General features: G+C 40.5%; 2 protein-coding genes and 1 pseudogene across 3 annotated transcripts; 2 read left to right on the forward strand and 1 right to left on the reverse strand.

The window, feature by feature from the left end:
* The first annotated feature begins 12,196 nt into the window (after positions 1-12,196).
* On the forward strand, positions 12,197-14,429 carry Pramel53l1 (PRAMEL 53 like 1). Its single transcript, XM_063273871.1, has 3 exons — positions 12,197-12,483; positions 12,942-13,053; positions 14,295-14,429. Exons 1-3 carry the CDS (start codon positions 12,197-12,199, stop codon positions 14,427-14,429), a joined length of 534 nt encoding a protein of 177 aa, XP_063129941.1.
* A 13,331-nt stretch (positions 14,430-27,760) lies between these two features.
* Positions 27,761-30,411, reverse strand: Pramef8-ps1 (PRAME family member 8, pseudogene 1; annotated as a pseudogene).
* A 10,703-nt stretch (positions 30,412-41,114) lies between these two features.
* On the forward strand, positions 41,115-43,773 carry Pramef20l1 (PRAME family member 20 like 1). Of its 2 annotated transcripts, none has more exons than XM_006250714.3 (3): positions 41,115-41,401; positions 41,860-42,450; positions 43,206-43,773. In XM_006250714.3, the coding sequence occupies exons 1-3, from the start codon at positions 41,115-41,117 to the stop codon at positions 43,771-43,773; spliced, it is 1,446 nt and encodes a 481-aa protein (XP_006250776.2). The 2 variants fall into 2 exon arrangements, with proteins under 2 accessions (XP_006250776.2, XP_063129942.1); XM_063273872.1 differs by having other exon boundaries at positions 41,860-41,980; positions 43,206-43,340.
* The last annotated feature ends 28,316 nt before the right edge of the window (positions 43,774-72,089 follow it).

Below are 72,089 nucleotides of genomic sequence, written 5' to 3' on the forward strand. Positions count from 1 at the left end.
ATGTTTGAGATGAAGCTAAACTTTGATTTGGAATTAAATCCAAGGTCTTCGATGGATTCATCTGAAGAAACAAAAATTAAAACGTGTTCTCATATCTTGGAGTCTATAGGTCTACATGGAACTGCATGACGCAAGGGAAACCAATTACATACCAGTTCTGGGCACTGCACAGTGGTCTCTCCGTCCCAGGGATACCAGGCAGCTATCCAGGCTCCAGGTCTCTGAATAGTTTCTCTGGCTCCACTGAAGCCTTTATATACCTCTCTGCCTGTCCCTCCCTGTTGCAGCCACGCCTCTAAACCTAAACTGGAATTGCATTAGTTGGTTAAGCTCCACCCTTTGGTTTCTATACATAACTTCCAACCGCTTCATTGATTGAATCAGAACTCTGTGTGAGAATACCTCCACACAACCCTGCCCCTCAAACATTTCACTTGTTGATTAACAACACATCACTTAATATTTAGATTTTTTGATTTGCTTACTTATTACATAGTTTTGAGTTTTGTATGATGAGACTGGGTCTTGATCTTAAGCTAAGGTTGTTTTAGATATTTAAGTTCTAGCAATCATCCTGCCTCAGCATACTTCTTCCTGCTAGGATTACTGGTGTGAATCACTGTACTTGGGAGAATTTTATTCATATGACAAAAAAAGTCTGATTTTGAGTCAATTCAGGGTTCAACCTGTTGCTGATAATAGAAATTAAATAATTCATAGACATTATTTTCACTGTATTTGAGACAAACAGTTTTTAAGAGTTAGAAATATATTCTGGAGATCCAGGACTGAATTGGATGTGTTTTCAATAATCCACAGCAGCATCTCCTCAAAGGGTAGAAGCATGGCGTGCTTCCATTAACATTTTCCTAGGGTAGTAGGTGTGGACTAAGTTGGTAGATTTCCCAATATACTGGGTGTCCCAGGTTATTGCTGACGTTAGTTGATCATACTGTCCCTGACTGTAGCTTGTCCCTCCTGTGGGCCTGTGAACCTGTGATCTTCTGAGTGAGAGCGCTCCTGGAGGAGCAGCTATTTGAGGTTTTGAGTCTCAAAGATGTGGGACAGTCCCAGCCCTGGGCACAGACGGAGACCGGAATAGTCCTGTACAAGGGTGCCTTGCAGCTCCTGAGCCCCAGGTACTCTTGCCTGTCTCTCCTTGGTCAGTCAATGGAGAGAAAGTGAGGTCCCACCTGTGGGCTCTCAGCTTAGGAGGGAGGGTACACCTGGCAGACCAGATCTCTGAAGATATATTTAGTATCCCAGGGCTCTGGAATAGCCCTAGCTCTGGGAAGAGATGGAGACACACAAAGACACATTCTTAAGGATTTCCCCTAACCCTAATTCCTGATTGGTGAAATAACTTGGCATAGATGTTTGTGGATTTCGGGCTTGAGAACCATATAGAATAGCAGAATAGTCTGGTTATCTTTAATGGTCCATTGGCCCTTTGCATGTTGCTTGCTCTCCCGTAATCTGGGGTGCCAATGACACTCAGCGTTTGTACACCTGTAATATCTCACTTTCAAGACTGAATATTTAGATTTTTCCCTTGTTCTTAACCCCCATACATAATATTTATTGATGGCTAGGTAAAATACTTCAAGTCTATAACACAGGGTAAACTCGAATTACATATTATCCTGTTTCTGACTCCTTGTATACTGTGAGCTTTAAACCTGTCTACCTTCCATTCTTGGCAGCACCGTCTCTAGACAATTTGTTGATCTGATCCTTTTGGGTTTTCTTCTTAAGGTTCATATAATAGGGGCTGAAGAGATGACTAACCAGTTATGAGCATTGGCTGTGCTTCCAGAGGACTTGCGTTCATTCCCAGCACAAAAGTGATGGCTCACAACTGTCTTATGATTCCAGATCCAGATAACCTAACACCTTCAGACAAACATACATGGAGGTAACACACTAATGCCTGTAAAATAAAAGATAATAAATCATATAGAAATTCAAAATCAGATTTACATAATATTTAAGCTATTAATCTTTGCGCCATGCAGTACTGTATATGTCTTATGGTCGTCAGTTGTTAGGTGTTACAGATATTTGGGAGCATCTTGTGAATGTGGGAAAATGACCTATGGTTCTCTGTAAAAGCAGTTAGTGCTCTTGACTGCTTAGTCATCTCCCCCTTCCCCTGCTTTGTGTCTTTTATTTATTGACAATAGGTTTTTTACATAATGGTATATTCTGATTATGTCTTTTCCACCCCCAACCTCTCTGGGATCCACTCCAACTTCTCTTCCATCTCAATCCACACCCTTTCTTTCTCTCCTAAAAAAACAAACAGATAGTTAAACAATACCAAAAATGGAGCCAGGTGTGGTGGAGCACACCTTTAATCCTAGTACTTAGCAGGAAGAGGCAGGTTGATAGATCTCTATGAGCTGGTCTGGCCTGATCTACAAAGTGATTTCCAGGACAGCCAGAGGTACTTAGAGAAATCATTTCTCAACAAGAAAATAATCAAACAAACAAAGAAATGAAAATCAAACGAACAAATAAAGGATCATATGAAAATAGAACGAAAAGAAACATGTTGAATATGACAAAATAAAGAGATAGAGGACAAGAAGTTTGTCTCCAGAGAGCCAAATAAGCCTATTAAAAATGGGGTACTGAGCTAAACATAACATTCTCAGCTGAGGAATATCGAATGGCCAAAAAGCACCTAAAGAAATGTTCAACATCCTTAGTCATCAGGGAAATGCAAATCAAATTAACCTTGAGATTTCACCTCACACCAGTCAGAATGGCTGAAATAAAATCTCAGGCAACAGCAGATGCTGGTGAGGATGTGGAGAAAGAGAAATGATCCTCCATTGTTGGTGGGACTACAAACTGGTTCAACGATCCTGGAAATCAGTCTGGGGGTTCCTCAGAAAATTGGATATTCCACTACCTGAGGACCCTGCTCTACTACTCCTGGGCATATACCCAAAAGATGCTACAATATTCAACAAAGACACATACTCCACTATGTTCATGGCAGCCTGATTTGTAATAGCCAGAAGCTGGAAGGAACCCAGACACCCTTCAACCAAAGAATGGATTCAAAAAATGTGGTACATCTACACAATGGAGTACTACTCAACTATCAAAAATGATGACTTAATGAAATTCATAGGCAGATGGATGGAACTAGAAAATATCATCCTGAGTGAGGTAATCCAATCACAGGATAACACACTTGGTATGCACTCATTGATAAGTGGATATTAGCCCATATGCTCGAATTACCCAAGATACAATCCACAGACCACAGGAAGCTCAAAAAGAAGGATGACAAAAATGTGGATGCTCCCACTCCTTCTTACAAGAGGGAACAAAAATACCCATAGGAGCAGATATGGAGGCAAAGTTTAGAGCAGAGACTGAAGGAATGGCCATTCAGAGCCTGCCCCACATGTGGCCCATATACATACAGCCACCAAAACTAGATAAGATTGATGAAGCTAAAAAGTTGCATACTAAAGGGAACGGATATAGATCTCCCCTGAGAGTCACTTCCAGCGGATTTCAAATACAGAGGTGAATGCTAGTAGCAAACCTCTGAATTGAGAACAGGACCCCTCTGGGGGAAATAGAGGAAGAATTGAAAGAGCTGAAGGGGCTTGCAACCCCATAAAAACAACAATGACCACCATCCAGAGCACTCGGAGAATAAACCACTACCAAAAGACTATACATGGACTGACCCAGGACCCCAACTGCATATGTAGCAGAGAATAGACTTATTCGGACAACAGTGGAAGAGGAAACCCATGCTCCTGCCAAGGTTGGACCTGCAGGGAGGGGAATATCTGGGGAGGGGTTGGCTATAAGGATGGGGAGGAACACTCCTATGGGGGAGAGGGAGGGAATGGGGTTTATGGCCAGGAAACTGGGAAAGGAAATACTATTTGAACTGTAAATAAAGGAATATATCTGATAAAAAAGAAAAAGAAGGAAAAAGAGATAGAGGAGAAATCCAAAGAAGAGTGATGAGGAATAAATATCGATGCAGAACAGTTTCACAAGCACACAAGAATCCAGTAAAAACACCAAATTGGTAGCCAAAATATAAGCAAAGAAACTGAAGGGGATAAGGACTCTATAGAAAGTCCAGCAGAGTCAATTAACTGGGTCCTTTGGGGATCTCAGAGAATCAATCACCAGACAAAAAATATACATTGGTTGGACATAGGCCTCCCCACACAGATGTAGGACACATGCAGCTTGGCCCTCAAGTGGGTCCCCTAAGGATTGGAGTAGAGGCTACTTCAAAAGCTATTGGCTGTATATAGAATATGTTCTTATAGCTGGACTGCTTTGTCTGGCCACAGTGGGAAAGGATATGCATAACCTTGAAAATACTTGAAGTACCAAGGTATGGGGATACCAAAGGAGCTCCCATCCTATCAAGAGGAGTAGTAAAGGAGGTATGGGGAAGGAATGTGAGAGGGGAGCAGTGACTGGGTTGTAAGATGAATAAGTTAAAAATTTGATTAAATTAAAATGAATTAAATTAAAGAACAAAAACAATCCTCCCGAAAACAAAAGGCCTGGCAAACATTATGAGACATAGGAACTCCAAAGAGACCTCTGAGTTCACTTTGTATTGACATGTACTCTTGGGCATTAATCCTGCCTGTAAGAGTTAGTTTTGAACCCTTAGGGAGACTCCATTTGAGAGAACCAATTTTTCATTTGCAAATTCTTATCAATAGTTTCTCTGTTTGGGATGGGAGTTTGTGTCCACTTTCTTTTCTCAACAATGGCACCCCATGTGGTATAGACCTACATGGGCCCTGAGAAAGCTATCTCAGTTTCTCTGAGTTCATATGTGTATTAGTTCTCCTGTGTTTAAGAAGGCCTGGCTTCCTTGGTGTCTGCAGTCCCCTCTTCTCTAAACTTCTTTCTTTGTTCTCTTCTACGGGATTCCCTGAGACTTAAGGTGATGATTTGAGGGAGATGCACATTTGAGTTGGAATGTTCCAAGAACTTTGTCTCTGTCTCTCTGTCACTCTGTCTCTGTCTCTGTCCCTGTGTGTGTGTGTGTGTGTGTGTGTGTGTGTGTGTGTGTGTGTGTATGTGTGTGTATGCATATGAGCATTTTGCTTACTAAGTCAAGGAAAGGGCACAGGATCCCAGAACACTGAAGATACAAGTGGTTTTAAGCCACCACCACTTCCTTACCTTTCTAGTAACAAATGTTTCCCTTCCACACACATAAATACCATCTGCCAATTCTACTCTGCTCCTGTAGCACTGTTTTGATTTGTAAATGTAAAACTGGTTTCACAGTTCAGTCAAGCTTTGCCTTTTTTCTGTGGTGTCCAGGTACTTCTGTTGGTAGCTGTGTTTTCTGTCTAATCTTTGAAGAAAGGGCCTGTGGCCTTTGCCTGCCATTTGCTTCCATGTAAGACCTTCATTCCTTCTGCAGTTGTGTTTTCAGGACTGACATCAATACTTAACAATACAATCCTCTACTGTTGGTGGGATTGTAAGCTGGTGCAGCCACTTTGGAAATCACTGTGGTGGTCTCTCAGAAAACTGGACATAGTAACTAACTGAGGACCCAGCTATATCACTCCTGGGCATACATCTAAAAGATGTTCCAACATATTACAAGGGCACATGCTCCACTATGTTCATAGCATCCTTATTGATAATAGCCAGAAACTGGAAATAACCCAGATTTCCTTCAACAGATGAATGGATACAGAAAATGTGGTACATTTACACAGCAGAGAATTACTCAGCTATTAAAAACAAGGACTAGATGAAATATTTAGGCAAATAGATGAAACTAGAAAAACCATTCTGAGTGAGGGAACCCAGTCACAACATAGCACTCGAACTGCAGACCCCCCGCAGTCCAGACACTACCTGGACTTGAAGGGAATTGGTCAACAGTTCTCTGCACCTAAATCCCGTGGGAGGGAGAGCTAAACCTTCAGAGGGGCAGAAACAACAGGGAAGCCAGAAGAGACTACACTCTGCCCATATTTCTGACTCCAGAGGAAAACACCTAACACCATTTGGGTCCCCGGTACACCTGGGAACTGGGAAAAGGCATGGCAGACCCTCCTGGTTGCCACCCTCACCAAGAGCTCAAAAGCAGCCCCCCACAAACATGACCCCCCACTCATCACCAGTGCTGCCCTGTGCCACCCATAAAAACAGTTTCTTAGCTAAGTACAAACATACACTTGTTCATTCACCATATAACACCACGTTTTCTGATTTGTTCTTTCATTTGCTTAAGGTTTTCTTAGTTTTCAATGTGTCTCAGGGACTGGTTCATGCTCTGAAGACAAGGTTGTGCTAGAAGTCTAAGGTCTAGCAATACTCATACCTCAGAATCCTTCTTATGCTGGGATTACTGTTGTGAATAACCATATCTGGCTGAATTTTATTCATGGGACCGGAGTCATCTCCACTTTGCTTCAGCTCGTGGTTTAATCTGTAGCCATTTAAAGACATAAAATAATTCAACGATATTCTTTTCCACTGGATTTGAAAGCAAACACTGCATCAGAGAAAGGAATGAGTACTGAAGCTCAAGGACTGAAGTGGATTCTCGGTCAATGAACTGCCGCTGCAGACACACAAAAGGTGGAACTGGACCATGGTTTGATTCCATTACTATCATAGCCAGAATGCTGTGTCTGTACTCACATGGTAGGAAGTCAAGCAGTATACTGGGAGTCCTGTCTCCAACTCTCTGGGCAGCATACATGATGGGGCATGCTGCTAAGCTGAAAATTGAAAGTTGGAAGTAGGAGGCTCTGTTAAAAGTCATGTTCAGCCAAATTGTAAGCTGAAGAATAGCATGAGCCTGACAAAACCTGCTTTGTAATGGGCAAAAAATAAAGAAAAATGTATGGTCTGAGGGAGATCCTGCCCTTGACACCCCAGGAAACAGAGATTTGAGGTAGGATCAGCCCAACAGACTTACTCAAGGAGAGGATATCTGGAGTGGGATATAGGCTATAGAGTTGCTTGACCCAGATCGAGAACCTGTCAATCCTCTATTCCCATCACCTATAGGGTTGCTTGAGTTAGTCTGTGACTCCAGTTCCACCAAAATTTGAAACACACTTCTGACCTTCTTTGGCACCAGGCATCGAAGGGATGTCCATTCATATTTGTAGGCAAAACACCCCTACACATAGAATAAATCTTTTTAAAACAGTTTATCTATGTTGGGAATGTTGGCACACAAATTTAATTCCTCCACTCAGGAGTCCAAGGTTGACTGATTCAGTGAACTCAGGGCTAGCCTTATCTAAACAATTAATACATAATCAGTAAAGCCTGTGGAGTGAGGATATGTCTTAAAATTAAACCAGAGCTGGACAAGAGGGCACTGAGGAGACAGAGGCAGGGGAATCATCCAGATCCAAGCCAAATCAGTCCACAGAGTGGCTTGCGAGATAGTAGGGCTCTTAAAAAGAGATACCTATTCTCAGAACAAGAAAACAAACAAAGACTTGAACAAGGTATGGTTTATGCAGTGGTTCCTGTACAGGCCTTAACCCTAGCTATAGAGAGGTAGAAACAGGTGGACCTGAAAGGTCAAGGTCAGCCTGGTGTACACTGTGAGTTCAGGAACAACCTTAGCTTTTACACAAACAAACACTGTATAAAACAAAACAAAACGAAAAACTACAACAAACAAACAAACAAACAAACAAAACCCCAAACAAACAGACAAAAAAAAACCCAAAATTCCCCAACGGACAAAGCAAACCAAATTTCTAAATAATAACCTTAAGAGATCATTACAGCTAGTGGGATCATTCAGACTAGAATTTCAATTGCTGCCATGCCAGAATTCACTAATGAGACCCACAGGTATACTGAGAGAAACCACATCAGGTTCTAGTTCTCCCTCTGCTACATGCAGGCTCCATTGCTGACACACCAAAACACAAATGAACTAAGATATTCATCATAGAAAGAACAGCAGCAGAGATGATCCAGGGTGGTGATGCAAGCTTCAAGGTACTGAGGAAGGAAGGCCCCAAAACTGAGTCTACCCTAGACTATACAATATAATTCTGTCTCATCCAAACAAATACCTACATTTGGAGCTGGGTGTTAAACAGGCAGCTCAGCCACGTGTCCTTGGACTTCATGAATGAAAATGGCTGCAGTACAGTGTCCAAGCTCCTTGGCTCAAGAGAATAAGGATTTCTTCCAAAGTGGTATGGATTTCTCCTGGAAAAATGAAAGAGAAATCAATAGTGGAAAGAAAGATTTTAGGATAAATTGGGACCAAGAGAAAGGAGTCTTTGATCTGGGATGGGCTCACTAGCAGGTAATTAAGGAGCTGAAGTATAGCTTTAACCTTGACAAGTTAACAGGCCCCACAGTTATTAATGGAAGACCCACAAGTACCTCTGGCCAGAGATAAAGACAGTGACTCTTTTTTTAGGAAGCTGGAAAAAAATCAAGCCTCAAAGGGCATGGAGGCCTTTTTCTAAATACCCAATGATGGAGAAAGGACTTTCTTCAAGTCCAGGCTTTGGGCTCAATGAGACAGGATAGACACCTGATGCAATTATATTCATAAAAGCTTTTCTCTAGAGCTTCTCTGTGATTGCCATGTGTCCCTCTGAGAAGCTTGCCCACGATGTCCTTGAGGAATTCCATGCAAGGGTGGAACACATTAGATTCAGCTGGTTGGCCAGCATTGTTTTACCAAGATTCAAGGACCCCTGTCCTGGTGACTTTGATCTTCTGTGCCATGATCTTCAGAATAGGAGGATGGAGGTCCTGTCAGGTTACTTGGGTTGTTTGTTTGTTTGTTTGTTTGTTTGTTTGTTTGTTTTGGGAGTTCTGTATTTGCTTGAGTGTGCCCTCTGGACTTGACTGAAACTGAAAACCTGTTGCTTAGTCCTTCTCTGTAGGTGACTGAAAAAACTTTCTAGCCCACTTGCTATTCTGGTGTTCTATAGATAAGGTCAATTTTGAATTCCATCTCCCAGAGATCCTCTTGCCTTGGCCTTCCTTTTCTGCTGGGAGGATTTCTATGTGAGCCAAGTCACCTGGCTCTGTTTTCATCATCTTTACCATCATTGTTCAGCAGAAAAGTCATCTGGAGCCCTTAGTGTACTATTGAAAATACATGCACAATACCATAAAATGGCATTATAAGAGGACACGAAAAATACCTTACACAATTATTTGTCTGGTCTGGAAGAAAGAGTTTAGCTTCATGCTCTCCCATCTTCTACTAAGGCAGCTTTCAGAAGGCTGAGGCAGGAGAATGACATGCATTCATTTTGGCAAGGATTTCTATGGCTGCTGAAATGCCTTATCTTTATGTTCAGACTCCATTTTAGAGAGTCTGATGTATGTGTGAACTCAGGTGAACTAATAACTGGTACGTTTTATAAATTTCAAACTTGCACCTCAACAAAACCAAATCTCTAGGCTAATCCAGCAACAAGACCAGCATTACCAGGTTATACCCTCAACCAGACCAGTATCTATAGGTTATTCCTCTAACAATCCTATATTCTTTAGTTACAAGCCCACACCTTGTCTAAGAACCAACAGTGAAGAAGGCAAGAGAAATTAAGCTTATGTTTGTCTCCCAGCAATGGCCAATTATGATAAAGGCCATAGTAGCTTTCCAATTAAGATGCTTGCACACTTACCTCTGCTTGCTGCTTATTATAAAGCCTTGCCATGATAGCAATTTGGGATCACCCACCACTGAAACTTTCCTATATGATGAAGGTGAGTTGGGAGGGTTGTGGAACTTGCTTTAATAGAGCAAAAAACCTGCTGTGAGTTGCATCAGATCAGATCATGTTGGTTTTGGGGGGAATCTCTAACATTTCCTTCCCACATCACTGTAACTCAGGTAATAAAGTCCTTGCTTGGAATTCACATAAGAGTAGATTATCTATCACTGCATGATATAGACAGATGGGGACATCAATTTCTTTCCAGAACATATGATTCTGAATACAGACTTAGAAATATGATGTCATATTTGGCTATAATATAATGTGTTTGGCAAACTTATTCTGCTCTAAAGTTTTCAAAACAACTTATATAGTATGTCAGGGAGAAACATGCCATCCATGGTTTATGAAATTTGAAGTGGGTTTTCAGAAATGAAATGGACAGATGCTCAGTGGTTCCTGGGTATCTTGAAATGCTCTAGGATTAGTTGGGGACTCTCATATTTACAGAACACCTAAATTCAATTGCACAACACATCCCACGCCTGAGTTCATTTTAAGCAAACATGATAGGCTAAACCTACATGAAATACTCCCTCGTTTTTGGTAGTCCAGAGCAGCATCTCCCTCAGGCCCTCCGTTCTCTCTTTATCTGTGGCTCCATTTAGAAATGGCCCCAAATGAAGGGTTCAGGCTGTTCTTGTATTAAAATATGGCTGAAGATGGTTTTCAATTGATCCTCCAGCTTTCATTCTTGCATTGTGAGATTACAGGTATGGCTATCTTCCAAACTGCATGGAATCCTGGAGAGAGCTTGCCCTGTATGCTGCATAGCTGTCTGCATATTGAGTACACACCCAGCACCCTGGGACTGTATTAATGGAATCAAGCTATGCTCCTGCCTCCATCTTTTAAATAGTTGATGCTGTAGTTTATTGGAAAAGTATTCAATTCAGTCCTTGTGCACCAGAACATATTCCTGACTATTAAACTGTGTGTTCCAATTCTAGTGATAATAATATTTACAAATTATTTTATGACTAGTATGAGCATCAGAGTAAACCCTGATCTTATGCAAAAAAGACTGACTTGGTCACAGGAATAGAATTCACTGGGGTATAGTGATCACAACATTAATTCAAGCAGGAAGAAAGATAGTGAGGCACAAGGATTGTTGTACTTAGAGTTCTAAAACAACGCTGGCTTCAAAACAGGACCCAGTCCAATACCAAATTTTAAACTAGGTAATAATTAAGGAAATGAAGGGGAAAAGCCACAAATTCCAAAATGTGTTGCTAATAAACATGTGAAATGTTTGAGGGGTAGTCTGGTGTGGAGGAATTCTCACAGAGAGCTCTGCTTGTCTGTTTCATTTTTTTAGTTGTTGTTTGTTTGTATTTGATTATTTTCTTTTTTCCTTTATGAATTATTTTATTGACTTACATTACAGAAGTTGTCCCCCTTCTTGGTCTCCCCTTGACTGTTCTCCTCCCCACCTCCCTCCACTTTGACTCTAAGGAGGTGATCTCCCATCCACCCACCCACTCCTCCCTCACCCCTCTAGCATCCCACTTCCCGGGGGCTATACACCTCCTCTGGACCAAGAGCCTCCCCTCCCATTGTTGCCATATATGGTAATTTTTGCTACATATTTATCTGGAACCATGAATCCACACATACTCTTTCATAGGTGGTTAGTCTTTTGGAGTTCTGAGTGGTTCAGTTAGGTAATACTGCTGTTATTCGTTAGGGGTTGTAAGCTGATTAAGCTCCTTCAGTTCTTCCCTATCTCTCCCATGGTGGTCCAAAGCTCAGCCAAATTGATGGCCTAAGAGTGTCCACAATTGTCTGAGACAGGTCTGGCACAGCCTCTCAGAGGATAGCCATGCCAGGCTATTGTCTGTAAGCACATGCATAAGCAATACTGTCATGATGTGATTTCTGTTGATGGGATGGATCCCAAGGTAGGTAGTCTCTGAATGGCCTTTCCTTCAGCCTCTACTGCATTTTTCTCCCTGCTTTTCCTTTAGAAAGGAAGAATTCTAGGATAAACATTTTGAGATGGATTAGTGGCCCCATCCGTCAACGGAGAATCATGCCTATCCACTGATGCTTGTCTATTCAGGTTCTATCTCCCCTCTGTTGAATATTTAGCTACTGCCATCCACATTGTGTCCTGGATGTCTCTCCCATTTTCCTATCTCTCTTTCATTCTTTCTTTTTCTTTAAAAATGGTCACACTTAACCCATTTGGAGCAGAAAATTATATACCCATTTGAATGATGGAAAATCTGCCATGTTGCCAGTGTGGGAGTCTGTCTTTACATGACCAGTTTAGGATTAAGAGGTAAAATGATATCTCTACCATTGGCAGAGCACAAACTCAGAAGCTTCGTGGTTGTTGTGATTGTGAGGAAATTTTAGGAACTTTGTCTTGAAGGTACAAACATTTCTGAATCCTTCACGAGGTGCTTTCTGACTGGAGACCTTAAAAGATGAGTGTTCAGACACCACCCACACTCGAGAAGCTGGCAATTCAGTCTCTGCTAAGAAATGAAGATGTGACCATGTCCTCTCTGGGAGAGCTGCCTGCTGTCCTCTTCCCAGCATTGTTCAAGGAGGCCTTCACTGGAAAACACATCAACCTCATGAAGGAAATGGTGGCAGCTTGGCCTTTTTCCTGTCTCCCTGTGGGTGCATTGATGAAGACACCTAACCTGGAAACTTTGCAGGCTGTGCTAGATGGAGTAGACATGCAACTGACAAGAAAGTTTCACCCCAGGTAAGGAATAATCAATTACTATAGAAGAGAGCACATGGACTATACGGTAGAGATTGTCAGGGCAGTTATCTTGGTTATATGTGGATCAGGAGATTCTGATAGCATCTTCATGCAGGAATACATGGTCCATGAAAGCTCTTTACTTGTCCTAAGGAGGCTGGATATGGATTATAATAGAATATGGACTAGAGTAAATATAGCCTCAGAGTAGAATGAGCATATCCCTGGCATTCCCCCAAACACTAATAAAGTGAATATGGAGAAATAAGGTTTACCTTAGTGAAAGAAAAGTAATTAAGTGGACAGAAGTCTGGGAAAGCATGTGGAGCAAGCCTGAGTCCAGTTTGGATATGAGGTGCCTTAAAAATATACATCTTAGCAGGGGGAAGTAATGAGTTTACATATATGTGGTAAAAGTTGATTCAGAGTATCATGACATTCATATGTTCTACCCACAGGAGAACAAAACTGCAGGTTCTCAACCTGAGAAATGTGCACCATGATTTCTGGAACATATGGGCTGGCAGCAGCTGTTCAGCAGAGAACTCAGAAGAAAAGCAAGTAGTGAAAGTCTTTCCCAGATATGCACTAAGGAAGCGTGTGAAGGTCATAGTTGAACTGTACATCTGGTCCTGCCTGGAGGAAGAAAAAACATGCTGGTTGAAGTGGGCCCAGCAGACAAAGGACTCCCTACATTTCTGCTGTACAAAGATGAAGGTCTGGAATCTACCAGTCTGTGTTATCAGAGGGATCCTGAAGGTTTTTGATCCACAGCATATCACAGAATTTGAACTGCATACTGAGTGGACTCTGTTAGAGCTGGCACATTTTGCTCCCTACTTTGGACAGATTAGAAATCTCTACAAAGCCTTCCTGAAGCCCCTGCAGAGGATCATGTTCTCCAATAGCAATGGAACAAGAGACAGAGAAGCCAAGTGTATCAAGAAATTTATATCTCAGTTCTCCAAATTCAATTGTCTGCAGCATCTCTGCATGTTCTGTGTCCATTTTCTTGAAGATCACATGAATCAAGTCCTAGGGTAAGTAAGAATGAAGAGCTGGGTCAGATACCAAAGCAAATTTGTCTCTCCTGTCTTAAAGATTAGTGGTTCATGCTGTCAGCAGTCACTAGGAACAAACATTCAGAGGCTAATGAGACTCGGGATTTTTATGTACTGTATTCATGTATACTGTTACACAAGGTAAATTTTACAAGTGAAATCAGTGTCTCAGATCAGCACTCATGAATGAGAGAATTGACTTGGAATTAAGAGTAATAGTAACAGTGGGCTTTAATTCTTCCAGGGATGATAGCCAGGATTTGGAGGACTTAGTAGCACAGTGTGAACCTGAACTATAATGCTCAAATCTGAGAAAACATACTTCTATCTTACCCCAGTTCCCATGGGTGAAATCTTTTGATCTCAAGTAGCACCGAGTGCATGGCACACAGGGTACAACTTTGGCTGTAAATGAGAGCAAGGGTGACTTCAGAGGGAAGGATAGAATTCAGACTCAGTGAGCACATAGCAAATATCAAGATGCTATCAGGACTTCCTTAGGATGGAAGTTTTTCTGTGACCTTTCTGGATTTATGAGTTGAACTGGTTTTCAGTTTGAGAGTGAAGCCAGTAGATGAACTGTGGGGTGGGCAGGACTGAACAATTTCCATCAGGAAGCATCCAAAATGATGTCCTTGATCATTTAGTTAAACTGACCTTGGGGCATCTGGTTCCTTCTACTACTCTGTACATTCCAGCCAAATGTCTACAACACCAATAGCCAGAACTAACCCCCTGTTCTATCCCTAGGTGCCTGATGACTCCCTTGGAGACCCTTTCAATCACTTACTACCTAATTTCACAGAAAGACTTGGATTCCCTATCCCGAAGTCAAATCCTATTTCAGCTAAAACATTTGGATTTGAGAGGAGTGGTCTTATATGATTTGGATATTATGCCTCTGAGAGGTCTCCTAGAGAAATTTGCAGACACTCTTGAGACTCTGGATTTGCAGTGGTGTAGGATGACGGACTCCCAGCTTTATGCCCTCCTACCTGCCCTCAGACATTTTTCTCATCTCACCAAGGACCACATCTACAGCAATAACATCTCCATGCACATTCTGAAAGACCTTTTGCAGCACACCATCAACTGGAGCAGCATCAATGTGGAACAATACCCTGCCCCTCTGGAGTGCTATGATGACTCGGCTCAAGTTTCTGTAGAAAGATTTGCCCTACTTTGTACTGAGCTCATGGATACACTCAGGGCAATAAGGCAGCCCAAGAGCATCTCCTTTGCTACAGATACCTGCCAAAGATGTGGTAAGCTCTGTGTCTCTCACAATGCGTCCAGACTTTTTTTTGCTGGCAGTAAATTGGGAAATAGGACTCCCGTATTTGAATAAACAACAGGCTTAAGACACATCTCTCATCTGGGTCCTAAGAGGCTACAGATTCTGACACTGCTCAGATGGTTGAAAATAAAATGATGTACAGTGACTGGAATCTTGAAGGCTAAGCTGGACATGGGGAACAGACAAATATATTGTGGAAAGAAAGGCCTTGTCACATCAGAAACACAGTTTGGCATTTTTATACAGCTTCCGCCCAGACAGGATGCTTTATTGTGTAATTATTCAACTGGATGTTTCTCTCTGAGGTCTTTGATTGTTACCAACCTTGCTACCAGGTTAGGGTCTGGAAGGTTGAGTGGGTCCCGAAAAGAAAGACACTAGTATTACATGAGTGCAGCAAAGTTCAGGGTGAAATTGGCATGTATAAAATAAGGTTTTGTTGACACTTCTTTCCCTTGTCCTTTTCCTCATCTTCATTTACAACCCTCTTGTGTGGCTGATCAGTTATGTGCAGTAAGCATTTAAACTAAAGTGAGCAACATAGACACAGCTCCAATGAAGTGGGATTAAATGGATTAGAGACGATGAAAATACAGTACATTTAGACCAGAGGCACTTTGAACCCATCAGAGATGCCCGAAGGAAGAAGACAACCCAGGGCAAAGTAAACAGGCTTTCCAGACTTGATCTTTATGTCATGTCTCCATGAGATTACTACTGGGAACCCTTACATACAACGTTTATGCCACTTGTCTCTGGAACTTTATTCCTGTGAACTCTCAAATTCTACATAGTACCCAAACTTTATGTAAAGTTGTCCAATAATATGCAGGTCACTGTACTATAAAGCATTTACTTTACAAAGAATGCTATTCTAAATCTTGAGTTGTAACAAAAAGGAAATATCATCCTCAGTCTAGTCATTATAATTCCTTACTGTATAGTGAACTATCAATAAAATAATTTATTGTAGAATATTTGTGAAACACATAGATCATCAGTTCCCTATTTAAATATCATTGTGATTGTCTGAATTGAATAATGGCTCTAAATTTAAGGACTCAATAAAAAATGCCCTCTGGAGAGAAGTCAAAATAAAAGCATCGATGCCAGGAATATCACATTTCACACTCTAGGGAAGGTGAATAATGTTTTCATTTCCCATGAAGAACATGTGGACATCAATGCTAAGGTACACAAGAAGAGAAAAAAAAACAAAATAGAACAAGAAATTTCTCTCAGGCTCCTTCTTTCTCTCTTAACCTACAACCTGTCCTTCTGTCTGCATATCCAGTTCACTGGCCTTATTCCTTGGGACCAGTGAACTCACCTAAGATTGACCTAGAGTAAACATGCTTTCATATTCTTAAAACAAATGACCTATAGTTCGAGAGAGATTGCTCACAGGTTAAGAGTACATGCTAGTGTTGCAGAGGACCAAAGATTGATTTCTGTTGTTATAATCAGGTAGCTCTCAAATGAAACTCAGGCTTCAGGTGATAAAACCCTCTTTTTTGGTCCTTGTAGTTACCAAATTCACATGCACAAAACTTAATAATACACAGGCAAATATATGCCTACCTGAAGTCTTTAAATAAAAATAAATCAATTCCACAAAGAAATAAAAAAATGGCCTACTAATTAAAATGGGTATGGTGATGTAGAGTTCTGTGAAGAGAGCATGTGGAGTTTCAGGTGTGTCTGTTGAGCTCAATTGGTGAACAATAGGCTGCTTTGCTCTGGTATCCAGTGTTTGACCTCCTGCATCAAGAGTGAGTGAGGGGAAATTAGGAGTTTGTCAATATACATCATTGATTTCTGCATTAATTGCATGTATATTTGTGTTCTATTTGAATGCTTTCATGACCGAAAAAGGCATCAGAACCCGAAGATGGTTTGAGCTGCCAGATGGTTATCCAGAATTGAACTCAGGTTGTCTGATAGGTCAACGAGGAATCTTAATTACTGAGCCATGATCCCTCGATGCCCATATTTGACACTGGAAATAGTACTCCTGGAAACATAATCACAAGAAAACTGGTGGTTTTTTGTTTTGTTTTGTTTTGTTTTGTTTTGTTTGTTTTTGCATAAAAGCTTACCAGTTCAGCATTCTTTAATTTGTTGCCTTTCAGATGTTTTGTGCACATGAGTATGTTGATGACTTACAAATTGGTTTATTTTTTAAGATAATCACTAAGTAGATCTGCTAAACCAATACCAATGTCCTGAGTCATTCCATGAAATGTCTGGATGTGCTTTACTTCATATAGTGTTTGTCTATCCATTCATTGGATTTGTGAACCGCATTAAAAAGGGTTGAATAATACATAACAGTTATCTCAGCACCCTACAGGTTGAGCCTTCAGAGCAGAAATTCAATATCACTCTATCTACTTATTTCAATACCTAATATAACATTCAAGAAACTTCTCCTTGACAGGCAGCTAGAGTTCCTCCGCACTTTCCTTCTCATCTCTCTTGACTTTGTCTTATCCCTGCTCTGGAATAGAACAAAAGCTGTGCAACGGCCGACACCTCTGTCTCCTGCGCAGGATACGTGTCGACCCGGAGATCCCCATAATAGATCTCCGTAATAAACCTTGCCTTTGCTTATTACATCCAAAATGGTCTCTCTGTGTCTGGGGTCCGCGATTTCCCGCGACTTTAGAAAGGGTCTCTCTACGGGGATCTTTTATTTGGGGGCTCGTCCCTGATGTTCGAGACTACCCCAGACTCTGAAGACCCCTTGGAGCAACTGTTACAGATCTTCTTTACCACTGAGGAAAGACAGAATCCTACTAGAGGCCAGAAAAGAATGTTCCAGACATGGATGGAAGGCCCTCACTCCTGACTGTTGACTTCAATACCCCTGAAGGCTAAAAGACCTACAGGTGATATAGAAAGAAGTCTGGTCACAGCTGGCAGCAGCCTATACCCCAGGGACCCTCGAGACATCTCATCAGTTCCAGGTCAGAGACTACAGCTACATATAACGACACGGAGCCCAGACACTCGAGCTATACTGGAAAGGACCGTACCTGGTGCTGCTGACCACCCTGACAGCCATCAATTCTCAGCCCTCACCAGCCGTGTACTAGCTGTTGGGGCTGAGAGCTGGGACCTAGAGGGAAACTCAGATCTTCAAAAAGCTCCCTAGACTTAATGTCATGTTTGCCCTGGGTTCTATCGAGATAGATGTGGGGATAGGCTTGATTTCTATTACAAATGATGTAACATTACATATGTTAGTACTCCTAACACTTCTTGGGACTGTGCCTCAGGGATCACAATCTGTATAAGTTTAGAAGTTCTAAAAGCTAGTCATGACCTTGGTGTGTAGGTTTAGATAGTGTCCAGATTGGAATCCTGATGCTAAAGACTTAGTAAAAAAAAGAGTTGAGAATTACTTAAGGCTATCTAGGTGCTGCAAGGGCAGCACAAGGACATCTGCTGTTGCCCTGCAATACAAGGCTTATAGAGAATTCAGACTGCCATTGACTCAGATATAAAAAGAGGGAAGGACTTTTTAGCTGACCTCCAAGAATACCTAACCTCCCTTTCAGAGGTAGTCCTTCAAAATAGGAAAAGATTAGACCTGATATTCCTTAAAGAAAGAGTCTGTGTGCTACACTGAAAGAAGAATGTTGCTTCTATGCAGACCATTCAGGAGTAATTAAAGACTCCATGAATAAACTTAGAGAAAGGTTAGACAAAAGACAGACAGAGAAGCACGTCAGGGATGGTTCGAGAGCTGGTTTAGTAGATCTCCTTGGATGACTACTCTGATATCTTCCCTTATGGGACCCTTCTTTGTTTTCCATCTGCTTCTGATTATACGTCCATGTGTGTTAAAAAAAAAACTACTTAATAGGCTTGACTCCTACAAAAAGATAGAGACGCTAAAAAAGCTGTGCAACATAAGTAAATAAAAGTCAAAATAATAAAAATTTGAAAGATGTTTTATAGTATAATCTTTAAGCATATATTGATAACAGAGGAGAACAAAAAATGTACAGAGGACAGAAGATAAGAATCTAAAATAAATATAACCTTCCCTAGTTATGTCTGTAGGGTCATGTCTGAAAGAAACTACATTCATCGTACATTATACATATACTAATTATCTTTTCTAAGTGCATACTAACCATACCCACCAAGCTTAACAACAATCCTCACAAGTTTTCTTGGAGCAAAACAATTGGATGGTTCGTTATTTTTTAATATTATTAAAAGTGTTCCCTGAAAATATAAGTTGATAACTTGTTTCAAGGAGCAATTGTTACTATTGAGGTTCAGTGGACAAAGATTAAATGTTAAACATAGCGAACTCCCCATTCATCATTTTATTTGATTTTCATTAATTCATTTATTCACTTTACCACCTGATCACATCTTTTTTTTGCTTTACTCCCAGTCTTATCCTTTGACGATTTTCCCTCATTTCCTGCTCCCATTCTTCCCTGAGAAGGACAGGCACCCAGGCCACACCCAGACTAGGTATCATACTGCTCTGTCACACAAAGTTGCATGAGGACTAAATGAATCCTCTCCCACTGAGGCCAAACAAGGCACACCAGCTAGGGGAAAAGTTTCCAAAGAAATGTAACAAAGTTCAATAAGAGACAACCCCTGTTCATGCTTGCAAGTGTTGAGGGGCATGGTATAGACAGGGACTTCTTAGCCTAGACCTGGTTGATAACACACAAGCCAAGCACCATTTTTATTGTGTGTCAGTCCTGCCCTTTGCTGGACAAGTGATTGACATCTGTCACAGGATTTCTTCAAAGCCTTAAGTTTGCCCAGTTTCTGCACTCCCAGCCAGGAAGAATCATTGTACAAAACATGGATTTTCTGAAGCAGAAAAATAATAGTCCATTGATAGCTGCATTCTATAGAATTGAGAAGCTCTTATGGAGGCTGAGTCATCCAAGGGGAAGAAGGCATTGTGCTCATGCAGTTAAACTGATCAATGCAGCATTGACAAGCTTGATGTGACTGATGCCATGAGGAACAGATGCAACTGTGTAACCTTCAGCAGTTCTTGACCTGGAGTCCCACAAGAAAAGAGAATTACACATCGGACATCAAGGTTAAATGGGAGTATTAACAAACCCTCCTGGAGAAGGAAGAAAAGAAAAATCAGACTCACTGGAGACCATGTCCTAAGCTGTCAGGAGTAGCCATAATGTGAGGACAGCTACACAAATTTAGAGCTACTGAAACTCAAAGGTGTGTTTTGCAAAAACCTCAGGAAAACTTGAGCTGTTCTTTACCTTCGCTGCATGCAATCTTTCTTTGTTCTGCTCCCAGACTCTTTGTATGGGGAGGAGTGGTAAATACATGTTCCTTTTCAATCGTCCCAGGAAAGACAAAAACAAAATTATTCTCAAGAATAGGCAAACATCACCATTTTTGTGCCTTTTTCAAAGGTTTTGAGCAAAATGTAAATTTTCATTAAATTGACAAGGTAGGATAGGATTGTTAAACATTGATGTCAGACCAGATAACATACCTCCTTAAGGGAGGAAGGACTGACAGAGAAGCAAATGACAGGCAAATGCTGTGGGAGGGGACCTCCGTCCCTTTCTTCAAAATTGAGCATAAAACATATTTACCAAGAGGGAGTACCTGGACTCCACAGGAGAAAAGGCGAAACAACTCAACTGTGAATCCACCATTACTTGTACTAAGAAATTTACAAACAGTACTATAGGAATGAATGCATAATCAGTGGTTTGGGCAGGTGTGTAGAGGAGGTATATTCCTAATCATAGAGGTAAGGTAATTCTCAATTTTAGAGTCAACAAAATTGTCTGTTCTCATCAACTAAACAGGTGTAAACCTGAGTTCTCTCAACTCTCATTCGAAGGACAAGTACACCTTCACAGTTGTGCACATCTGCATGCCTACTCCTAAAATCTTTTGAACCCTTTTTAGAGTGTCCACAGGAGTCTCTATACCACAGCAACTCTTCTCCCAGAGCCTGTGCTGCTAAGGGAGTGTCACATGACTTAATCTCCCAATCACAGACACCAGAGGGACTGATTCTTAGAGGGACATAAGGAATTGATGACTGTAGCCTCTATAGAGATATGTGCTGCACCATCGTCAAGTCTAATAATGGAGTAATTGATCATGGACTGAAATACAAATAGCAATTTTTCAATTCTGCACAAACAGAAAGTTTGTGTTACAGTTTGTTTTTGTTGTTGTTTTGTTATATATATATATATATATATATATATATATATATAATCTAGAAGACGAAGGAAGATGAGTTACAAGAAAAAGCAACATTACCTTCGGAAAGTCTTCATTTTATTAAAGATATTACTAAACAAGTGTCTACCCCAATCCCTCCTTCTTTCTGCAATATTTTATGTCAGAGATAATGAACTATAAGATGATGCTTAGTTTAGAGTTTGAACCATCTGTGAAGGTATGCATATGATGCTGCCTTTAGCTTCGGAGATCCGAATTCCTGTTCTCAAGTTAGTGAAACATTTAGAAGTCTGAGGAGCTATGGCCTGGCTGGGGGAGGGTTGCCACTAGGAATATATTTTAATTTCAAAAAAAAAGAAGAAAGAAATGGTGGTGTGTATGTGGAGACCACCCTTTGGTTAATAACATTGTCTACACTTTCAGAGGACTTGGCTCAATTTGCATCACTAGAAATAGTATATGATCCAGCATTTCACTTCTGGGCATGAACACAGAGGATTGAATACCCGACTACAGAGGTGCTCTACATCCCAATGTTTATTGCTGCTCTCTTCACTATAGCACCAAATTACACTCCAACTATTTATATATCAACATATGGTAAAAGAAAGTTTGATATGAAGACAAAATTGAATAGTATTCAGCTCTAAAGAAGAATTAAGTTCTAAAATATGCAGAAAATGCAGAGAAATGGAAGGACCAACACTAAGAGAGATCACCCAATGTCATAAAGAAAGAAAAATGCAGATTCTCTTTCATAGGTGGAATCTCCCCAAACATGTAAATGACTAGTCATGTAGATACAGTCTAATCAGTAGAAACGAGGACAAAAGGACTAAATATTTGGGGATTAGGAAAGACAGAATGGCGTTGATTGACATAAGTTGTGAAAGAGGATCTACATCCAATGATTCTTCTCATTCAATTCTGTCATGGGATTTTCAGGTTGGGTGGTAGAAAAGTGCACTAGGTCAAATTCCCTACTGAGAGTACAGAATCAGTTATGGATCTGTACACAGCAGAATGTCTGTTCTTAATGTGTAGAAATTTATGAAGATGTCTTGACTTTGAGACTTCTTGACTTTGGTATTTGGATTTATCAGCACTTTTCTTATAGTAAATGATATAATATTTTATTTTTGGGAATATAGTTACATCTCTCTCTTCCTTTTTTTTACTCCTTCTTAACTTTCCTGTTCTACCCTCACAACACACACACACACACACACACAAACACACACACACACACACACACACACACACAAACAATTACAGCAGTTCTTAATATTAAAAATAGTTTCCTAAGAATAAGCCTCAATTTATACAACCTTCACCCCTCCGCACTGGACTAGAAATATGGTTTCAATCGAACACCACCCAAATTGTTCATTCAAATCCACAATTAGCTGTGACCTGAAGGCCTCCCCTATAAAATATTTTTATTGGATATTTTTAGTTTACATTTCAAGTTGAATACTGTTACACAGTTTCTTGTCCATAAACACACTATACCATCCCTACATACCCTTCCTCTATGAGGGTATTTCCCCACCCAAGGTTAGGTTTTAACAGTAATTTGATAGTTATTAATTGTAATATAAATGTCTGATATACACTATATTTAATATGGGACTCCAATAGAGTCCTGAACCACAAGGTGAGAGCCAATGATTTAGTGGATTGACAGAAGAAAATTTGGCAGCAGATATTAGTCATTTTAACCTCATTAAAATTTCATTATGTGATTCTAAAAGTTCTTCCCCAGAAGGGATTTCTGTCTGCACAGGAGATTTAGTCAGACTCTCCCTTATGACCCTCAGGCAAGAATGGTCACACAAGAGATCAAGAACCAGTGCTCCTGTTTGGCATTTCTTGCCTGATAACTGTGGATATTACTGGAAGTGTTGTTCTGGGTCTGTGATCACCAAATGCTCAGTCAACTCATTATCTCCTGTCCTGATAAGTTATTTAATTGGCTTATGGCTCACAGCTGACATTTTAGGTCAATCAGGTCTCAGACTCTTAGCCTTAGCACCTCTCCTAACAATTACTGTCATCAGAAACCTCACAAGAATCACCTTAAGAAGGAGTTTGATTTAGCCAACTGTTCTCGGGATGCTCTCCAGCATGGTATTGTGGGAAACAGGGGAGAGACCTGGTAACAGTGCATCCAAACAGGAAGCAGAGATAGATAAATGTAGTGCTCAGCTTCATTTTTCTTTTTAATTCGTGACTGGACTCTACAACATTAGATGATGCCACTCCCATTATAGTAAGTTCACATTCCTGCTCAGGCACAGGTTTTCAGAAACAATCACATGTGAGTTTGCATAGCAATTCTAAATCCCATCAACCAATTTAGCCATGACACTGAACTTAAACACCAAAAGTAGACCAGTGGATGTTGTGATTGGCATTGCGAGGATGTGTAAAGTTTTTCCAAAACTAAATGTCAATTAGGAAGGCTCTAATCACCTAACAGAGAGGCCTCTGGGAATTCAGGAGACTTAGTTTATGGATTGAGTTAAAGTTTGAAAGTTTGTAAGTTTGAATACTACATACTAAAAAGTACAACTTGCTCTCACCTGTGGGTATTCCATTCCCTGACTTTCAAGGGTCTTGAGATATCAACTACTTGGAAATATTTTATGGCTTTCATCACAGTCTTGCATCTTTCCTCCACGTTCACTGAAAACACCTAGTATTCTACTCTGGGTCTTAAGAAAAATTAAGGGGTTTGGGGTTGGTGGAGCACACCTTGAATACCAGCATCCTGAGACAGACAGGCAGGCAGAGCTCTGATAGTTGTAGACCTAGCTGGTCTGCAGATTTCATGGATGGGCAAATCTACACAGAGACACTGTATCAAATCCCAAAACAACAAACCATTGCAACAACAAAAGAAAAAATTATATAATGGTTAACATTGTCACCTTGGTTTGCTTTAGACCCCTCAAGGAAACATGCCTGACAGAGTTGTGTAAAGAGCCATTGGACAGATGCTATACTTGGAATAATGAGGTGGTCTTTCATAGAATAAGATCATGGCCCCATATGCTAGCGTAATAAGAGAATAAGAAAGAGGGTGCAAACTGATTATGACCCTTGCTTTTCACTTCTCCCTGCTTATGAACACATGCTGACCAGTTGCCTTACTCTTGCCGCTTTGTTATCCTTACAGTGATGAACAGTATTCCCTTAAAATGTGAGTCAAGGAACACCTTTTACATGTAAACTGATTCTTTAAATATATTTCATCACAGCAAGTATTATTGCCCATACTAGGGATGAGGCAGATTAATTAGAGTTTCTTAAGAGTAGTTAAAGGAAAGTTACTTTCTCTTGGGCATAGAATATGGTCTGGTTTGGACCTCTGACTCTGGGGTAGCCCTGTTATTGCAATCTGTATCAAAGTTAAGAAGATTCCTTTACATTATCCCTCTATCTTACCAGTTAATTAAACTGGACCTGTCAATCACTTTACCAAGAATACCATGCCTAAAGAGAGCTGCTTTACCTGAGGATTCTCAAAGATGGGAGGTGTGATTAACCCCTTAATGAGATGATGTTCTTACATTCCCCTTTCACTACCAATTGCTTAGTTCTCTGCACTGCCAAATCAGTCTGTTCCCTGAGTTCTAACTCAAAGTGGTAAATTTTCCCCACCAAATCCTGTGTAAATTCTCAATGTGCTTGCTGAGATTCTGTGGACATTTTGCCTTTGTCGCGCCGAACCTCGACCAGCACGGAAGACACGACCAGAGGAGATCTTCTTCAAGAAGTTTATTCAGGAACCTTGATACAATCTTCTACTACTACCCCGGGGAACACCCTACATTAGCTTAAGTACCCAACGCCAAACAACCCCAATGTGCCACGTGGGGCATGCAGATAGGCTGTCACTATACAGAAGCTAGCAGGCCAGGCAGGCATAGCCAAGTAAGGACTTGTTTACTACAAGGAGCGCTTACCCTTGGGAGGGTGGAAGGCAGAAACCAGCGCCATCTTTGAGGCGCAGCATGTCGCAGCTCCCTAAATGCCTTTCCCTTCTATAGACCCCCATCTGTCTTTTTCTACTGTATGTGCAGACCTCCATTGCTGACCCTTACTATACAGACATGACTCTCACTCCTTATCTCCTTCCTCACCTGGTACCTTTTGTTATATACAGCTCACCTGTCTTCCTCTGAGATTCCTATAAGATGATACAAGTGCTTCCTTCAGAATTTCTTCACACATTCATTTTAATGTACTTCCGCTCAGTGAGAAGGGCTGTGAAGGAATTCCTGGGAAGGTGCTCAGTTTCCAGAGGCTGGCTGACTGGCATTCAATGACATGGGGAAGATGGAATGCCTCAGGCAAGAGACCGGACATTGCTCTCTTGGAGAAGCTTTAGTGCATTAAATAATTCTACCTTGTCTCTCCCCACATGTCCCACTGAACAACTTGTCACTAACAATTAAAACAGAATCTAGTGCACTAAAAGATGTTTTCAAACTTTATAATGTATTAAAGTTAAGTTCCCAATTACCATCAATCAAAGGGATTTAGAATGTTTTCAGATGCCATCTGAGACAAGTATGAGAGTGCTCAGCTTTGTTAAAACCACTGACTAACGTTTCCATCAATGTAAATATTTTAATTTTTTACCAATATATCTAAGAACTGCTTTAAATTAAAACATTTGAGTTATTACTGTAAGAAATTCATGAAACTGCTTCCATATTTTAAGATCATATTGTTTCCCAAATTTCTTTCTTTTCCCATTCATCTCTCGTGTAAAGGAGCATTTCTGTAGTATTTGACTTAATTTTCTATCTAGTCACTTTTGTGAGGGTATTTATCAGCTGAAGCAGCTCTCTCATAGAGGTTGGAGTGTCTTTTATTTATACTCTGAATTCTTTTGTGAATAGAGATACTTTGAGCTCCTCCTGTCCAAAATGATTCCCCGAAATTGGCATTAGTAGTCATAGAGCTCTAGCTAGGACATTAAATTCTATATTGAAGAGATAGGGAGAGAGTTGACTTCCCTGTCTTGTCCCTGGTTTTAGTCAAATTTCTTTACCTTTCTTTCCATTGAATTTGAGGTTAGTTGTCAGCTTACTGTATATTGACTTTACTGTCTTTACGTTTATGCCTTTATTTCTGGTCTACAAAACACTTTTATCATGAAGGGGTACTAGATTTTGTCAAAACGAATTTCAGCATCTAATGAGATGACCATTTGGACTTTTCTATTTGTTTGTATATATGGTGTAGTATACTGCTGTATTTTTCTATGTTGAACCATCACTGCATCCCTGGGAAGAAGCATACTGTATCAAGATAGATTATGTTCTTGATGTGTTCTTGTAGTTAAATTCTCAGCATTGTATATAGAATTTTGTATCAATGTTGAAATGGAAAATTAGACTGAAACTCTATCTATTTTTTGAGTCACACTTCTGTGGTCTGTGCATTTGCATGACTGTGGGCTCAAAAAATAAATAGAAAAAAAAATAGGAAAACAGATAGTCAGAGGGTGTCCTAATACAAATGCCTAGTACTTTTCAGTCTTCCAGGCTGGAGATCTCAAACTAGAACCCAGAGGAAATTAGGCTCTCACTCACTAATTGAACTCGACAGAAAAACCTGAAAGTCCACATACTCTTTTCCTTGTATGAGAAATAATATTGAGACACACAAAATTCAAGCAAGCAGACTTTACTCAACATCTTCACTCCAAATTATTAGTTTACTTTTTAAGACTTTGTTAAATCGAGGGTTTATTCCAAGACTTTCTCAAATAAGTGTGTATACATATAGTCTGCATATTGTGAATGTTAAAGGTGGGATCCACAGAGGCTTGAAAAAGTGCTTACCTCCTGAAACCTGAGTTATAGCTGAGAGCCACCTGATGGTATTACTTTTGAAAAAAAATCTTTGATGACCTTTTAAAGCAATGTGTGCTCTGAAAACAAGAATCATCTCTTTTAGTCTATGACTTCCTCTGGCTGTTTGTTCATTTGCTTCTTTGTTTATCTGATGAGTATTAAGGGAGTTTATTGTGAGCAAGGAGCAGCAGGTTCACTGGTTCAAAGCAACAAGGCCTGTGTAATGACACGTAGTCAGGAAGCCAGGGTGATGAGGGGGAAGAGAAAAAGAGTGTGAGAAACAGAGGTTGTTTGTATCACTTTTCTGTATGACCGGCCACCTAAATTTCCATATGTGAACCACCTTAGCTGATGACTTTATCCACCTGCCCAAGATTTTGAATCCGTACATGCCTGGCACTAAATTGTTCATTTTTACCCTCTCCAGATAGTATCTGTTACAGAATCCTTAAATTTAGATACTTTATTCAAATATGACAACATTAATGACATCTAAAAAAGACCACATGCTCTAGTTATTCACTGAATATTTCAGTGAAGAACAAAAAGTTGAAAAGTAAACTACAAAGACTCTAGGTACTCTGTCCAGACTACAGATCGTGAAAATGGCCAAGTTGTGTTTCTGACTCCACAAGGCCCCTGTTTCCATGGTCCATCAGACCGTTTCCTTTGTCAAGCTTAGCTTCCAAGATCCCAGTTTCTGTACATGATTTTTGTTTTCACCCATCTAAGCAGTGTCTGAAATCATAATCAGTGAGCACCCCAGGTTAGAGTTGTGTCAGAATCCTGTCATTTATTCATACCTAGTAGTCCGGTACCCATGTTTACAGCTGGCAACTACAAGTTCTGTTCTCCCGTCCATAGACACACTGCTTACCACATTTGTGGCACATATTTGTAGCAAAAGGAATGCTCTTGAGCTGCCTTATTGTCCCAAGTGTATCCATGAGCTCCTGACAAAGTTGGGCAAACCTTTCTCTACAGACATGAGCTAACTCATCATAGCACTCCAGAGGGGCAGGTTATTGTTCCACATTGATCTTACCCCAGTTGGCAGTGATGCAAAAAGTCCTTTAGGATGGCCATGGAGAAGTCATTGTTGTAGAAGTTGATCTTGACGAGCTGAGAGCATCGTGTGAGGGCAGGTAGGAGGGCATTGAGCTGGTAGTCTTTCATTCTACACCCCTGCAAATCCAGAGTCTGAAGATTATCTGCCACTTTCTCCATGAGACTTCTAAGAGGCATAATATCCAGAGCACTCAAGGTCACACTGCTCATCTCCAGATGTTTTAGGTGAAAGAGACTCTGACAGCAGGAGAAGGAATCCAAGTCTTTCTGTGAAATTCGGTAGTGCATCATGGAGAGTTTCACCAAGGGTGTCATCAGGCTCCTAGAAATAAAGAAGACAAGAATGTTAGCTCTTGTAAATGGTGATGGGTTTTGTGGGGTGGGGTTTATGAAATCAAAGAAGGGACCAGGTGGCCAAATGATCAAAGATATTATGTAAGACGTTTCCTTTTAAAATCAGTCCATTCACACCCACAGCTGATCTGTTGCTCTCAGTTTCAAGCAGAGAAGCAATTTATCTTACAGGACCATGCTATAAGAGGAAAAAGTTCTATGCTAAAAGATTCCTGACAGTATCTAGGGAAATTATTTGTAGACTTACTCTTAGATGCATTCCATCCTAGGCTCTGAACACGAGATTTAGTCTTCCTTTCCTCATGCCCCAGTCACTCAGTCCTATGCCACTCAAAACCCTTCACTCATTGGAATTTAGGGAAAGATAGAAGGCTGTTCCCACAGAACCCCATAGAGAGCTCCCTTCCTTACTTTGCTGCTGAGTCCTGCCACTCTTAACTACATGCTCATTTTCCCTTTCTCTTTCTGGGTTGTTGGTTACCTACAATTCCAAAAAGAATTACAAACCCGCCTGACCAGATCTGAACTATTGCATAACTTCCTTCAATCCTCTACTTCAGAAGAACTCATTTGTGACTTTGAATCATTACACACAACTTCCGTAGTCTAAAGACTCCCAAAATGTTTGTTCCTACTGACTGACTTAAAAACAACCTGCACTATTAAACCTGAAAATAGAAGAGGAAAGTTTGCTCTGCTAGGTAACCCAGCCCTCCATCCTTGCTTACCTGAAGACCTGATTCATGTGGTCTCTAAGAAAATGGACGCCACTCAAGGAGAGATGCTGGAGACAATTGAATTTCAAGAACATAGAAATGAAACCCTTGACACACTTGTCCTCTCTCTCTCCTGTTCTATTGGCAATCTTGAATACATTCTTGTAGAGGGGTGCCAGGAGCAGTTTGCAAAGATTTCTCATTTGCCCAAAGAAGGGAGCAAAATGGGCCAGCTGGAAGACATTCCACTCAGTGTTCAGTTCCAATTGCTCAATGTGCTCTGGGTGAAAGACATTCAATATCTCTCTGATAAAGTCCATAGGCATAGCCCAGATCTTCAGCTTCGTACAGCAGAAATGCAGGAAGCCCTTTCTCTGCTGGGCCCACTTCAAGAAGTATGCTTGTGCTTTCTCAAGATGGGGCATGAGGCACAACTCAGTTACCACCTTCAGTTTGTGCCTCAGTGCATATCGGGGAAGGACCTTCACTACCGGATTGTCATCCAAGGTCTCTGAAGAACAGCTGCCATCCTCTTCATCAGCCCATATGTTCCAGAAAGTGTAGTGCACATTCCTCAGGTCCAGAACCTGAAGTTTTCCCTTGCTTAGGGTGAAAAAGGTGAAATATTGGAAGACATGACAAGACCTTCAGTCAGTTTACACTACAGGACTCTAAACGCCATTCTCCCCTACCCTGCCATGGTGTAGGTTTTATGCAACAAGAGTACAATGTGCCCACACATTCTATGGAAGCTTTCCCTGAGCTAATTTGTATGCATGATCACTTTCTTTCCAACAAGCTACTCTTAATTTCTCCTTAGTCCCAAAATTAGTGGTTATGGGAATACCAGGGTTATGTGCATTCTACTGTGATGCTACGTCTATTCCAAGCCCTAATCCAGAGAAAACTCTCCTTACTCCAAGCAACCAATAGATTTCAAGCCTTCGGTATCAGAGTCTGAAGATCCCATCAGAAAACACTCTGCCAGGACCCATAATCTCTAAAGTCTAATTCCTGTGTTCCCTTCTATAGTATTTCGTTACTCCTTACCTGTGGTGAATATTTCTTGTCAGTCGCATATCTACACCTTCTAGGACAGCCTGCAAGGTTTCCAAGTTAGGTGTCTTCATCAATGCCCCAACAGGGAAACAGGGGAAAGGCCAAGTTGCCACCATTTCCTTCAAAAGTTTGTTATGGCTGCCCTCAAAGGCCTCCTTGAACAATGCTGGGAAGAGCACTGTAGGCAGCTCTTCCAGAGAGGACATGATCACAGCCTCATTTCTCATCAGAGTCTGCCTTGCCAGCTTCTGGAGTGTGGTTGTGCTCTGAACACTCATTATCTATGGGCTCTAGGAAGAAGTCTCCTGGGGAAGGAGTCAGAAAAGAATATAATTTCAAGACAAAGTTTATAAAAAGTTCTTCAGTATCATATCAACCTTTAAGCTTCTCACTTACTTCTCTGGCAATGGTAGAGTCAACAATTTACCTCTTTATCCTAAACTGGGAGTGGAAAGACAGACTCCCACAATGTTATTATGGGAGCCTTTCAATCACACAAATTGCACAGGATTTTCAGGTAAAAATGCTTTATGTATAACCTTCTCAAAAAATTTTGAAAAATTAACAGCACTTCTAACAAACCCATTGAACAAACAAAAGCCTACTGATGTAGATCACTATTGATTTGGAGAAATCAGGATGAAGTCAGTATATTTCTGAACATTTTAGGGTTTCCTTTTCTGGGAAGAGGACCATGTCCACATGTGAGTGACTCACAAGTAGAATTCCAGCTATTCAGAGTTAATTTAGAGCAAAGATACATGGTTGCCAGGTCTGCATTGTGAATCACAGACTATCATTTCAGCGAACAAAACATGAGAGAACACCTCACTCAGAATGATCTGCCTTTCACATTACCCAGAGCCACATGGTCACTTCTAAGAGAATTTGAACAACATAGAGAATCCTTTTCTCAAAACATTATATCAAGCACACTAATATGCAAGCTATAATAAAAATATACCTGAGATAAGGCTAAAACTTCATTTGGAATGAAACCCAAGGTCATCAATGTGTTCCTTTCACAAGATAGAAATGAAGATTTCTCTGCTATCCTGGAGTCTAAATTTCTCTTCATCAAACTCCATGGCCCAAGTGAAAATCATTACATACCAGTCTGAGAACTGCAGATAGGTCTCTGAGTCCCAGCCAAACCAGGCTATTTTCCAGGATGCAGGTCTCTGAGTGTGTTCTCTGGCTCCACTGAAACTTTAATGCACCTCCCTGCTCACCCCTCCCTATTGAAGCCACACCCTTCAACTGGGACCTGGATTTTGAGTTTGTGATTTAATCTCCACCCTTTTCCGTCTAGAGCAAACATCCAATCATTTCATTGATTGAATCAGAAGGGGTTGTGGCATACTCACCACTCATCACAAGCCCCTCCCTCTGCCCCCCATAAAAAAGTTTCTTGGCTAAGTACAAACATACACCTGTTCATTCACCATATAACACCATGTTTTTGATTTGTTCCTTCATTTGCTTAAGGTTTTCTTAGTTTTCAATGTGTCTCAGGGACTGGTTCATGCTCTGAAGACAAGGTTGTGCTAGAAGTCTAAGGTCTATCAATACTCATACCTCAGAATCCTTCTTATGCTGGGATTACTGTTCTGAATTACCATATCTGGCTGAATTTTATTCCTGGGACCTAAGTCATCTCCACTTTGCTTCAGCTCATGGTTTAATCTGCAGCCATTTAAAGACATAAAATAATTCAACGATATTCTTTTCCACCGGATTTGAAAGCAAGCACTGCATCAGAGAAAGGAATATGTACCGAAGCTCAAGGACTGAAGTGGATGCTCTCTCAATGAACTGCCACAGCAGCCACACAAAAGGTGGAACTGGACCATGGCTTGCTTCATAACTATTGTAGCCAGAATGCTGTGTCTGTAGTCAGATGTTAGGACGTCAAGCAGTTGGAGTCCTGTCTCCAATTCTCTGTGCAGCATACATGATGGGGCATGCTGCTAAGCTGAAAATTGAAAGTTGTAGGTAGGAGGCTCTATTAAATGTCATCTTCAGCCAAATTGTAAGCTGAAGAACAACAAGAGCCTGACAAAACTTGCCCTGTAAATGGACAAAAAAACAGAGAAAAAAGTAGGTTCTGAGGGAGATGCTGCCCTTGACACCCCAGGAAACAGAGATTTGAAGTAGGATCAGCCCAACAGACTTACTCAAGGGGATGATGCCTGGAGTAGGATATGGGCTATAGAGTTCCCTGACCCAGATCGAGAACCTGTCAGTCCTCTATTCCCATCACCTATAGGGTTGCTTGAGTTGGTCTGTGACTCCAGTTCCACCAAAATCTGAAACACACTTCTGACCTTCTTTGGCACCAGGCATGTGAGTGATGCCCATTCATATTTGTAGGCACAACACCCCTACACATAGAATAAACCTTCTTAAAACAGTACATCTATGTTGGGAATGTTGGAACACAAATTTAATTCCTCCACTCAGGAGTCGAAGGTTGACTGATTCAGTGAACTCAGGGCTAGACTTATCTGTGAAGCCTGTGGAGTGAGGATATGTCTTAAAATTAAACCAGAACCGGGCAAGAGGGCACTGAGGAGACAGAGGCAGGGGGATCATCCAGATCCAAGCCAAATCAGTTCACAGAGTGGCTTGCAAGATAATAGGGCTCTTAAAAAGAGATACCTATTCTCAGAACAAGAAAACAAACAAAGACTCAAACAAGGTATGGTTTACGCAGTGGTTCCTGTACAGGCCTTAACCCTAGCAATAGGGAGGTAGAAACAGGTGGACCTGAAAGGTCAAGGTCAGCCTGGTGTACACTGTGAGTTCAGGAACAACCTTAGCTTTTAAACAAACAAACACTGTATAAAACAAAACAAAACAAAAAACTGCAACAACAGAAAACATAAAACTCAAAAAACAAAAAAGAAAACAAAAAAAAAATTCCCCAATGGACAAAGCAAACAAAATTTCTAAATAAAAACCTTAAGAGAACATTACAGCTATTGAGTGTTTCAGACTAGAATTTCAATTGCTGCCATGCCTGAATTCACTAATGAGAACCACAGGTATACTGAAAGAAACTAGTTCAGGTTCTAGTTCTCCCTACACTACATGCAGGCTCCATTGCTGACACACCAAAACACAAATGAACTAAGACATTCATCATGGAGAGAACAGCAGCAGAGATGATCCAGGGTGGTGATGCAAGCTTCAAGGTACTGAGGAAGGAAGGCCCCAAAACTGAGTCTAGTCTAGACTACACAATGTAATTCTGTCTCATCTAAACATATAATTACAATCAGAGCTGGGTGTTAAATAGGCAGTTCAGTCACATGTCCTTGGACTTCATGAATGAAAATGACTGCAGTACAGAGTCCAAGCTCCTTGGGTCAAGAGAATAAGGGTTACTTCCAAAGCGTTAAGGATGTCTCCTGGGAGAAGGAAAGAGAAATCTATAGTGGAAAGAAAGATTTTCAGGATAAAAGGACCAAGGAAAAGGAGACTTTGAGCTGGGATGGGCTCACTAGCAGGTAATTAGGGAGCTTAAGGGCTACCTTAGACCTTGACAAGTTAACAGGAACCACAGTTATTAATGGAAGACACACAATTACATCTGGCCAGAGATAAAGATAGTGACTCTTTTTTAGGAAGCTGGAAAAAAATCAACCCTCACAGGGCATGGAGGATTTTTTTCTAAATTCCCAATGTTGGAGAAAGGAATTTCTTCAGGTGCAGGCTTTGGGCTTAATGAGACAGGATAGACCTGATGCAATTATATTCATAAAAGCTTTTCTCTAGAGCTTCTCTGTGATTGCCATATGTCCCTCTGAGAAGCTTGCCCAGGATGTGCTTGAGGAATTCCATGCAAGGGTGGAACACATTAGATACAGCTGGTTGGACAGCATGGTTTTATCAAGATTCAAGGACCCCTGTCCTGGTGACTTTGATCTTCTGTGCCATGATCTTCAGAATAGGAGGATGGAGAGCCTGACAGGTTACTTGTATTTTTGTTTGTTTGCTTGTTTGTTTCTTTATTTTTGTGATTCTGTTTTGGTTGAGTGTGCCCTCTGGACTTGTCTGAAACTGAGATCCTGTTGCTTGGTCCTGCTCTGTATGTGCTTGAAAAAACATTCTAGCCCACTTGCTAGTCTGGTGTTTTATAGATAGGGTCAATTTTGAATTTCATCTCCCAGAGATCCTCCTGCCTTTGCCTTCCTTTCCTACTGGGTGGATTTCTATGTGACCCAAGTCACCTGGCTGTGTTTTCATCATTTATTACCATCATTGTTCAGCAGGAAGTCATCTGGAGCCCTTAGTGTACTATTGAAAATACATGCACAATACCATAAAACAGCATTATAAAAGGACATGACAAACACCTTACACAATTATTTGTCTGGTCTGGAAGAAAGAGTTGAGCTTCATGCTTTACCATCTTCTACTAAGGCAGCATTCAGAAGGCTGAGGCAGGAGGATGACATGCATACATTTTGGCAAGGATTTCTATAGCTGCTGAAATGCCTTATTTTTATGTTCAGACTCCATTTTAGAGAACCTGATGTATGTGTGAACTCAGGTAAACTAACAACTGCATCGTTTTATAAATTTCAAAGTTGCACCTCAACAAAACCAAATCTCTAGGCTAATCCCCAACAAGACCAGCATTACCAGGTTATACCCTCAGCCAGACCAGTATCTATAGGTTATTCCTGTAACAAACCTACATCCTTTAGTTATAAGCCCACACCTTGTCTAAGAACCAAAAATGAAGAGGGCAACAGAAATTAAGTTTATGTTTGTCTCCCAGCAATGCCAATTATGATAAGGCCATAGTAGCTTTCCAATTAGATGCTTGCACACTTATCTCTGCTTGCTGCTTATTATAAAGCCTTGCCATGATAGAAAATTTGGGATCCCCCACCACGAAACTTTCCTATATGATGAAGGTGAGTTGGGAGGGTTGTGGAACTTGCTTTAATAGAGCAAAAATCCTGCTGTGAGTTGCATCAGATCAGATCATGTTGGTTTTGGGGGGAATCTCTAACATTTCCCTCCCACAACACTGTAAGTCAGGGAATAAAGTCCTTGCTTGGAATTCACAAATGAGTAGATTATATATCACCGCATGATCTAGACAGACGGCGACATCCATTTCTTTCCAGAACATGTGAGTGTGAGTACAGACTGAGAAATATGATGTCATCTTTGGCTATAATATAATGTGTTAGGCAAACCTATACTGTACTAAAGTTTTCAAAACAACTTATAAAGTGTGTCAGGGAGGGACATGTCATCCATGGTTTTAAGACAGTTGAAGTATGTTTTCAGAAGTGAAGGATTACTGGGAATGGAGAGATGCTCAGTGGTTGCCGGGTATCTTGAAATGCTCTAGGATTAGTTCAGGACTCTCATATTTACAGAACACCTAAATTCAATTGCACAGCACATCCCCCACCTGAGTTTGTCTTAAGCAAGCATGCTAGGCTGAATCTACATGAAATATTCCCTCATTTTTGGTAGTCCAGAGCAGCATCTCCGTCAGACACTCCTTTTTAATCTTTATCTTTGGATCCATTTAGAAATCGGCCAAAATGTAGTGTCCAGGCTGTTCCTGTATTAAGATATGACTGCAGATGGTCTTGAATTGATCCTCCAGCTTTCAGTTCTTGCACTGTGAGATTACAGATTTGGCTATCTTCCAAACTGCATGGAATGCTGGAGAGAGCTTGCCCTGTATGCTGCAAGGTTGTCTGCATATTGAGTACACACCCAGCACCCTAGGACAGTATTAATGGAATCAAGCTATGCTCCTGCCTACATCTCTTGAATAGGTGATGCTGTAGTTTATTGGAAAAGAATTCAATTCAGTCCTTGAGCACCAGAACATATGGGTATAGTGATTACAACATTAATCCAAGCAGGAAGAAAGATAGTGAGGCTCAATGATTGTTGAACTTAGAGTTCTAAAACAACCCTGGTTTCAAAATAGGACCCAGTACATTGCCGAATTCAAAACTAGGTAATAATTAAGGAAATGAGGGGGGAAAGCCACAAATTCCACGATATGTTGCTAATTAACATGTGAGATGTTTGATGGGTGGTCTAGTGTGGAGGAATTCTCACAGAGAGCTCTGATTCAATCAAGGAACTGGTTGGATGATGTTCCCTATAGAATTCAAAGGGTGGAGTTTAACCATCCAATCTAATTCCAGTTTGTGATTGGAGGGTGTGCTTGCAATAGGGAGGGTGAGCAGGGAGGTATATACAGGCTTCAGTGGAGCTAGAGAAAACATTCAGAGACCTGGAGCCTAGATAGCTGCCTGGTTTCCCTGGGACTCAGAGACCTCCTTGCAGTGTTCAGAACTGGTATGTAAATGGTTTCCTTTGAGTCATGCAGATTGATATATGCCTTTAGACCCTAAAATATGACAACACATTTTAATTTCTATCTCTTTAGATGAACTCAACAAAGTCCTTCGATTTAATTCCAAATCAAGTTTTAGCCTCATCTCTAACATCTATGTTAGCCTGTTGATTTCAATATTGTGGTAGATTTTTAAAGGAAGGTGATTCTATGTTATTCAAGCTCTCCTAGAAATGGCCATGTGGCTCTGGGTAGGCTGGATATCAAAACACTCCTGACTCAGCAGCCTCCTCAGGACTAAGTTTACTAGCATATTACTTCATATTTCCATTCTCACAAATGCTTGTTGTGTTTGTTTTGCTAAGACCCTGGCTCATACTGGAGACCTGGAGACCTTGTGTCTTTGATCCTCTTTAACTCACAATATCTAGAATTATACCTGTGATTTACTCAAATGTATTACCTAAGGCTTTGCTTTGCATCTCTTCAACATAACTTTGTTTTTGGACCCGGTCTGTTTTGGGACCCAGGAAAACCTGAAAATTTCAGAACCCACTGTTTTCATCCATAGATTAAGAGGAATTCAATTTTGATCCACAACAGGAGGTTTTTTGTTTCTTTTCTTGGTTGTTTGCTTATTTGATTATTTTATTTCTTGTTTGTTGGATGTTTGTATTTCATTATTTTCTCTTTTTCATCTTTATTAACTTGAGTATTTTTTATTTACATTTCAATTGTTATTCCCCTTTTCGGTTACTGGGCCAACATCACCCTAGCCCATCCCCCTCCCTTTCCATATGGTGTTCCTCTCCCCATCCTTCCCCCATTACCGCCCTCCCCACAACAACCACGTTCGGTGGGGCTTAGGTCTTGGCAGTACCAAGGGCTTCCCCTTCCACTGGTGCTCTTACTAGACTATTCATTGCTATGTATGCACTTGGAGTCCAGAGTCAGTCGATGTACAGTCTTTGGATAGTGGCTTAGTCCATGGACGCTCTGGTTGGTTGGCATTGTTGTTCATATGGGGCCTCAAGCCCGTTCAAGCTCTTTCAGTCCTTTCTAAGATTCCTTCAACAAGGGTCCCGTTCTCAGGTCTGTGGATTGCTGCTGGCATTTGCCTATGTATTTGTTATATTCTGGCTCTGTCTCTCAGGAGAGATCTATATCCGGTTGCTGTTAGCCTGCACTTTTTTGCTTCATCCATCTTATCTAGTTTGAGGCTGTATATGTATGGGCCATATGTGGGGCAGGCTCTGAATGGGTGTTCCTTCTCCCTCTGTTCCAAACTTTGCCTCTCTGTTCCCTCCTGAGGGTATTCTGTTTCCCCTTTTAAAGCAGTAGTGAAGCATTGGCTTCTTGAGTTTCATGTGTTCTGTGCATCTAGGCTAATTCTAGCATTTGGGCTAATAGCCACTTATCAATGAGTGCATACCATGTGTGTTTTTCTGTGATCTGGTTACCTCACTCAGGATGATATTTTCCAGTTTGATTAATTTGCCTATGAATTTTGTAAAGTCATTGTTTTTGATAGCTGTGTAGTATTCCATTGTGTAGATGTACCACATTTTCTGTATCCATTCCTCTATGAAGTGCATCTGGGTTCTTTCCAGCTCCTGGCTATTATAAATAAGGCTGTTATGAACATAGTGGAGCATGTGTCTTTGTTATATGTTAGGGCATCTTTTGGTTATATGCCCAAGAGAACTATAGCTGGGTCCTCAGGTAGTTCAATGTCCAGTTTTCTGAGGAACCTCCAGACTGATTTCCAGAATGGTTGTACCAGTCTGCAATCCCACCAACAATGGAAGAGTGTTCCTCTTTCTGCACATCTTCACCAGCATTTGCTGTCACCTGAGTTTTTGATCTTAGCCATTCTCACTGGTGTGAGGTGAAATCTCAGGGTTGTTTTGATTTGCATTTCCCTTATGACTAAAGATGTTGAACATTTCTTTAGGTGTTTCTCAGCCATTCGGCATTCCTCAGCTGTGAATTCTTTGTTTAGGTTCGAACCCCATTTTTTTTTATTAACTTGAGTATTTCTTATATAAATTTCAAGTGTTATTCCCTTTCCCGGTTTCCGGGCAAACATCCCCCTCCCCCCTCCCCTTCCTTATCGGTGTTCCCCTCCCAACCCTCCCCCCATTGCCGCCCTCCCCCCATAGTCTAGTTCACTGGGGGTTCAGACTTAGCAGGACCCAGGGCTTCCCCTTCCACTGGTGCTCTTACTAGGATATTCATTGCTACCTATGGGGTCAGAGTCCAGGGTCAGTCCATGTATAGTATTTAGGTAGTGGCTTAGTCCCTGGAAGCTCTGGTTGCTTGGCATTGTTGTACATATGGGGTCTCGAGCCCCTTCAAGCTCTTCCAGTTCTTTCTCTGATTCCTTCAATGGGGGACTTATTCTCAGTTCAGTGGTTTGCTGCTGGCATTCGCCTCTGTATTTGCTGTATTCTGGCTGTGTCTCTCAGGAGCGATCTACATCCGGCTCCTGTCGGTCTGCACTTCTTTGCTTCATCCATCTTGTCTAATTGGGTGGCTGTATATGTATGGGCCACATGTGGGGCAGACTCTGAATGGGTGTTCCTTCAGTCTCTGTTTTAATCTTTGCCTCTCCCTTCCCTGCCAAGTGTATTCTTTTTCCTCATTTAAAGAAGGAGTGAAGCATTCACATTTTGATCATCCGTCTTGAGTTTCGTTTGTTCTAGGGGTCTAGGGTAATTCAAGCATTTGGGCTAAAAGCCACTTATCAATGAGTGCATACCATGTATGTCTTTCTGTGATTGGGTTAGCTCACTCAGGATAATATTTTCCAGTTCCAACCATTTGCCTACGAATTTCATAAACTCGTTGTTTTTGACAGCTGAGTAATATTCCATTGTGTAGATGTACCACATTTTCTGTATCCATTCCTCTGTTGAACCCATTTTTAATAGGGTTATTTGTCTCCCTGCAGTCTAACTTCTTGAGTTCTTTGTATATTTTGGATATAAGCCCTCTATCAGCTGTAGAATTGGTAAAGAACTTTCCCAATCTGTTGGTTGCCATTTTGTCCTAACAACAGTGTCCTTTGCCTTACAGAAGCTTTGCAGTTTTATAAGCTCCCATTTTTCGATTTGTGATCTTAGAGCATAAGCCATTGGTGTTTTGTTCAGGAAATTTTCTCCAGTGCCCATGATTCCCCACTTTTTCTTTTGTTAGTTTGAGTGTATCTGGTTTGATGTGGAAGTCCTTGATCCACTTGGACTTAAGCTTTGTACAGGGTGATAAGGATGGAACAATCCAGATTTTTCTACATGCTGACCTCCAGTTGAACGAGCACCATTTGCTGAAAATGCTATCTTTTTTCCATTGAATGGTTTTGGCTTCTTTGTCAAAAATCAAGTGACCATAGGTGTGTGGGTTCATTTCTGGGTCTTCAATTCTATTCCACTGGTCTATCTGTCTTTCTCTTGTACCAGTACCATGCAGTTTTTATCACTATTGCTCTGTAATACTGCTTGAGTTCAGGGATAGTGTTTGTTGGTTGTTTGTATTTCATTATTTTCTTTTTGCCTTTATTAATTATTGTATTGGCTTACATTACAGAAGTTATCCCCCTTCTTGGTTTCCCCTTGACTACTCTCCTCCCAAACTCCCTCCACTTTTACTCTAATGAGGTGCTCCCACATCTGCCCACCCACTCTTCCCTCACCCCTCTAGCATCCCACTTCCCTGGGGATACAAGTTCCTCTGGATCAAGAGCCTCTCCTCCCATTGTTGCAACATATGGTAATTTTTGTTGCATATTTATCTGAAACGATGAATTCACTCATACTCTTTCATTGGTGCTTAGTCTTTTGGAGCTCCACGTGGTTGAGTTAGTTAATATTTCTGTTATTCTTTAGGGGTTGGAAGCTGATTCAGCTCCTTCAGTTCTTCCCTATCTCTCCCATGGTGGTCCAAAGCTCAGCCAAATTGATTGCCTAAGAGTGTCCGCAATTGTCTGAAACAAGTCTGGAACAGCCTCTCAGAGGATAGCCATTCCAGGCTATTGTCTGTAAGCACACCTTGGCATCGGCAATACTGTCACAGTTTGATTTCTGTTGATGGGATGGATCCCAAAGTAGATAGGCTCTGAATGGCCTTTCCTTCAGCCTCTACTGCATTTTTCTCCCTGCTTTTCCTTTAGAAAGGAAGAATTCTAGGTTAAACATTTTGAGATGGATTAGTGGCCCCATCCTTCAACTGGGATTCACGTGTATCCACTGATGCTTGTCTATTCAGGTTCCATCTCCCCTCTGTTGAATATTTAGCTACTGTCATCCACATTGTGTCCTGGATGTCTCTCCCATTTTCCTATCTCTCTTTCATCCTTTCTTTTTCTTTAAAGAAATGGTCACACTTAACCCATTTGGAGCAGAAAATTCTATACCCATTTGAGTGATGGAAAATCTGCCATGTTGCCAGTGTGGGAGTCTGTCTTTAAATGAACAGTTTAGGATTAAGAGGTAAAATGATGTCTCTACCATTGGCAGAGCACGAACTCAGAAGCTTTGTGGTTGTTGTGATTGTGAGGAAATTTTATGAACTTTGTCTTGAAAGTTCAATCTTTTCTGAATCCTTTACCAGGTGCTTTCTGACTGGAGACCTTAAAAGATGAGTGTTCAGAGCCCACCCACACTCGAGAAGCTGGCAATTCAGTCTCTGCTAAGAAATGAAGATGTGGCCATGTCCTCTCTGGGAGAGCTGCCTGCTGTGCTCTTCCCAGCACTGTTCAAGGAGGCCTTCACTGGAAAACACATCAACTTCGTGAAGGAAATGGTGGCAGCTTGGCCTTTTCCCTGTCTCCCTGTGGGTGCATTGATGAAGACACCTAACCTGGAAATGTTGCAGGCTGTGCTAGATGGAGTAGACATACAACTGACAAGAAAGTTTCACCCCAGGTAAGGAATAACCACTTACTATAGGAGAGAGCACATGAACTACACAGTAGAGAGTGTCAGGGCAGTTGTCTTGGTTATACGTGGATCAGAAGATTCTGATAGCATCTTCATGCAGGGATACATGGTCCATGAAAGCTATTTACTTCTCCTAAGGATGGCTGGATATGGATTATAGTAGAATATGGACTAGAGTAAATGTAGCCTCAGAGTAGAATGAGCATATCCCTGAGATTCCCCCAACCACTAATAAAGTGACTAAGGAGAAATAAGGTATACCTTAGTGAAAGAAAAGTAATCAAGTGGAGGGAAGTCTGGGAAAGCATGTGAAGCAAGCCTGGGTCCAGTTTGGGTATGAGGTACCAAAAAACATACATCTTAGCAGGGGGAAGAAATGAGTTTACATATATGTAGTAATAGTTGATTCAGAGTCTCATGACATTCATATATTCTACCCACAGGAGAACAAAACTGCAGGTTCTCGACCTGAGAAATATGCACCATTACTTCTGGAACATACAGGGTGGAGAAGAAGATAGCAGCTGTTCAGCAGAGAACTTGAAAGAAAAGAAAGTCATGAAAGTCTTTCACAGATATGCACTAAGGAAGCGTGTGAAGGTCATAGTTGATATGTACATCTGTTCCTGCCTGAAGGAAGAACAAACTTGCTTGTTGAAGTGGGCCCAGCAAAGAAAGGGCTCCCTACATTTCTGCTGTACAAAGATGAAGGTCTGGAATCTACCAGTCTGTGTTATCAGAGAGATCCTGAAGGTTTTTGATCCACAGCATATCACAGAATTAGAACTGCATACTGAGTGGACTCTGTTAGAGCTGGCACATTTTGCTCCCTACTTTGGACAGATGAGAAATCTCCAGAAAGCCTTCCTGGCACCCCTGCACAGGATCATGTTCTCTAATAGCAATGGAATAGGAGACAGAGAAGCCAAGTGTATCAAGAAGTTTATATCTCAGTTCTCCAAATTCAATTGTCTCCAGCATCTCTGCATGTTCTGTGTCCATTTTCTTGGAGATCACATGAATCAAGTCCTAGGGTAAGTAAGAATGAAGAGCTAGGTCAGATACCAAAGCAAATTTGTCTCTCTTATCTTAAAGATTAGTGGTTAATGCTGTCAGCGTCACTAGGAACAAATATTCAAGGACTAATGGGACTCAGGATTTTTATGTATACTGTTCCACAAGGTAAATTTTACAAATGAAATCAGTGTCTCAGAGGAGCACTCATGAATGAGAGAATTGACTTGGAGTTAAGAGTAGTAGTAAGAGTGGGTTGTAATTCTTCCAGGGATGATAGCCAGGATTTGGAGGACTCAGTAGCACAGAGTGAACCTGAACTATATGCTCAAATCTGAGAAAGCAAACTTCTATCTTACTCCAATTCCCATGGGTGAAATCTTTGGATACCAAGTAGCACTGAGTGCATGGGACACAGGGTACAAGGTTGGCTGTAAATGAAAGCAAGTGTGACTTCAGAGGGAAGGATAGAATCCAGACACAATGAGCACATGGCAAATATCGAGATGCTATCAGGACTTCCTTAGGATGGAAGTATTTCGGTGTGCTTTCTGGATTTATGGGTTGAACTGTTTTCAGATTGAAAGTGAAGCCAATAGATGAACTGTGGGGTGGGCATGACTGATCAATTTCCAACAGGAAGCATCATAAATGATGTCCTTGATCATTTAGTCAAACTGACCTTGGGGCATCTGGTTCTTTATACTACTCTGTACATTCCAGCCAAATGTCTACAACACCATTAGCCAGAACTAACCCTCTGTTCTATCGCTAGGTGCCTGATGACTCCCTTGGAGACTCTTTCAATCACATACTACCTAATTTCACAGAAAGACTTGGATTCCCTATCCCGCAGTCAAAGCCTATTTCAGCTAAAACATCTGGATTTGAGAGGAGTGGTCTTATGTGATCTGGATATCATGCCTCTGAGAGGTCTACTAGAGAAAGTGGCAGACACTCTTGAGACTCTGGATTTGCAGTGGTGTAAGATGACGGACTCCCAGCTTTATGCCCTCCTACCTGCCCTCAGACATTGCTGTCATCTCACCACGGTCAACTTCTACAGCAATAACTTCTCTGTGTCCATTCTGAAGGATCTGATGCAGCACACAGCCAACTGGAGCAGGATCCGTGTGGAACAGTACCCTGCCCCTCTGGAGTGCTATGATGACTTGGCTCAAGTTTCTGTAGAAAGATTTGCCGAACTTTCTTCTGAGCTTATGTATACTCTCGGGGTAATAAGGCAGACCAAGAACATCTCCTTTGCTACAGATATCTGCCATACATGTGGTCAGCGCTGTGTCTATCACAATGGGTCCAGACTTTGTTGTTGCTGGCACTAAATTGTGAAACAGGACTTCTGTTTTTGACAACACAACAGGCTTGGGACACATCTCTCATCTGGGTTCCTAAAAGACTGTGGCTTCTGACACTGCTCAAATGGTTGAAAACCATGATGTACAGAGACTGGGATCTTGAATGCTGAGCTGGACATGGAGAAAAATTAAATTAACTGTGGGAAGAAAGTCCTGTTCACTCAGAAACAGAATTTGGCCTTTATACACAACTTCTGCCCAGACAGTCTAACAAGATGCTTTGTTGTGTAGTTATATAAAACTGGACGTTATCTCACTGTGCTCTTTGATTGTTTCCATCCTTGCTACCAGGCTTGGTAGTGCCTGGAATGTTTAATGGGTCCAGAATGGAAAGGCACTGGTGCATGAATGCATTGGCATGTATAAAATAAAAATTTTCTTGACACTTCTTTCCCTTGTCCTTTTTCTGGGCTACATTTACAACCTTCTTATGTGGCTGATCAGTTATGTGTACTAAACATTCAAACTAAAGCGAGCAGCCTAGACACTCTGCAATGAAGTAGGATTAAATGAATCACAGAAGATGAAAATACAATACATTCAAACCACAAGGCACCTTGGCCCCATCAGGGATGACTAAAGGGAAGAATACAACCCAGGGCAAGGTAAACATGCTTTCCGGTCAGGCTTTAAAGTCTTGATGTTTTTGTCATGCCTCCATGAGATTATTACTGGGAATCTCTATGTCCAGTCTTTATGCCACATGTCTCTAGAGTTTTATTCCTATGGACTCCCAAACTCTACATAGGACCCAAAGTGTGTGTAAGGTGTCCAATAATATAGAGTTCCCTCTACTCTATGAAGCATTTACTTTGCAAAGGAATCTTATTCTAAGTATTGATTTGTAACAAAAATAAAAAATCTCCCTCAGCCTAGTCATTATTACTACTTGCTGTATAGTGAAACATCAATAAAATGATTTATTGTACATTGTATTTATTACGCCCATAGATCACAGGTTCTCCGTTTAAATATCATTGTGATTGTATGAATTGAATAATGGAACTAAATTAAATGACTCACCAACAAATGTCCTCTCAAGGGAAGTCAAAATAAATACATTCATGCCAGGAATATCACAATTTACAATCTTCAGTAGGTGGATAAAGTTATCAGGTAACATGGAAAACTTGTGGAAACCTGTGCTAGCCTGAGATACAGAAGAAGCCAAAACAAACAAACAAACAAACAAACAAAAAATACAAGAAACCTCTCTCAGGCTCCTTCTGTCTGTCTTCCCACACGACCTGTCTCCCTGTCTGCATGCCCACTTCCCTGACCTCGTTCCTTGGGACCAGTGAACTCACCTTACATTTGCCCACAGTAAACATGCTTTCACATTCTTAAAACAAATGACCTATACTTTGAGAGAGATTGCTCACAGGTTAAGAGCACATGCTAGTTTTGCAGAGGACCAAAGTTTGTTTTCAGAGCTTACAATCAGGTGGCTCTCAAATGAAAATCAGGCTTCAGGTGATAGGACACTTTTTCTGAACTTTGTGGATCCCACCTTTCACATAAACAAACCTAACACACATGCAGATATACACCCAACTGAAGAAGTCTTTAAATAAAAAAAAAAACCTCAATTTCACGAAGAAATAAACATGGCCAAATTAATTAAAATGGGGATATTGATTGGTAGCAGTTGTGTGGCTCTGTGAGTCGAGTATGTGGAGTTTCAGGTGTGTCCATTGAGCTTAATTGGTGAGCAATAGCCTTGTTTGCTCTGGCCTCCAGGGTTTGAGCCCCTGCACCAAGGGTGAGTGAGAGGAAGTTAGGAGTTTGTCAACATACAACATTTATTTCTGTATGCAATTTATGTATATTTGTGTTCTATTTTTCTGTATGCTTTCATGACCGGAAAAGCATCAGAACCATAAGATGGTTGTGAGCTGCCAGATTGTTGTCTAGAATTGATCACAGGTTGTCTGAAAGCGCAGCCAGGACTCTTAATTTCTGAGCCATCATCCCCCCATGTTTGACAAACTAAAAACCACTCATGGATACAGAATCACAAGAAATCATGTTTCCCGTTTGCATAAAAACTTACAGTTTGGCATTATCTTTAATTAGTTACATTTCAGATGTCTTGTGCACATGTGTATGTTGAAGGCTTGCATGTTTGTTTACTTTTAGATAGTCACTAAGTAGATCTGTCAAAGCAGTGCCAATGTCCCGAGTCATTAGAACTAATGTCTGGATGTTCTTCACTTCACTTCACTTCACTTCACTGGATCTAGGAACACCATTAATAAGGGTGTAAAAATACATAACTATTATCTCAGCACTCTACAGGTTGAGACTTCAGAGCAGAAATTTAATATCATTCTATCCACTTATCTGAATACCTAATATAACATTCAAGAGACTTCCTCTTGACAAACAGCTAGGGTGCCAGAACACTTTCCTTCTGGATTCCCTTGATTTCAACAGGTATATTTCGACTTGTTAGTCCACATTTAGCAAGATCTTGGAGAGCATTCAGGATCAATGAAACACAATGAAACAAATACAGAGACCAGGTATGGCCTGTATTCCTGCTGAAGATACAGCTTCTTACCCCCGGACACCTTAATTGTTTTCCATGGTTATGAGAATCAAGAAAGAAGCAGCTCCAAGTCTCAGGCATGAAAGGTGTTGACTAAAACTATTCTCCAGCAGCATCACTGGAACCAAACAGCGGATATTCTCAGCCTAGGACACTTATTATTCCATTGGGCCCTGACTATAACCAGCAGCCTGACATCAGCTCAGTGTCACAGACTGACACAAGCTACAGAGCAAAAGCTACGGCATGCATATACTAGACATATGTGCCATACTTGTGTCTTGACAGAGCAGGACTAGGAACAACAATGAAAACACCATGTCTGACAGAGTACATTGCAGCTCCTTCATCAGTTAGTCTGACACAGGAGTCTCAGGCAATCACTGAACTCACTTGATGACAGGGGTTATCAGTTCCACTGAGCATGGATCATCTTTCTCTTTACAACCCAGCACTAGACTGGGGTCCTGAGCTGAAGAAAGTATTGAGTTCATGTAGTAAAACTGTTCATTGCAGCACTGACAAGCTTGATGTGACCGATGCCATGAGGAACAGCTGCTGCTGTGGTGACCTTCAGCAGTCCTTGGCCTTAGTCACATAACAAATCAGAACTATTGTTGAGAATAGTTTTAGCTATCCTGGGTTTTTTGTTACTCCAAATAAATTTGCAAATTATTCTTTCTAAGTCTATGAAAAACTGAATTGGATTTTGATGGGGACTGCATTGAATCTGTAGATCGCTTTTGGTAAAATGTCCATTTTTACTATATTAATCCTGCCAATACATGAGCATGGGAGGTCTTTCCATCTACTGAGATCTTCAGTTTCTTTCTTCAGAGACTTGAAGTTCTTGCCATACAGATCTTTCACTTGCTTGGTTAAAGTCACACCGAGGTATTTTATATTATTTGGGACTATTATGAAGGCTATCATTTCACTAATTTCTCTCTCAGCCTGTTTATCCTTTGAATAGTGGAAAGCTACTAATTGGTTTGAGTTAATTTTATACCCAGCCACTTTGCTGATCAGTTGTTTATCAGGCTTAAGAGGTCTCTGGTGGAACTTTTGGGGTCACTAAAATATACTATCATATAATCTGCAAATAGTGATATTTTGACTTCTTCCTTTCTAATTTGTATCCCTTTGATCTCCTTTTGTTGTCTGATTGCTCTTGCTAGGACTTTGAGAACTTTATTGAATAAGTAGGGAGACAGTGGGCAGCCTTGTCTAGTCTCTGACTTTAGTGGGGTTGCTTCAAGTTACTATCCATTTATTTTGATGTTAGTTACTGTTTTCCTGTATAAGCCTTTTACTATGTTTAGGTATGTGCCTTGAATTCCTATTCTTTCCATGTTTTATCATGAAGGTGTTGAATTTTGTCAAATTCTTTCTCAGCATCTAATGAAGTGATCATGTGGTTTTCATCTTTGTGTTTGTTTAAATAGTGGATTACATTGATGGTTTTCCATATATTAAACCATCCCTGCATACCTGGAATGAAGTCTGATTGATCATGATGGATGATCGTTTTGATGTGTTCTTTGATTTGCAAGAATTTAATTGAGTATTTTTCCTTCAATATTTATAAGGGAAATTGGTCTGAAGTTCTCTTTCTCTCTTGGGTCTTCGTGTGAGTAATTGTGGCTTCATAGAAAGAATTTGTTAGTGCTCTGTTTCTATTTTGTGGAATAGTTTGGACAGTCTTGGTATGAGGTCTTCTAAGGAGGTCTGATAGAATTCTGCACTAAATCCATCTGGTCCTGGGCTCTTTTCGGTTGGGAGATTTTAATGACTGCTTCTAGTTCTTTAGGAGTTCTGGCATTATTTAGATGGTTTGTCTGTTCCTGATTCAACTTAGGTACCTGGCATTTGTCTAGACAAGTGTTCATTTCCTCCAGATTTTCAAGTTTTGTTGAATATAGGCTTTTGTAGTAGGATCTGATGATCTTTTGAATTTCCTCTGACTCTGTTGTTATGTCTCCCTTTTCACTTCTGATTTTGTTAAATTGGACACACTCTCTGTACCCTCTGGTTAGACTGGCTAAGGGTTTATCTATCTTGTTGATTTTTCTCAAAGAACCAACTCTTGCTTTTATTGATTCTTTGCATAGTCCTTTTTGTTTCTACTTCGTTGATTTTAGCCCTGAGTTTGATTATTTCTTGACTTCTATTCCTCTCGAGTGTATTTGCTCCTTTTTGTTCTAGAGCTTTTAGGTGTGTTGTCAAGCTGCTGGTGTATATTCTCTCCTGTTTCTTTTTGCAGGCACTCAGAGCTATGAGTTTTCCCCTTAGCAGATTTCATTGTGTCTCATAACTTTGGGCATGTCGTACCTTCATTTTCATTAAATTCTAAGAAGTCTGTAATTTTTTTTCTTTATTTCGTCCTTGACCAAGTTATCACTGAGAAGATTGTTGTTCAGCTTCCTCTTGTGTGTGGACATTCTTTCGTTATTGTTGTTATTGAAGACCAGTCTTAGTCCATGGCGATCCAATAGAATGCCTGAGATTATTTCTATCTTCCTATAACTATTGAGTCCTGTTTTGGGACCAATTATATGGTCAATTTTGGAGCAGGTACGAAGAGGTGCTGAGAAGAAGGTATATCCTTTTGTTTTAGGACATAATGTTCTATACATATCTGTTATATCCATTTGGTTCATAACTACTTTTAGTCTCTCTATGTCTCTGTCTAATTTCTGTTTCCATGATCTGTCCATTAATGAGAGTGGGGTGTTGAAATCTCCTCCTATTATTGTGTGAGGTACAATGTGTGCTTTGAACCTTAGTAAGGTTTCTTAAATGAATGTAGGTGCCCTTATATTTGGAGCACAGATACTTAGCATTGAGAGTTCATCTTGATGGATTTTTCCTTTGATGAATATGACTTGTCCTTCCTTATCTTGTTTGATGACTTTTAGGTGAAAGTGGATTTTATTCAATATTACAATGGCTATTCCAGCTTCCTTCTTCAGATCATTTGATTGGAAATGGGTTTCCAGCCTTTTATTCTGAGGTAGTGTCTGTCTTTATCTCTGAGTTGTATTTCTGGTATGCAACAAAATGTTGGGTCCTCTTTATGTATCCAATCTATTTGTCAATGTCTTTTTATTGGGGAATTGAGTCCATTGATGTTGAGAGATATTAAGGAATAGTGATTGTTGCTTCCTGTCATTTTCATATTTAGAGGTGGGATTGTGTTTGTATGTTTCTCTTCTTTTGGTTTTGTTGCAAGATTACTTTCTTGCTTTTTCTAGGGTGTAGCTTGCCTCCTTATGCTGAGCTTTACCATTTATTATCCTTTGTAGGGCTGGATTTGTAGAAAGATGTTGTGTAAATTTGGTTTTGCCATGGAATATCTTGTTTCTCCCTCTATGTTAATTGAGAGTTTTGCTGGCTATAGTAGCCTGGGCTACTTGCTCTCTTGCGGTCTGTATGACATCTGTCCATGATCTTCTGGCTTTCATTGTCTCTGGTGAGAAATCTAGTGTAATTCTGATAGATCTGCCTTTATATGTTACTTGGAATTCTTCCCTTACTGCTTTTAATATTCTTTCTTTGATTTGTTCACTTGGTATTTTGACTATTATGCAGTGGGAGGAATAGTTTTTCTGGTCCAATCTGTTCAGAATTCTTTAGGCTTCTTGTATGTTTACGGGCATCTCTTCCTTTAGGTTAGGGAAGTTTTCTTCTATAATTTTGTTGATCATATTTACTGGCCCTTTAAGTTGGGTGTCTTCACTCTCTTCTATATTTATTATCCTTAGATTTGTATTTCTCATTGTGTCTTGGATTTCCTTTAAGTTTTGGGATAGGAGCTTTGTCCATTTTAAATTATCTTTGACAGTTGTGTTGATATTTTCTATGGTATTTTCTGCTCCTGAGATTCTATCTTCTATCTCTTGTATTCTGTTAGTGATGCTCTCATTTATGACTCCTGATCTCATCCCTAACATTTTTATCTCCAGAACTGTCTCCTTTTGTGCTTTCTGTATTGTTTCTATTTCCATTTTTAACTCCTGGATGGTTTTGTTCAATTCCTACTCCTTTTTGGTTGTGTTTTCCTGTAATTCTTTAAGGGATATTTGTGTTTCATCTTTAAGGGCATCTACTTGTTTCCTATTGTTGTCCTGTATTTCCTTAAGGGAGTTATTTATGACCTTCTTAAAGTCCTCCATCATCATGGTAAAGTGTGATTTTAAATCTAAATCTTGTTTTCCTGTGTGTTTTGGATATCCAGTGTTTGCTTTCGTGGGAGAATTGGGCTCTGATGATGCCAAGTAGTCTTGGTTTCTGTTGCTTGGGTTCCTGTGCTTGCCTCTCACCATCAGCTTTTCTCTGGGGTTAGCTTGTCTTGCTTTTTCTGAAGGTGGCTTGACCCTCCTGTAGGCCTGTGTGTCAGCTCTCCTGTAGACCTGTTTTCCTGTTTTCTTTCAGTCGGTTCTGAGAACAGAGTGTTCTGCTCTCAGGCATGTGGTCGCTCCTGGCGGCTTGCTTTCAGCTCTCTGTGAGGGCAGCAACCAGAAGGGTCCTGCCCCGAATCCTTGCAAATCCCTGTGCGCAGGGGGCACAGGTGGCACTGGGCATTTTCTCTTCGGTTCAGAATGTGGGCAGAGAGTAGTTTCCACTTGTTTCTCCGGAGTGTCCACACTTCTGAGTGTCCAGCTCTCCACCCTTCCATGAGATTTGGGTTCAGGGAGCTGTTTGATTGTTTCAGTTCAGGTCTGGGCTCAGACCTGGATGGAGGGCTCCTGCAGCTGACTGCTCCTATATTCCTGCATCCAGAGACACTATGCCATTTCCTCTTGAGCCAGGAGTGTGGGCAAAGGTGGGCAGAAGTGGTAGTCTGACCCACAGTCTCAGGATTGTCCAAACTTATGAGTATTCACATCTCTCTCTCTCTCCCATGGGATTTGGGAGGGTCTCAACCTTCTTAAGGCTACATACCCTTGAATGCACTTCCCATTCTTTAGTGTCCCCAACATAAAATTATTTCATGCTTAGTTTTCAACTGTAATTCACTACTGATATAAATTGTAATATAAATGTCTGATATACAGGATATCTAATATGAGATTCCAAAAAGTCCTGACCCACACGTTGAGAACCATTGACTTAGTAGAGAGGCTGAAGAAAATTGGGCAATAGGTATAACTCATTTTAAACTCAATAAAATTTCATTATCTGATTTTAGAAAAGATTATTTGTCTGCACAAGAATTTTGGTCACACACTCTGATATGGCCCTCAGGCTGGAATGTTCACACAAAAAATAAGGAAGCAGTGCACCCTTTTGGCATTTCTGCCCAGATAACCAGGGATTTTACTAAAACTGTTGTTCTGGCTCCTTACCCAATGAAGCTCAATCAACTCATATCACCTGTACTTTTACTTGTTTAATTTGCTTATTGCTCACACCTGATTTCTTAAGTCTATCAAGTCTCAGACTCTGAAACTTACTGGATTCACTATCAATTGCTGTCATCAGAAACCTCACAAGAAGCACCGTAAGAGAATCAGAGAAAGAACTGGAAGAGCTTGAAGGGGCTCGAGACCCCATATGTACAACAATGCCAAGCAACCAGAGCTTCCAGGGACTAAGCCACTACCTAAAGACTATACATGGACTGACCCTGGACTCTGACCTCATAGGTAGGAATGAATATCCTAGTAAGAGCACCAGTGGAAGGGGAAGCCCTGGGTCCTGCTAAGACTGAACCCCCAGTGAACTAGACTGGTGGGGGGAGGGCAGCAATGGGGGGAGGGTTGGGAGGGGAACACCCATAAGGAAGGAGAGGGGGGAGGGGCATGTTTGCCTGGATAACGGGAAAGGGAATAACACTCGAAATGTATATAAGAAATACTCAAGTTAATAAAAAAAAAATGAAAAAAAAACACCTTAAGAGAGAAAGGGGTTTATTTAGCCAACTGTTCTTGAGTTGTTCTCCAGCACAATACTGTGGGAATGGAATGATGGGAAGAGACCTGGTCATGGTGCATCCAAACAGGAAGCAAAGAAAGATGAATTTGGTGCTCACCTGGCTTTCCCTGTTTTATTCAGTCCTGGCTACTAGACTTTTAGATGGTGCCATTCCAATTCAATTTGGTTCATGTTCCTGGCCAGGTAAATGTTTTAGGAAACACGCTCAGGTGAGTTTCCATAGTAATTCTAAATGCCGTTAAAAAAATTAGCTATCACACCAAACCTAAAACCCAAAGGTAGACAAGTGGATGCTTTGATTGTCTTTGAGAGGAGATGAAAGGTTTTGGCAAAAGGAATTGTCAACTAGACAGGCTCTGATAGCCTAAGAAAGAGGTCTTTCATTAATCTGGAGGCTAAGTTTCTGGATTGAATTAAAGTTTGAAGGTGTGGTTGTTTCAATGCTTGTTACTTGAAAGTGCAACTTGCTCTCACCTGTGAGGATTTTATCCAATGAATTGCTAGGACTCTAAGAGGTTAAATCCTTGAAAGTATTTAATGCTTTTGGTCACAGCCTTGTATCTTTCCTCCAACTTCACTGAAAATATTTAATGTCCTACTCTGCGTCATAAGGCAGAGAGGTTGGAAGACTTCTGAGAAATGTAGTGTAACCTGGTTTGCAGAGTTCAACAAGAGCCAAAACTACACAGAAAAACTGTGTCAAAACCAAAGTAATCAAACAACATCAAAAACAAAAGAATCATTGATATTATGACTTTGTCACCTTGCTGTACTTTAGACCCATGAAAGAAATATACCTCATTGTGTTGTGAAAAGACTCATTGGGCAGATGATCCACTCTGAATGTGGAGGTGCTGTTTCATAGGCTGAGGCCATCACCCCATATGCTAAAGTCAAAACTGAATAAGAGAGTGCAAACTGAATGTGAGCCATGCTTTCTCTCTGCTCTCTCCCTGTGCACACATCCTGACCAGTTGCCTCTCACTCATACCACCTTGTATTCCTTGTGATGGACAGTATTCCCTTGAACTCTGAGACAAAGTAGACCTTTTCCATATAAACTGCTTGTTTGGGAGTATTTCCTCACAGCAAGTGGTACTGACCTTACCAGAGATCAGGCAGAAAAAATGGGGTTTCTTAACAGTTGTTAAAGGAAATCTACTGTCTTTTGGGCATAGAATAGTGTCTGAGTTTGATATCTGATGCTGGGGGAGCTCTGCCATTGTAATATGTGCCAAATATTAGAACATTATGTTATATTATCCCCTTATCTTATGAGTTAATCCAACTGGGCTTGTTAATCACTTGTCCAAGAAGACTATCCCTAAAGAGATCTGGTTCACGTGAGGCTACTCCAAGGAGATGGGAGGAGTGATTAACCCCTTAACGAGATGTTGTTCTTACACTTACCTCCTAACAGTGGCAGTCATCTTCATGGCCAAACCAGTCTATGGCCCAAGTTCTAACTCAAAGCATTCTTTAAGCTTTCCCACTGATACCTGTATAAATTGTAAATGTGCCTGCTGAGATACTCTGGGCTTTTTGCCCTTCCCTTCTATAGACCCACCTGCCTTTATCTATGGTGTATATAGACCTCCAGTGGTGTCCCTAACGCTAAAGACACGACTCTTCCTCATTATCTCCTTCCTCATCTGGTACCTTCTGGGATTTACAGCTGGCCTCTCTAAATCTCAGACTCTAATATTTTTTCTCTGAATTTCTTCAAGAATTCTTTTTAATGTACTTCATCTCAATGAGAAGGGCTGTGAAGGGATTCCTGGGAAGATGCTGTGTCTGCAGAGGCTGACTGGCTGACCAACATTCAGTGACATGATGAGCATGGAATGCTCAGGCAAGGGACTGCACACAGTTGACTTGGGGAAGCTATAGAGTAATAAATAGGCATTTCTTGTCTCTCCCCACATGTCACACCAAACAACCTATTCTTAACAAATAAAACAGGATCTAACCTCCAAATAGATTTTTGTAAAAATCATATAATGTATTAAATTAGAGAACCCTAGTTTCACCTATCAAAGGGCTTTAGAACGTTCCCAGATGGCATCTGAGACTGATATGAGAGATATCTGGGATTTGTTAAAAACTACACACTAACGTTTCCAGCAATGTAAATACTTTCTATTTTCTTTTTTGATCATGATGGATTCTGTCTTCGATAGTTCTTTGGTTTAGTTTCCAGTATTTTGTTGAGTTTTTTTTTTTTTTTGGCATAAATGCTCAAAGGGAAAGATTTTCTGAAATCCTTTTCTATATTTTGTATCATGTAGATATCAGGAAGACTCTTTCCTCACAGCATGAGTATGTCAATGTTCCCTTTGTTTCTACTTTGTAGAATAGTTTGAGGATCATTGGTATTAGCTCTTTTTTGAAAGTATGGTAAAATTCTGCATTAAAACCATCTGGCCCTGACCTTTATTTGAATGGGAGACTTTTGGTTGTGAACTTTAACTGACTCCTACTATTTCCTTAGGGGATACAGGACTAGACAATTAACCTGATATTGATGTAATTTTTGTAAGTTCCATTTGTCTAGAAAATCATTCATTTGGTTTAGATTTTCCAGTTTTGTAGAGGACATGTTTTTGAAGTAAGACCTAATGCCCTTTGATTTTCTTGGTGTCAGTTGTCATGTCTCCCTTTTCATTTCTGATTTTGTTCATTTGGGTACTGTCTCTTCCTTTTAATTAGTTTGGCTAAAGATTTGTCTATCTTGTTGGTTTTCTCAAAATAAAATAACCCAAACATTTCTTCTTTACTTTGATTATTTTTACTGTTCTTTTTGTCTCTACCTGATTGAATTCTGCCCTGAGTTTGATTGTTTTCACTTGTCACACTTGGGTGTGTTTGCTCCTCTTCTTTCTAGAACTTTCAGGTGTGGTATCAAATTGCTAGTATGAGAACTCTCTACTTTTTTATGAATGAACTTAGTGCTATGAATTTACTTCTTAGCACTGCTTTGATTGTATCCTATAGGTTTGGGTATATTCTGACTTCAGCTACATTGTATTCTAGAAAGTCTTTATTTTTTATTTTTTCCCTGCTCAAGTGATCATTGAGTAGAGAGTTGTTCGGTTTCTATGAGTTAATTGGCGTTTTGTTTCTATTGTTGCTGAAGTTGTTCAGTTTATATGAGTTAATTGGCCTTTTGTTTCTATTGTTGCTGAAGTCCAGTTTTAATTCATGGTACTCTGATAAGATGCAGGAATTTATTTCAAGTTTCTTGGATCTGTTGAGATTTGCTTGGTAACCAAGCACATGGTTAATTTTGGAGAAGGTTCTATGAGAAGCTGAGAAGAAGGTATATTCTTTAGTGTTTGGATGAAAATTCTATAGATATCTGTTATGTACATTTGAGTCATAACATTTGTTGGTTTCACTATTTCTGCTTAGTAGCTAACTCAATGACCTCTTCTTTGGTAAAAGTGGGGTTTTAAAGTCTCCCACTATTAATGTGGGATATTTAACGTATCCTTTAAGCTTACTGATATTTTATGAATGTATGTGCCCTTGCATTTGTGGCATAGATATTCATAACTGAGAAATCCTCATAGTGAATTTTTATTTTATTAATTTCAAGTGTCCTTCCAAAATTTTCATTTAAAATCTATAAAATATTAGGATGGCTACACTAACTTGATTCTAGATATATTTGTTTGGAACAGCTCTTTAATCTAAGGTAATATCCATCTTTGTGGTTGAGGTCTGTTTCTTGTATGAAGCAGAATGAAAGATCTTGTTTTCACATGCATTCTCATAATCTGTGTCTTTTTACTTGGAAATTGAGTTCATTGATGTTGAGAGATATTGATGACAAAAACAGGAAATTCCAGTTTTGTGATTAGTGTGTGTGGTATGCGTGTGTGTCTGTGTGTTTGTGTGTGTGTGTGTGTGTGTGTGTGTGTGTGTGTGTGTGTGTGTGTGTTTCACATTTGGTTTTCTGGTGTGGAATTAATATATTTTTCTTGAGTTTAGTTAACCTAATTGTATTGACATTTTCTTTCTAGTATCTTCTCTAGGCTGTATCTAAAGATAGATATTGTTTAGATTTGGGTTTGACATGCACAATCTCATTTTCTCCATCTATGGTGATGCAAAGTTTTGCCTAGACATAGTAGTCTGGGACAGCCATCTGTGGTCTCTTAGGGTTTACAGGATATTTTCCAAAGATCTGCTGGCATCTAAAGTCTCTTTATTTGGGTGTAACAAATAGATCTCCCTTTATATATTATTTGGCTTTTTTTCCCTTTTAGCTTTTAATGTACTTTTTCTTTGTTACATGTAGTATTTTGATTATGGTGTGGTGGAAGGATTTTACTTGGGGGAAGGGAGGTAAGATCTATTTGGTGTTCTTTAACCATGTTGTAGCAACACTAACTTTAGGTTAGAAATTTTTTCTTCTATGATTTTGCTTAAAATATTATCTGGGACTCTGAACTAGGAATAATCTCCTTCTATTCCAATTATTCTTAGGTTTGGTCTTTTTGTAGTGTCCCAAATTTCCTGAATGATTGGTGTCAGAACCTCTTTCGATTTAACATTTTCTTTGACAGATGTATTAATTTCTTCTGCTGTATCTTTCATACCTAGGATTTGTTTTGCATCTCTGGTATTATGTTAGAAAGTCTACAATGTCTGTTCTCTTACCTAGATTTGTTATCTATAGTATTGCCTTAGTTTGTATTTTCTTTACTGCTTGTACTTCTACTTTTTTCTTAAATGGTTTTATTTATTTCCTTCACTTGTTTGATTATATTATATTTCCTGTTTCTTTAAAAGATGTATTTCCTCTTTAAAAGTATTCATCTTCATAAAAATGGGATTTAGGTCATTGTCTTGTGCTTCAGCTACCTTAGGATATCCAGAGCTTACTGTAGTAAAATATCTGGGATTTGGAGGTGCCATATTGCCATGGTTCTTGTTGATAGCTGACCTTTAGCTATCTGGTTGTATTTGGTGCCAGCAAGTCTGCTGAAAAGCAGGCAGATTTGTGAGCCAGTAGATGGAGTGCAGGGTACAAGTTTGCTCTGTTTTGTGTGGCCTGAGGGGACCTGGCAGACAGGAGGCCTTGAGCAGGGACCTATCTGAACATCCCAAATGCCGAGAGGCCTTCAAAAATGCATGCAGAACCATGAGCTGGAAAATGGATCTCGTTGTACAGGGTAGAGCAGGGTGTACCCCAGGGGAATCTGGCAGCCAAGTGACTAAGAGTCAGACAGGATATTTTTAAGAGACTGTACGTTCAATGCTTTTGAATTTGTAAAGACTGGGAAACTCTTAGTTGTTCATGCTTTAAATTTCTCATGTTTCTTAACTTTAGAACTTAGCGATGAGTACCACAACTCTCAACCCCCCAAAAGGGAAGGATTCTATCTCAAATAGTCTTTTTGTTTCAAGTTGACAAGTGTCAATTGTGATGGATAATTTTATGTCAGCTCACACATGCTAGAGTCATCTGAGCAGAAGGAATCCCTGTTGAGAAAATGCCTTCATAAATTTGGCCTATAGGGAAGCCAATAGAGAATTTTCTTAGTGATTGATGGGGATGGCCCAGCCCATTTTTTGGTGGTGCTGTCCCTGGGCTGGTGGTCCTGGTTTCTATAAGAAAGTAAGATAGAGAGAGAAAAACCCAGTAAGTAGGACATTTTCATGGCCTGTGCATCAGTTCATGGTTCTAGGTTCCTGCCTTGTTTTTCTGTCCTATAATGATGAACTACAATGTGAAAATCTAAGACAAATAAACACTTTCCTCCTAGCTTGCCTTTGGTTATGATCTTTAACCACGACAATAGATTCCCTAAGACACTGTGGTATGTGGGGAGGGGAGTTGTGTGTGTGTGTTTGTTGGAGTGTGGCTGTGTATGAGTGTGCATGTATGTTTTAAATGATCTATCCACATGATTATAAATGGCCTGGAACAAGTCCCTGGAACAGACTGGAAAGCAAAAAATATCAACATTTTTGGATCCTGAGTGCTGAGATGAAAGGAATATTCTTCTAGGGTTGAAGCATACATTTTGCTGTTTGGTTTTTGTTTTTAAATGTTTGGATTCATTTGGGTGTTCTCTACTGGCAAGGCTTGTCTAGAGTTACCTAAGCCTTTGCTTTTCATCTACCCACCCTATTCTGGGATTAGGGGCCAGAGCCTCCAACTCTGAAAGAATATTTTTAGTAACTTAATCGGATTATTAGCCTTTAGTGATACTTCTTGGGTACCTATTTTGCATGTGTGTGAATTGAAGTTTCCTTGGATGTTCATGATACATCAGGATGGCAGTTCATGGCCCACCCACATTCCTGGAAATGATAAGGAAGAAGGTGCTGACAGATGAAATCTCGGTTGTCTCTTCTCACAAAAAAAAATGAATCATGGATCTCCTCTCAGCACTGTTCAGGGAGGCATTCATTGACAGATTCACCAAAGGTGTGAAGGCTGTGGTAACAGCCTGGCCATCCTTCTACCTCCCTGGTGTGGTATACAAAATCCAGAAGAAAATATTTCAGGCTGTGCTAGAGGGATGAAATATCCTGTTGACACAGAATGTGAAAGTCAGGTAAGCATGGCCCATGTAGCATCAGGTGGAAGACACTGGGATTCAGGGAAGCAATGCACTGGGTCTGGCAGTGTGGGAGCAGAGGTAGATCAGACGTTTCAGTTGCAACAGCATGGAAGACTGCAGACACCTTGACTGTCATTGCTCTCTGATGACAAAATACAATTCAGTGTAGCATGGAGTAGTAGAAAGGATGTAGGCACAGTGGAAGGAGCCAGTCTTTCTGTCTCATAGACACTAGTAGTGCCAGTACAAGAGTAACTGAATGGAGTCAAGTCAGACAGCTATGAGTGCAGCCAAGAAAGAGCCATTGCCTGGAGCCATGAGGTCTTCATTGGATAGTCAGCAATGGGAGAAAAACCAATCACTGGCTAGATGAGATAGGCAAAAGGAAGAGTTGATATTAGAGATGTAGAAGACAGCTGACTCCGTGGAAGGTCATCTCTTGTCCTCTGACACTTAACTTGTTACCCATAGGAGTTGGAAACTTTGAGTACTTGATATGCAGAATGAGCACAATGACGTTTGGGATGTATGAGCTGGAAACAAGTTGCTTGCTCCTCAGCTAAGACCAGGAAAAATAGTAGGCAGATGAACCCATGCTGGAAACTGCACAAGGCTGAGCTATGAAGGTGATAACTGCTGGCCTCTGCTTGTAGATGAATGAGGTACATACTTTTTGATTTGTCTTGAGAGATAAAAGCTTGCTTACAATTCAAATGGAAAAAATTGACATTTTCATCTGTTAATTGCCAATTTTGGCATCCAGGGTTAACTGAATCTGAACACAAAGTTGGTAGCTGATCACTCAGCACACTTATCTCTGATGGAACAAAGGTTGATTTTCTGTGATTGGCAAGAAGCAATCTCTGGCAAGCAAAATGCTTCCTGGTGCATGCAAGAAGGATTGAGGGATAATACACGATCAAACACACACACACACACACACACACACACATACATATACACACACACACACAAACAAACACACACACACACACACACAGTATATGCAACAAGCTTCAGCAACACCCAACTTCACACACATATATCGGTATGTACATTTTTGATGGATTGAGTAAATCAACATTTTTTTATTTACCACATCTTAATACCTTAGTGATATCTTTCAAGCACTACAAAAAACAATGAACTTACATTCTATTCTCTCTAAGTGAAAGGTTGCAATGCATGTACTAAGAAAAAGTGTTTTCCTCACATGAGCAAATATTTTATATGTTGTGGATAAAATATTATTCCCAAGAACCTATATACATTTTAAGTAAGCAACTTGCTAGATCAGAAAAGTGTAAACAAGCAAGGTATTTTTCTCAGCATGTTCCTATTACAAGCAGGATGAAATTTGTGATTAAAAGGTAATCTTAAAACAAATCTTGAAGACCATCACAAACCTAAACTTCTATATAAAAACTATTTAAATCCTCAGAGTAGATTTCTACTCATTAATAATTTCTTCTTAAATCAAATTAAAAACCGAGGGTAAAATGTGTATAAGAGATTAATTATCAACATAATCATCAACCCAAGTATAGCAAGAGAGGCACATGAGCTACTGCCTAGTATCAACTCACCTGGCACATGAAGTCACTGCAGGACTAAGCATATATCTCCCACTGAGGCCAGACAAGGTAGCCTAGTTAGGAGAAGAGTATCCACAGGTAGGCAACAGAGAGACAGCCCCACTCTCTTTCTTCGGGGACCCACAGGAAGTCCATGCTGAGTATCTGTTACATATGTTGCATGGTGGGCTGGACATTGGTCCAGTCTGTGTTTCAGTTGGATTCACTCTCTGGAAGCCTCCAATGGAGGAGGTTAAGTTCAAACTGTTGGTCTTCTTTTCAAGTCCCAATCTGCTCCACATCCCTGATTCTTTACCCAACTCATCCACAAGACTCCTAAAACTATGTCTAATGTTTGACTGTGAGTTTCTTCATCTGTTTCTATCAGGTGCTGTGTAGACCCTCTCAGAGGACAGTTAATAATAGGATCCAATCTGCAAACATAAGAGACTATCATTAATGGTTTCATTGATTGGTGCTTCTCTGTGGCATGGTTGTCAAGGGGTGTCAGGCATTAGTTGGCCATTCCACCAGTGTCTGTTCTGCCTTTGTCCCTCCATGACTTTTAGGAAGGACACATTTTGCTTCCAAGGTTCTATGAGTGGGTTGCTGTCCTTATCCCTCTACTGGGAGTTCTGCCTGGATAGAGGAGGTAGCCACTTCAGGCTCCAGACACCTTCCAGAGTTACATGGATCAGATTTGATAGAGGGAGACCACATGAAGAACTAGCTTCAAGAGAATATAACAAAAAAAAATTCATCATAACCAGTCTGTACACCATATACAGACTTATATAATCCATATAGATATCTTGATGATACTAAAGTTTGTTTTGAGATTTATATATTATAGATTGTATAGCTTTTGTGAGGCTCATCATGAGAATGTTGAACTGGCCTGTTTGGACTCATGATCAGGCACTTTCAGCCTGGCTAGCTCAGGCAGTAGAGCATGAAACTATTAATTTCAGAGTCATGGGTTCATGCCCCACGGTGGGCAGTACCTGTTGCAGTAAATACTTAAAATATCTACAAGCCCTCACTAGACAGCATCATCGAGTCTTATGGCATCAGCAGGGTATATTAATCTCTACCACCAAATTCTGCGCACATTCCCCGCAACCCAGTAAAATCAAGACTCCCTGTTGTGAACTCTGCTCATATTTCCTGACTCTGCCTCCTAAAATTTATAGTCACAACTCCCAGCAATCTGGTGAAACCAAAACTCCAGATGCTTATAACTTGGTGATCAGATTTATAACAATCAATTCAAACACCCCAAATGTCTGCACAATAAACTCACAGCCAATTGATAATGATATAAACCGGCAACCTAAATAAGATAAATTGACCTATAAAAATCCATCCCTTAAGAAATACTCATGTGGCACTCAACGCTGTGGTCCAGACATCGCCTGGACCTGAAGGGACCTGGTCAAACAGCTCCCTGTACACAAATCCAGTGGGAGGGAGAGATAGACCTTGAGAGGGGCAGACATGCCTGGGAAGCCAGAGAAGACTACTCTCTGCACACATTTCTGACTCTAGAGGAAAATCCCTAGCACAATCTGGGCCCCCTGTGCACAAGGTCCTGAGAGAAGGCAGGGCAGGCCCTTCGGGTTGCTGCCCTCATAGAGAGCTGAAACCCAGGTCTGAGAAGCGACTCCAGGAGACCAGAGGTAAAACCAACTTTTCTGCTCCAAGTGACCTGCCTGGTGAACTTAGGACATACAAAGGCAAAATTATTCTGGGATAGGGCACTTCTAGTTTCCAACTGGGGCCCAAACCTCACTGATCCGGGCCCACAGTTCCCTGCTTCCAAGCCCATGGGAGAGAGAGCTCACAGCCCAGAGAGCTAGGCACTCCTAAGCCTGCAGGGCAGGAGAGACCGCAAGTACTGCCTGCCCCTGCCCACATCCCTGGCCCAAGAGGAAAATGTATAGAGCCTCTGGGAACAGGAAGAAAGGGGCGCTCAATGCTGAGGTCCTGACACCTTCGGGATCTGAAGGGACCGGGTCAAACAGCTCCCTGCACCCAAATCCTGTGGGAGGGAGAGCTAGACCTTCAGAGGGGCAGACACTCCTGCAAGCCAGAGGAGGCTACTCTCTGTACACATTTCTTTTTTTTTTTTTAAAGATTTATTTATTATATATAAGTACATTGTAGCTATCTTCAGACATACCAGAAGAGGGCATCAGATTTCATTACAGATGGTTGTGAGCCACCATGTGGTTGCTGGGATTTGAACTCAGGACCTCACGAAGAGCAGCCAGTGCTCTTAACCACTGAGCCATCTCTATCGCTTCTGTACACATTTCTGACTCTAGAGGAAAACGCTTAATGCCATCTGGGCCCCATGATCACAGGTTCCCAAGCGAAAGTGGGTCAGGTACTTCTGGTTGCCGCCCTCTCAGAAAACTGAAACCTGGCTTTGAGAAGTGACTCCATGCCTGAGACAAGAAGTAAAACCAACATTTCTTCTCCAACTGACCTACCTGGTGGACTCAAAACACACGCCCACAGGAACACCTCTAGACCAGTACACAGGAACGTCTACACGCCTGAAAGCAGAACACTCTGTTCCCATAACTGGTTGAAAGAGAACAGGAAAACAGGTCTACAGCACTCCTGACACACAGGCCTAAAGGATGGTCTCACCACTGTCAGAAATAGCAGAACAAGGTAACACCAGAGACAACATGAGGTGAGAGGCAAGTGCAGGAACCCAAGCAACAGAAACCAAGACTACATAGCATCATCGGAGCCCAATTCTCCCGCCAAAGCAAACACTGAATATCCAAACACACCAGAAAAGCAAGATCTAGATTTAAAATCACATTTGATCATGATGCTGGAGGACTTCAAGAAAGACATAAAGAACTCCCTTAGAGAAATGTAGGAAACAAATAAACAAGCAGAAGCCTATGGAGAGGAAATGCAAAAATCCCTGAAAGAATTACAGGAAAACACAGTCAAAGAGGTGAAGGAATTAAAAATGGAAATAGAAGCAATAAGGAAAGCACAAAGGGAGACAACCCTGGATATAGAAAACCAAAGAAGAGACAAGGAACCATAGATACATGCATCACCAACAGAATGAAAGAGATAGAAGAAAGAATATCAGGAGCAGAAGATTCCATAGAAATCAATGACACAACTGTCGAAGATAAGGTGAAATGGAAAAATCTACTGGCCAAAAACACAGGAAATCCAGGACACAATGAGAAGATCAAACCTATAATAGGTATAGAAGAGAGTGAAGACTCCCAACTCAAAGGATCAGTAAATATCTTCAACAAAATCATAGAAGAAAACTTCTCTAACCTAAAGAAAGAGATGCCCATAAACATACAAGAAGCCTACAGAACTCCAAATACATTGGACCAGAAAAGAAACTCCTCCCATCACATAATAGTCAAAACACCAAATACACAAAAGAAAGAAATAATATTAAAAGCTGTAAGGGAAAAAGGTCAAATAACATATAAGGCAGACCTATCAGAATCACACCTGACTACTACCACAGACTATGAAAGCCAGAAGATCCTGGATAGATGTCATACAGACCCTAAGAAAACACAAATGCCAACCACAGTTACTGTATCCAGAAAAACTCTCAATTAACATAGATGGAGAAACCAAGATATTCCATGACAAAACCAAATTTAGAGAATATCTTTCTACAAATCCTGCCATACAAAGGATAACAAAGTGTAAAGCCCAACAGAAGGAGGCAAGCTACACCCTAGAAAAAGCAAGAAACTAATCGTTTTACAACAAAACAAAGAGAAGACAAACACAAACATAATCTCACATCCAAACACGAATAAAACAGGACGCAACAATCACTATTCCTTAATAGCTCTCAACATCAATGGACTCAATTCCCCATTATAAGACATAGATTAACAAACGGGATATGCAATGAGGAATTTTGCTGCCTACAGGAAACCTCAGAGACAAAGACAAACACTAGCTCAGAATAAAAGGCTAGAAGACAACTGTGGAAGCAAATGATCTGTAGAAGGAAGCTGGAGTAGCCATTCTAATATCGATTTTCATAAAATCGATTTTCAACCAAAAGTCATCAAAAAATGAGGAAGGACACTTGATATTCATGAAAGAAAAAATCCACTAAGATGAACTCTCAATCCTAAATGTCTAGGCTCCAAATACAAGGGCACTTACATACATAAAAGAAACCTTACTGAAGCTCAAAGCACACATTGCACCTCACACAATAATAATAGGAGATTTCAACACTCCTCTCTCCTCAGTGGACAGATCATGGAAACAGAAATTAAACAGAGACATAGACAGATTAAGAGAAGTCATCAACCAAATGGATTTAACAGATATTTATAGAACATTCTATCCTAAAACAAAAGTATATACATTCTTCTGACCACCTCCTGATGCATTCTCCAAAATTGACAATATACATGGGCATAAAACATGCCTCTACAGATACAGAAAGATAGAAATAATCCCATGTGCCCTATCAGACCACGATAGGCTAAAGCTAGTCTTCAATAACAATAAGGAAAGAATGACCACATATACATGGAAGTTCAACAGTGCTCTACTCAATGATAACCTGGTCAAGGGAGAAGTAAAGAAAGGAATTAAAGACTTCTGAGAATTTAATAAAAATGAAGGTACAACATACCCAAACTTATGGGAAACAATGAAAGCTGTGCTAAGAGGAAAACTCATAGCTCTGAGTGCCTGCAGAAAGAAACAGGAGAGAGCATTTCTAAGCATGTTAACAGCACACCTAAAATCTCTAGAAGAAAAAGAAGCAAACACAACCAGGAGGAGTAGAAGCAGGAAATAATCAAATTCAGAGCGGAAATCAACCAAGTAGAAAAAAAAGGACTATACAAAGAATGAACAGAACCAAAGGCTGGTTCTTTGAGAAAATCAACAAGATAGATAAACCCTTAGACAGACTAATGAGAGCACAAAGAGAGTATGTCCAACTAACAAAATCAGAAATGAAAAGGGAGACATAACTACAGAATCAGAGGAAATTCAAAAAATCACCAGATCCTACTACAAAAGCCTATATTCAACAAAACTTGAACATTGGGAGGAAATGAACAAATTCCTATGCATACACCAGGTACCAAAGTTAAATTAGGAACAGATAAACCATTTAAACAACCCCATAACTCCTAAAGAAATAGAAGCAGTCTTTAAAGGTCTCCCAACCAAAAAGAGTCCAGGTCCAGATGAGTTCAGTGCAGAATTCTATCAGACGTTCATAGAAGACCTCATACCAATACTATCCAAACTATTCCACAAAATTGAAACAGATGGAACACTACCGAATTCCTTCTAGGAAGCCACAATTACTCTTATACCTAAACCACACAAAGACCCAACAAAGTAAGAGAACTTCAGACTAGTTTCCCTTATGAATATCGACACAAAAATACTCAATAAAATCCTGGCAATCCGAATCCAAGAGCACACCAAAATAATCATCGACCATAATCAGGTAGGCTTCACCCCAGGCTTGCAGGGATGTTTAATATATGGAAAACCATCAACGTAATCCATTATATAAACAAACTGAAAGAACAAAACCACATGATCACACAGTAAGAGCCATATACAGCAAACCACTAGCTAATATTTAACTAAATGGAGGGAAACTTAAAGCAATCCCACTAAAATCAGGGACTAGACAGGACTGCCCACTCTCTCCATACTTATTCAATATACTTCTTTAAGTTCTAGCCAGAGCAATGAGACAACAAAAGGAGATCAAAGGGATACCAAATGGAAAAGAAAAATTCAAAATATCGATATTTGCAGATGGTATGAGAGTATATTTAAGTGATCGCAAAAGTTCCACCAGAGAACTAATAAATCTGATAAACACCTTCAGCAAAGTGGCTGGGTATAGAATTAACTCAAATAAATCAGTAGCCTTCCTCTACACAAAAGAGAAACAAGCTGAGAAAGAAATTAGGAAAATGGCACCCTTCATAATAATGCCAAATAATATAAAATACCTCGGTGTGACTTTAACCAAGCAAGTAAAAGATCTATATAATAAGAACTTCAAGTCTCTGAAGAAAGAACTTGAAGGAGAATTCAGAAGATGGAAAAATCTCCCATACTCATGGATAGGCAGGATTAATATAGTAAAAATGGCCATTTTCCCAAAAGTGGTCTACACATTCAAAGCAATCCCTATCAAAGTACCAGTCAATTATTCAGAGAGTTAGACAGAAAAATTTGCAAATTCATCTGGAATAATGAAAAACCCAGGATAGCTAAAACTATCCTCAACAATAAAAAGACTTCTGGTGGAATCACTATCCCTGAACTCAAGCAGTATTACAGAGCAATAGTAATAAAAACTTCATGGTATTGGTACAGAGACAGACAGATAGACTAGTGGAATATATTGAAGACTCAGAAATGAACCCACACACCAATGGTCACTTGATTTTTGACAAAGGATCCAAAACCATCCAATGGAAAAAAGATAGCATTTTCAGCAAATGGTGCTGGTTCAACTGGAGGTCAGCAGGTAGAAGAATTCAGATCGATCCATGCTTATCACCCTGTACAAAGCTTAAGTCCAAGTGGATCAAGGACCTCCACATCAAACCAGATACACTCAAACTAATAAAAGAAAAAGTGTGGAAGAATCTCGAACACCTGGGCACTGGAGAAAATTTCATGAACAAAACACCAATGGCTTGTGCTCTAAGATCAAGAATCAACAAAAGGGATCTCATAAAACTGCAAAGCTTCTGTAAGGCAAAGGACACTGTTGTTAGGACAAAATGGCAACTAAAAGAATGGGAAAAGATCTTTACCAATCCTACAACTGATAGAGGTCTTATATCCAAAATATACAAAGAACTCAAGAAGGTAGACCGCAGGGAGACAAATAACCCTATTAAAATATGGGGTTCAGAGCTAAACAAAGAATTCACAGCTGAGGAATACCGAATGGCTGAGAAACACCTAAAGAAATATTCAACATCTTTAGTCATAAGGGAAATGCAAATCAAAACAACCCTGAGATTTCACCTCACACCAGTGAGAATGGCTAAGATCAAATCTCAGGTGACAGCAAATGCTGGCAAGGATGTGGAGAAAGAGGAACACTCCTCCATAGCTGGTGAGAATGCAAACTGGTACAACCATTCTGGAAATCAGTCTGGAGGTTCCTCAAAAAATTGGACATTGAACTGCCTGAGGACCCAGCTATACCTCTCTTGGGCATATACCCAAAAGATGTCCCAACATATAGCAAAGACACATACTCCACTATGTATGTGTCATAGCAGCCTTATATATAATAGCCAGAAGCTGGAAAGTACCCAGATGCCCTTCAATAAAACAATGGATACAGAAAATGTGGAACGACTACACAATGGAATATTACTCAGCTATCAAAAACAATGACTATATGAAATTCATAGGCAAATTGAACGGACTAGAAAATATCATCCTGAGTGAGGTAACCCAATCACAGAAAACCATACATGGTGTGCACTCATTGACAAGTGGACATTAGCCCAAATGCTCGAATTACCCCAGATGCACAGAATACATGACAGTCAAGAAGGATGACCAAAATGCGAATGTTTCACTCTCTTTTTGAAAGGGGAACAAGAATACCATTGGGAGGGAATAGGGAGGCAAAGTTTAGAAAAGAGTCTGAAGAAACACCCATTCAGAGCCTGCCCCACATGTTGCCCATACATATACAGCCAACAAACTAGATAAGATGGGTAAAGCAGCTTCCTGGTTGCTGCTGCTGCGGAGAGCTCATAGGCAGCACCCCACAAGCAAACATGAGCCTTGGAACCACAGGTAAGACCAACTTTTCTGCTGCAAGCAACCTGCCTGGTGAACTCATGACACACAGAGGCAAAATTCCTCTAGGACCAGGCACTTCCGGCATTTAGCAGGGGGAGTCCCAAATCGGCGGATCCCTGCCTGCAGCAGCCCTCTGCTCCCAAACCCCGCGGGAGAGAGACCTCACCGCCTGGTCAGGTGGGCACTCCTGAGGCTGCAGAGCGGAAGAGACCACCAACACTTCCCATCCCTGCTCACATCCATGGCCCAAGAGGAAACTGTATACGGCCTCTGGGTCCCCACAGAGGAGCGCCCAGGAGCAGCAGATCCACTGCATCTGAGACACCGCCAGAACTTGAAGGGACCGACCGGATAAACAGTTCACTGCACCCAAATCCCATGGGAGGGAGAGCTAAACTTTCTGAGAGGCAGACACGCCTGGGAAACCAGAAGAGACTGCACTCTGCACACATCTCTGACACCAGAGGAAAACAGCAAACGCCATCTGGAACCCTGGTGCACGGAAGCTCCCGGAAAGGGCGGCACAGAACTTCCTGGTTGCTGCCGCCGCGAAGAGCTAGTAGACAGCACCCCATGAGCAAACTTGAGCCTCAGAACCACAGGTAAGACCAACTTTTCTGCTGCAAGTGACCTGCCAGGTGAACTCAAGACACAGACCCACTGGAACACCTGAAGACCTGTAGATAGGAAAAACTACACGCCCGAAAGCAGAACACTCTGTCCCCATAACTGGCTGAAGGAAAACAGGAAAACAGGTCTACAGCACTCCTGATACACAGGCTTATAGGACAGTCTAGCCACTGTAAGAAATAGCAGAACAAAGTAACACTAGAGATAATCTGATGGCGAGTGGCAAGCACAGGAACCCAAGCAACAGAAACCAAGACTACATGGCATCATCGGAGCCCAATTCTCCCACCAAAGCAAACACGGAATATCCAAACACACCAGAAAAGCAAGATCGAGTTTCAAAATCATATTTGATCATGATGCTAAAGGACTTCAAGAAAGACAAGAAGAACTCCCTTAGAGAACAAGTAGAAGCCTACAGAGAGGAATCTCAAAAATCCCTGAAAGAATTTCAGGAAGACATAAACAAACAAGTAGAAGCCCATAGAGAGGAGTCACAAAAATCCCTGAAAGAATTCCAGGAAAACATAAATAAACAAGTAGAAGCCCATAGAGAGGAGTCACAAAAGTCCCTGAAAGAATTCCAGGAAAACACAATCAAACAATTGAAGGAATTAAAAATGGAAATAGAAGAAATCAAGAAAGAACACATGGAAACAACTCTGGATATAGAAAACCAAAAGAAGAGACAAGGAGCTGTAGATATGAGCTTCACCAACAGAATACAAGAGATGGAAGAGAGAATCTCAGGAGCAGAAGATTCCATAGAAATCATTGACTCAACTGTCAAAGATAATGTAAAGTGGAAAAAGCTACTGGTCCAAAACATACAGGAAATCCAGGACTCAATGAGAAGATCAAACCTAAGGATAATAGGGATAGAAGAGAGTGAAGACTCCCAGCTCAAAGGACCAGTAAATATCTTCAACAAAATCATAGAAGAAAACTTCCATTACCTAAAAAAGGAGATATCCATAGGCATACAAGAAGCCTACAAGACTCCAAATAGATTGGACCAGAAAAGAAACACCTCCTGTCACATAATAGTCAAAACACCAAACGCACAAAATAAAGAAAGAATATTAAAAGCATTAGGGAATAAAGTCAAGTAACATATAAAGGCAGACCTATCGAATCACACCAGACTTTTTGCGAGAAACTATGAAAGCCAGAAGATCCTGGACACATGTCATACAGACCCTAAGAGAACACAAATGCCAGCCCAGGTTACTGTATCCTGCAAAACTCTCAATTAACATAGAGGGAGAAACCAAGATATTCCATGACAAAACCAAATGTACACAAAATCTTTCTACAAATCCAGCACTAGAAAGGATAATAAATGGTAAAGCCCAACATAAGGAGGCAAGCTATACCCTAGAAGAAGCAAGAAACTAATTGTCTTGGCAACAAAACAAAGAGAAGAAAAGCACACAAACATAACCTCATATCCAAATATGAATATAACAGGAAACAATAATCACTATTCCTTAATATCTCTCAACATCAATGGCCTCAACTCCCCAATACAAAGACATAGATTAACAAACTGGATATGCAACGAGGACCCTACATTCTGCTTCCTACAGGAAACATACCTCAGAGACAAAGACAGACACTACCTCAGAGTGAAAGGCTGGAAAACGACTTTCCAAGCAAATGGTCGGAAGAAGCAAGCTGGAGTAGCCATTCTAATATCAAATAAAATCAATTTTCAACTAAAATTCATCAAAAAAAATAGGAAGGACACTTCATATTCATCAAAGGAAAAATCCACCAAGATGAACTCTCAATCGTATATATCTATGCCCCAAATACAAGGGCACCTACATACGGAAAAGAAACCTTATTAAAGCTCAAAACACACATTGCACCTCACACAAAAATAGTAGGAGGTTTCAACACCCCACTCTCATCAATGGACAGATCATGGAAACAGAAATTAAACAGAGACGTAGACAGACTAAGAGAACTCATGAGCCAAATGGACTTAGACATTTATAGAACATTCTATCCTAAAGCAAAAGGATATACCTTCTTCTCAGCTCCTCATGGTACTTTCTCCAAAATTGACCATATAATTGGTCAAAACACGGGCCTCAAACAGGTACAGAAAGATAGAAATAATCCCAAGCGTGCTATCAGACCACCCCGGCCTAAACTGGTCTTCAATAATAATAAGGGAAGAATGCCCACATATACATGGAAATTGAACAATGCTCTACTCGATGATAACCTGGTCAAGGAAGAAATAAAGAAAGAAATTAAAGACTTTTTAGAATTTAATGAAAATGAAGGTACAACATACCCGAACTTATGGGACACAATGAAAGCTGTGCTAAGAGGAAAACTCATAGCGCTGAGTGCCTGAAGAAAGAAACAGGAAAGAGCATATGTCAGCAGCTTGACAGCACACCTAAAAACTCTAGAACAAAAAGAAGCAAATACACCCAGGAGGAGTAGAAGGCAGGAAATAATCAAACTCAGAGCTGAAATCAACCAAGTAGAAACAAAAAGGACCATAGAAAGAATCAACAGAACCAAAAGTTGGTTCTTTGAGAAAATCATAAGATAGATAAACACTTAGCCAGGCTAACGGAGGACACAGAGAGTCTGTCCAAATTAACAAAATCAGAAATGAAAAGGGAGATATAACTACAGCTTCAGAGGAAATTCAAAAAATCATCAGATCTTACTATAAAAGCCTATATTCAACAAAACATGAAAATCTGCAGGAAATGGACAACTTTCTAGACAGATACCAGGTTCCGAAGTTAAATGAGGAACACATAAACCAGGCAAACAACCCCATAACTCCTAAGGAATTAGAAGCAGTCATTAAAGGTCTCCCAACCAAAAAGAGCCCAGGTCCAGACGGGTTTAGTGCAGAATTCTATCAGACCTTCATAGAAGACCTCATACCAATACTATCCAAACTATTCCACAAAATTGAAACAGATGGAGCACTACCGAATTCCTTCTAGGAAGCCACAATTACTCTTATACCTAAACCACACAAAGACCCAACAAAGAAAGAGAACTTCAGACCAATTTCCTTTATGAATATCGACGCAAAAATACTCAATAAAATTCTGGCAAACCAAATCCAAGAGCACAACAAAACAATCATCCACCATGATCAAGTAGGCTTCATCCCAAGCA

This window comes from Rattus norvegicus, chromosome 14, assembly GCF_036323735.1.
Source record: "Rattus norvegicus strain BN/NHsdMcwi chromosome 14, GRCr8, whole genome shotgun sequence".
In the NCBI taxonomy this organism is placed as follows: Eukaryota; Metazoa; Chordata; class Mammalia; order Rodentia; family Muridae; genus Rattus; species Rattus norvegicus.

Coding starts and splice junctions, on each gene's coding strand:
- Pramel53l1 (XM_063273871.1), top strand. CDS start 12,197: ATGAGTGTTCAGACACCACCCACACTCGAGAAGCTGGCAATTCAGTCT. Junction 12,484..12,941: donor ACAAGAAAGTTTCACCCCAG/GTAAGGAATAAT, acceptor TTCTACCCACAG/GAGAACAAAACTGCAGGTTC. Junction 13,054..14,294: donor AAGAAAAGCAAGTAGTGAAA/GTCTTTCCCAGA, acceptor TTCTATCCCTAG/GTGCCTGATGACTCCCTTGG.
- Pramef20l1 (XM_006250714.3), top strand. CDS start 41,115: ATGAGTGTTCAGAGCCCACCCACACTCGAGAAGCTGGCAATTCAGTCT. Junction 41,402..41,859: donor ACAAGAAAGTTTCACCCCAG/GTAAGGAATAAC, acceptor TTCTACCCACAG/GAGAACAAAACTGCAGGTTC. Junction 42,451..43,205: donor CACATGAATCAAGTCCTAGG/GTAAGTAAGAAT, acceptor TTCTATCGCTAG/GTGCCTGATGACTCCCTTGG.